The following is a 72,089-nucleotide window of genomic DNA, read 5'->3' on the forward strand; positions in this document are numbered from 1 at the left end:
CACAGTTACTCGGATTTAGCTGCAAACATTTTACTAAAGCTAAGGGACTATTCTTTATTTATCAGAGGAGGGGTTGGGCTGGGGTGCGACTTTGCCTTTTGTTTTTATTTTGGTCCTCCACAGAGCCTGTTTTTTAGTTGCAAGTCGGAAGTCGATAATTCCGTGTCGGTTTTCTGATTTCTGATTTTGCTACATGCAGATTCATTGATGTAGGTTGCTAACGGAGACGGGAGGAGGAGGCAAGGCAGCTTTACTGTATAACACATTTCATACAACAGGGCAATTCAAAGTGCTTTACAGATCAATAAAATATAGGAGGCTAGTAGGCGACTAGATGCTCACAAAGACTTCTATCAAACACAAATCAACTGAATGGAAATGCCACTAAAAAGTGGTTATATCAGATTTTACAACACAAACGTATAGGCTGTATATAAAGATGGACAACATGACAGTTCCCCCAAAGTGTAACTTTTCAATCTTAATTGCCCCCTGGTTTCTGACTGCAGTATAGATAGATAGATAGATTGATAGATATACTTTATTGATCTCAAAACTGAGAAATTGGGGTGTAGCAGTGCCATACAGTTAGTTTACAGATACAGATAGTTTTTGGCTATGATAAAGGTATAACTTTGGTGAATTTGAAAGTGTTTTCTTTAAAAGTCTGTGGTGGAGGTAAAATAAATACAAATACAGCATTTAAAGTTATATGCTACTCCCTTTAGGAGAAAACAAAATAAAACAAAAACACAAGTCCCTCCCAAGTACGAAACAAATTATTTAACATGCCTCACCGCCCCTTCCAACCCCATATGTAATGAACAGTCCCTAAGTAAGATGGCTAATGTGTTTTGTTCTTGTATAGATTTTTTTTAAGGGCAAACATAAAAGAAAGAGGCAGATGAAGAGGAAGGCTCTCTAAACTAATGGTTTTCTATGTGAGTCACTTTTGGAACTAGTGTGCCATATAAAAACCACATCGATGTGCAGCAAAAAGATAGCTAATTTTATAGCTCCTATCTTTAACCGTGGGATTCAGAGCAGTGCTTTAGAGCAACTTTAAAAAAAATGTTTGTGTGTCAGTAACTGTTCATTTTAACCACAAATGAAACATACACCATAAACATAAAAAACTATTGCATCAGTGAAAATGATAACAGTCTGATCTTAAAAGCTTTGATAACTTTTACATTTTTTGTACCATGTTGCTGTAATTAGGTTGTTGGTTTTAAAAAGAAAATATAAGTCTTGACAAAAAAAATACCCAGAAAAAAAATGTACATACTCAAATAATTGGGGAAACAAACAATGTGTTTATTAGCTTCTCGTCAATAAATCGTGACACAAATAGGAGTATTTTGGGGATATTCATTCCCACAGCTGTCCATTCAGTCAAAGCATCTCGTGGCTCTAATGACACAGCAATAAAGATAAACACATAGAACGATAAAAAGAAAAGTCTACACTCTATGCTATGAGGCAGTCCCTTTGACGAAGAAAAACGGACAAAGCATGTTTATTTCTATTCATTGCTATACTGGAATTCAGACCAATGTCTCATAGAGTTTAGACTCTTTTTCGGGTATTGTTATTTAGCTCTCAAGATTATACCTAATAATGATTTATATGTACAGGGGGAAAAGAACAATTTATTGACTCAGTGACACTTTGTGCTTTTCTTCACCGATGCTGAGTTCCTTTGTGCTCTGTATTCTCTGTTAGAGAGGTGATTCTCCTTCGCTGGAGGTCTCAGTCCTCCGTGGTCTCGATTGAGATGTCTGCCCTGTTGGTATGAGAAGAAAAGCTGATTCTACGAGCCCAACTTAACACCAAGGTAAATCATGTAATGCATTTTATCCAAATTTATGTACAGCAAAGGCTAAAACAGGTAACAAGCAACTATTAACTTAGTTAACAAATGCAGACTACCTGTTTTTTTCCCCCATGGATAATATGAGATCTATATGTAATGCATGTTTTGTTAGCTATTGTACAACTTCCCAATTAGCAACGGGAAGATTTAACTAAAATAATTTTTTGGGTGGAGCAACAATTGCTGAAATGTAATATTTCATCCAAATGTAACATAGTTGTAGGGGGGAAATGGTGTACTCATTCATGGACCTACACATCTAGGCGTCTTTCATAAGACCTGATGCAAATGCTCATCTAACAAATGAAACAATCTTTTGATTATGTCTTTTTACTGATATACGTCATTAACTTAATCGAAAAATCATAGTGCTCAAATTAGTTGTTTTTTTTTTCATAGTAACGGCATGCTTTGCAGCACCTTGAATAAATGTAAGACGTATCGAATCTGAGGTTACCTCACCTGAGCTAAAGAGGCCTTTAATCCAATACGCTGTGGTTCATAAAGCACACAAACACACAGGAGAAAAAAATATAAGCAGCATGTCACAAACATCACAAACACAGGCGAATACATGTCTTTTCATAGAGACTATATTATACTTACACTTCTGCTCAGGATGCAGCATTGACATGCAGTAAAAGGATAAAAGGGGGAGAAACATGGCATAAAACATGTTAATTAATCAATACTATCTAAGGAAGTATTTAATTGGCAATTATATGCAAAGACAGACCGCACTCACCTGCAGGTTTCGGGGACATGAGAGTAAGAGGAAGCTCCACAGTGACATCGCTGAAGAAAAAAAAAGGGTTTATTATTAAAAATATACAGGATTATAATTTATATATTATACACACCGATAAAACATGAGGACAAATGAAGGAAAATCAATATTTACCTTGCCGTTAGGCCACCCAGCAGGCTTTTGTTGAGAGAAAGCACAATAAAAGAAACTGTTAGTCTACACAATTTTAAGTATTTAGCTGTGAATATTTTCTATTCAGCTGACCCTTACCCTCCGCCAGACACCATCAGATTGACCTTGACTTTGTAAGAGATGACGATTCCCTGCATCTCCTTATCTCCTTGACTCCTGTGAGGAGACAGGAATAGTTTACCCTTCTGTGCCTGAGGATTTGGTCTAAGACGTGTTAAGTGGATGACACAATGTTGAGTTGTATCACCACCACCACCACTCAATAAGAGGATGAAAACCTGTCCTGGGCTCAGTGTAAGCCCTTTGATGAGAAACCAAGAGTAGCTTACAGGGTGGTGGATGCGAGGTGAGTGTCCTCGTCTTTTAGCCGTCCGTCCACTGCAAGACCGCGCTTCTCTTTGTTGTTGGCCAACAGGGGAGTTATTTGGAAGGACTTCTCGAATGTAGAGTTGGAGTTAATTGTTTCCCTGTAAAAGGCAGTGAAATGTAGAAATAAATAATAATACATGCTTCGTCAATATTTGTCTTAATTTGTTTTTTCCTAATCCATGCTGAAATTTAACTTTAGCAATGTATTGTTTTTCTCAGTGATAGATAGATTCATTGCCATTCTGTTGCCAGGGCAACCATTTGATTTTTCACCTTTGACTGAAAAAAATCCCACCACAAGATTAAAAAAAATATACATTATGTAATGGCGACTGACATTTTTGTGCATAAATGTGCAATTTTTTCTTCCTTATTTTGCTCTCCAGACAGATTTTGGCTCCATCCAGCAGCTGCATACAGTTTATCTGAAGCCCCTGCTCCCAGATAACTACATCAAGATACTACATCATGATACATGACCAAACGGGGCATGTCTGACCTATTATAACTGACAGGACTGCAGTTATAACCAGATCAGAAAGTAACTTGGCTACCGGTAACTTATTGGTCACTTATGAGATAAATGTCCAGATTCATAGCTGCATATAAAAATTTGGCGATTAGCGCCACCTCCTGATTACAATAGTAATCTTTTCAAAAGACGCAGAGTTTTTTTAATATCATCAAAATATCACGTTTGAAAGTTGGTTAATTATCTGTAATAAAATGCATAAAATGTTGCAATTCTACCTGCTGTAAGGAAAAATAAGTTTTTTGATTTTATAGTTTTCTTGTCAGCTGACATTTCAATAGGAAATATGCTTGGACCCGTTTCAAATGTCTGCTGTCAGGACTGAAAGGGTCTGCAATTTTATTGATTAAATTTAGGGGTATGGATGCGAGGATGTAGTCTTTATAGGAAAGGATTCCAGTTTAATTTGTCAGAAAATTCATGAATTATTGAAGCTGAATCTAAATTTCTGGTAATAAACCTCCCTTGATGAAAGCCTTACCCAAACTCCTCACTGCAGACTGCCTTGGTGTAAGTGTCAGATGAGTAAAGCACCACGCTTGTTAGCTGCTCAACTAAAAGAAAAAAAAAAGTAGCTCCGTTAGAGTGATCAGCTAAAATGTATAACTCAAACATTTAAACACTCACAGATGTACTGTAACCCTTCCTCATATTCTTTTTCTCCTTTATGAGCTAATGCACAAATACACTTCGTTAAAGTGGAAACAAGCAGCTTCTCAACTTTTAGTGTTTCCAAGTGCCATCATTGTTGGCGCTACTGACGCAAAGACAACCAGATTAATTTATGTTTTCCTCAGAGTCCAGCAACTACCACAGTTTTCACAGTTACTTTGGTTGTTTCGCTGTTTGCCATTTAAACTTCTTTGGATAGTATCTGCGAAGACCTTACATTCATTCTCTTTCGTAACTGGAGATAGTTACTGATAGCTACCAGAGAAAACTAAAGCGCTCCCCTTCCTATTTTGGTTGTGCAATAGTTAACGCATTTCCTTTATGACGTAAATTGAGCTTTCAGTTTTCTGGGAGTTTGTACCCAGTGACAGACAGAATTGCAATTTGAAAGCCAGACTCATAGAGTACCAATTTAAATGCTAACAGTGTTATCATTCTATAACAATCAGCATTTACTTCCTAATGATGAGTTAAAACAACAAAAATGTCTATTTTCACTTTTACACATTCTTTGCACCTCACCTGAAACTTTGATTTTCTTCACAACCTTGGTGGTTTCGTTGTTGATTTTTACTTTCACAGTGATTGGATCTCCGTGGTAATAAGTCTAAATACAAGAAAAGGAATTTATTTGGAATAATTTAGCACAGGTCATGTATATAAAAGGCCAAAAATACAGTATGTGAACTTCAATGTACCTCTTTCTCAAGGGAGGCCTCCAGGTGAACAGGTTTGTCACTCATCATGAACTGCTTAGCAATGTCAGCCTTGGGTCCAGGATTGTTGGTTCCTGGTGCAAATTGTATTTTGCGAATCATCAGACGACATGTGTCCCTAAGACCAGGAAAAAAAGACACACAGAGAGGATCAGGTTAGCCCTCTACATGTGTCCTATATTTTGCTAAAATTGCAAGTAAGAATATGGGCTGACAATATTGTATGACTGTGAGCATAACATACTTCTTCTCAATGACTTCATCTGCATTGTTGGCTGCGTTGGCAACATATGCTTTAACCTCAAAGTCCACACCGCAAGCCTACAACAAAGCAAACCCAAATAAATGATTTGTTTGTTGATTTCAAGAGTGAAATGAAATCTATTATGAAAATGGACAGTAGTCGTACCTTGCCAGAGTCATTTGGCGCCGGCTGTAAGGCGACTGAGCATGGGAGATTTGTTGGCATCTGAGACAAATAGAAAAAAGGCATATTAAGGAATAAGATTTTGATGACTGGAAAGTGAAGATGAAGATTGATCAGTCTGATATTTGACTGTAGGGGAATGATTTGATTTGTTTTAAAAGGAGGGAGTGAGTTATGATTCCTCACCTGGAAGGAGAAAGGACATCCTTGTTCTCCAACTTTCTTCATGAGGGATTCCTGCATTGGTGATTTGGTTGCGCTGTCTCCTGTTGGTGGATACACCTGAACGCGCTTTATCCAGATGTCTCTCCTGAAGGACAACCCGATGACGTCCAAGTCTTCGCTTCCATAGCGGAAGGCACAAGCAAGGTAGACAAATACTGCGATGGAAAGAAATTATATTTAGTGTAGTCTTTGTGTTCTGGCTGAACAATTATTTGAAATGTTATGACAATTGCAGTATGGACTAGTGTAATACCAAAATCGCCGGAGGCGCAACATTCTTTAAAGGCAAAACAAACACTGACAGCAAATTAGATAGAAATACCTTTTCTGCCATCAAGACCAGAGGGGTCCACTTTAACAACACCGTCTGCAAATCAGAGGAAAGCCAGTAGCATTAGATTACACAGAAACACTGTACGGGTGCACACTTAAGGATGTATAAACAGACATTGTGCCACGCACCAACTATGTCCACTGAATCCACATGGTCCACAAAGTCTCTCTTCCCCAAGTACAGGGCAATCTGGGAAAAATGGAGAAAAAGAAAAAGGTTACGCCTCCACCAAGGTTACAAGAGTTTGAAAGTTATTTCTGGAGGTTGGAAGAGCAACATACAAAATGCACTCCTCCCTTTGCCCGAGAGGTGCCCTGTAATGACTATATTATAGAGGCCACTTACATGTCCGTTACCGGCGGTCTTCTTAAATACCCTGAAAAGAGAAAAGAGAGTAAAAGGCAGTGAATCAGACCGTTATTTCCTCATTTTAAACACTTTTAGACTCACTGGATGTGATACGATTTTATTTTTTTCCTTCTTTTTCACAGTAACTTTCAGAAGTTTTTTTTTTTACAAAGTTTTTTTTTGTTTTATTTTAACTTCTGAAGTGGTCTTCAGCAGCTGTGTTGTGCAACGACCACCTCTCATAGTTGTCATTTCCAATTATAGGATATGCCCCCACCCCTCGACCCCACTCCTGCATGGATTAGTGCTCAGGATGGAAAGGCACCTGCTGGCACAAGTGTCTAATCTTGACATAAGACACAATCATGATTTGGTAAGTCAATACATTCTACTTAATAACATTTGTAAAGTGAAAAAAAATCCTGTTTTGTTTAAAAAATCCATGCATGGCAGTGACTTGGCTATTCGACTCATGGAAGTGGTTTATAACTGAGACTCTCTCATACTAATTCATAATAATCATAATAAGAGTAGGCGTGTTATATTGGATGTTGAAAATTTCGTAGCGTAGCGTAATGTGAAATTCTGAATCAGTATGCCCAGTTTTTTTTTTACATTCCTAGTGTTACATAACCTTACGAGTGTAATCCCTCTGCTTCATGCACACAGCCATAAACACAACAGGTAATCCTTGGTGGTGTTTGCCTCTTTTGGGTGAGGGCCAAATAATCCTGTTAAAAAAATTCTCTTGTCTTGTAAACCTTGCTTCCACGATCAAATCCACCAAATCCACCCAATCCACCTTAATCAGGATTTATCCAGGACCCAAGTGTTAGAGGTGTGGCAGAGACTCGAGTGCATGCCTCTGCTAAGACGTTAAATTGTTACATATACTGTAAGCCACTGGGCTTTTTTCGTGTGAAGTTATTATCCACTTTGATCCCTGAGCGGGAAGGTTCAATTCAGTTTATTGAAACACAGTATCCAACTAGTGCATAAAATTAAGTTAAAGTTTGGTGTTTTCTGTGAATTTTAACCACTAATGTAAACCTGTCGCTATGTCAGGATAGCTGCTGAATTAATAAGCAAGTAACTAAAAACTGTTGATACTCACTTTGACATGTTGAAGCAAAGTTATAGATCCAGTCTGCAAAAAGAGATGAAAAGACTAAATGACGAAAAAGAAAAATACTAAAACACATGATACTGATAAACTGATGACTACTTGGTGCGGTGGTTATTTTTTTGGATTTAATGTCATTTTTACTTTATTTTTTCTTTTCAGACAGGCTTTTTCTAAAACATTAGAAAAACATATGTCATTAAAATTTTACATAATCTACTAATCCAAGAACATTAGTGATAAGATTAATTCATAATATACTGTATGACTGTTGCAATATTAGAATCATAATTACTAATAACTTCTTGCTGTAGTAGAAAGAGTTTCTGTCTGATTTTACAATTGATTAAGCAAAATAATCAGGAAATAATATTCCTCAAAATTCTTAAACATGTTGTTCTTATCAGATAGTTTTAGCAGTCAAAGCAGATTTTCCTGTAAAGTAACACAAGTGGCACATTTTCAGTAAATACTGATGCTTTTCTAAAATTATCATTTCAGTATATTTCCAGTTGTCCCGTTGGTCAGCAAGCGAAACGTCTCACTTACCGTGCCTTCAGTTCTGTCAATGAATGTGCTTTGCCGTCCTCTGTAATCCGTCACTGCTGACGGACACCGCGTAGTGTGCGCAAGTGAGTGAGTGCCAATCACTTCTTCCCGTTTGCTTTTATACTATGACCCCCCCGACCTCGGTGCCCTCCCCTCAGCTTATCCAACCTGTCAAAGAAGGCTGTTACACAGAAAATCAGATTAATTCATTAGAACTTTACTGTTTTAGTGCTCAGCGTGTGTAAAAATAATGCCGTTTATGTGACTTCAAGAGAGTAAGCTCTGAGACGTGGGCAGTTTAGAAGGTGGGATGTATATAGAGTTCAATAAACAGGCAATGCCTTGGAATGACATTGTGTTGGTTCCTGGGTCTTTGTTGGTCTTTGGATCAATCTCATATTAAGATTATAGTGTATGTGCTGCAGGACGCGAACAATATTGTATACTCCACATTTGGAACATACAGTATTTTCCTATAGCGAGTGCAGGAACAGACATATAATCATGAAGGCAATCAGCCTATTAAATAATTTCCATGCTGTTAGCTTTGAGGTGCTATTAGAGCCTCACTTAAGGTTAAAGGATTGTGTTGTGAATGGACTCTGCATGAACGTTCAAGGATTTCCTCTCTCATAGCTTAAACAGGAGTAGAGTGGTATTAGTTGGATTTTGGTTGTTACGGTAGCTGGGACGACAGATGGCTCCTGTACCGAGCTTTGTACAATCTGTGCTTGTGGCAGGTTTACAGAAATCAAAGTGACCTGCTGACTTACTGCTATGCAACAAGGCTTTACAAGTCCTATCACTCTTATTACAAAATCATCACATCAGTAAATTCCACTGCTTATGGTTGTCATTTGGAGAGAAAGCTGAGGTTTAACCCAGATCTGAGGTCTTTTAGAGGACCCACATTTACTGGCAGTCACCCTTAGAGGATCCAGTGGCATACAGAGAGCTGTAGAGGCACATCCAGTAGATTTGTGGAGGATCTTGTCACCTCCTCAGCCAGCTGTAATTGATTGATTAATGAGGGTGCTGAATGATGGGTTTTGAGGATGGATTGTGACACCCTGGCAGCAAAGGATAATGAATTAGATTAGTGGATGTGTTGTTGGACTCTGTTCAACTGTCGTATGGGGACAAGGTTTGAGATCTCTTTAAAGCTGTCTACACAAAACAACGCTGCCGTATGTTACCGTGGTGTATCATCAGCCAGCAGCACACACGCAAATACACAGTCAAAGCTGTTTAATGGATTAAACATACAATATGATTTTTTTTTGTTGCCAGGGGCCTCTCAGTCAAAACAATAAACAAAAGATGGACTTTTATGATGTTGCAAAGCAGCATGGGTTTTGGGAGTTGTTGCACAGATGAGTTATCTGTTACAGTTTTATTCTTGTTAAATTTAGTCATGTTTATTCACATTATGTCATTTCATTCTGATGAAATAGCTGCAAGTTTTGTACAACGTGCTATCTCAGCCATTAAGTGAGTTGACTACCCGTACAGCTAATGTAGCTGATGATGATCCGTCGTCAAAAAATCCATTCCAAAAATAACTTTGAGCATGGAGAATGTTTTTCTAAAGTTGTAACCTGGCTGGCATGAGCAGCGCGTCATAGTAGCACATTGTAGTATGTCTGATCCTTCTTAACCCTCTGACGCATCAGCTGGTGTTTCCCAAAAGTGTGTGTAAAAAAGCGGGGGTAAAGGGGATATGCCATTGACAGGTGGCCAAATGAAGAGAATAGAATTAAATAAAATTACAGATTTATCTGGGTTTGAACATTGGTAGAAAGATTTGGGATAATGTAAGTACACAACTCAACAAAATATACAGGTCTTGTCATTTTTAGATATTTTATCGCGGATGTTACATATTATATCTTTAAAACTTCTCTCTTGATCATTCTACAGTAGTGCTCTACATATACAGAAACTTGCAGCTTTATTTTTATATGTATAACTCCAATGTTCTGTTGCAAACAATCAGTTTTAGGAGCATGGTGATATGTGGGAGCAGTGGCTCCTTTATGTGAGATATGAGGTGTTTATGTAACACCAAAATCACAGCCACATATGAACAGAATACAGAAAACATACAGTGCTCAGGCTTATCCTGTCAAGTCCATCTGCTACCCAAATTTAGAAAAGAAAGTTTGAAAGAGAGTCTTAAGAGAGAAACACAAGAAAGAGTTCCTCTTTTGAATATCACATAGCTTTGAATATCCATTTTAAAATGTTCATCCATAGAGACACAGTAGCTCACAAAACATCACCATCCTGTTTGGGCTCTCGTGATCTCTGATGAGCTCTAAAATGCCAGTTAATAACCATAACAACAATAAGTTGTTTTTTTAAAATTATTTTTTTAAATGTTAAATAATTAGTTTTTAAATGTTTAAAAGTTTATTTTATATATTTTATTCATCTTTTTTTCCTTTCACCTTATCTATCTTTATTTTGTTTCATTTGTGACAGTGCATTATATTGTTGGTTGTTAAAAAATATTTTAAAAATTCTATTTAAATAAAAATACTAATCAAAAGCTCTTCCTGCTGCTGGGGGACATTGTTCTATTTTATTTAAATAAATAGCCAGAATGCTTCTATTTACCTCGATTGTGTGTATTCTATTATTGGCATTCACAGTCATTCTGATACAGCCTCTGAGCGCTTCACTTGACAAACGAAACCACATCTGGGTTGAAAGGAAACAGCACTGCCTGAAAGCTTTATACCTCATGGGCATCTAATTACAGTTGATTTGTCTTGTTAACTGACACACTCCTTCAATGCTAAAGAAATGCTGATGGTGTATTCATACATTTATTTACAGGCCTGTTGGGATTAAGGTTAGTTTTATTGTTAGCCATTTTATGTGACGTGCAAGAATAAAATTAAACTTAACTCCCCTTCATATTAATTCATCTAATGCACTAACCAAGTCACAGTTCAGCGCATGTGTTGGGATATAAAGTATTACCCCAACATGTCATGATAATGATAATCATAGTGATGTACTGTTTGTTATATGATGTAGTTACTGTACACAGGTCTGTATTTTTGTTTTCCCAATTAATTCTACCCAGGATAAAGACACTAAAAAAAACTAGGACAATCTTATTTTCTGTCTCTCTTGGAGGTTTCTCCTTCCAGTTTTGTCTGTGTGAGGTTACATACTCTCACATAAGCCCCTTACACTTAATCTGGTGCCATTTTTGGCATGCTCTTTATATAGACAGTCAACATTAACTGTCAGAGGGACTCTTGACTAGTCTCGGTGCATAACAGCACCGTGGTATTACCACTTCTTAACAGCGCAGTCTTCAGTGTGTTGCTAAATTTAGTCAGTAGTGCTGTGTTTGTAGCTAACAGGGACAAAAACTCGATTAGATGCTGAGCCAATCAGTGCTTCCTTATGACTGATGGTGAACTGTGTGAAGAACTGTCGGTGTAACCTTCAGCAGAGATTTGTTGTTAACCATACAATAGTCAGCATCACTGACTTCAATGATTAATGCACTTGAAACACACACACACACACACACTTAGTATGAACTGACACTGAGCTTACCTGTGCTGCAACTCCCATGTGCCATTTCTTCAGCCAGCTGCTGCTCAATAACGCAACTCAGCTGATGCTCTAACTTTAAAGGGTTGTTGTTGCCATCAGTTGGAGAGATATGCAGCTATTATGATCACAATAAGAGCACTTATTGTCCACTAATTTCTTAGTCACAGCGCGGTTTACGGTTGTGTTGTTCTTTTAAAAGCACAATTCAACAAATAATTATCTGCATTGATTTTGTTGAACTTTAATGTTTATGTTGTAATATTTCTGAGATTTTAATCAATACCTTCTGTTTAAAAATGTATTTTATATTCATAGAGGTCAGCTCCTTCCTTAACTAATTATTATTGTATTACTCTTTCAGATAAACTGCATTTTGGCTCACATGTTATATAATCAAGGCCTGGCTTGCTGCCTGGCCTTGATTACATAATACAGAGTAATGTTATGTATTTCAATGGAGGTAATTTCAGTACCAACAAAACTTAAGCTCTTTAAGCATCTCTGTCGTCCAGATAGGGTGTCAGACTCCAGTAAAATCAAACAATGCTAATTATATTCAAAATCTGATCTCACAGCCGGTGTGGAAGATAAAAGTGAGCAGGTGGTTCTTAGAAATTGAGTACGTCTTGCTGTCTCAGTGTCTGTCTGAGTATTATGTCCAATCCAGTGCTTGCATAAGCAGAGCATTTGGTAGAATTGGATGTAGAAGAGAGAGAAAAAAATGGAGTGATTTTGGCACTAATGGTGGTAAAGTTTTTGTGGGTTTTGGTAAATGTTATAAGCCCTGTCTTCCCTAAAGCTTGTGCTCTAATTTTAGTGAAGCCTTTCTGATTCTTTTCAACCAAAGAAGACATGACTAAATTGCTCAGTAATCTATCCACTTTGGTTTCTCAAAACCCACAATAAGCAGAAGAAGTAATATTAACATATTCTAGGGGTCATGTTGCCATGGGTTAAAGGGGACCTATTATGCTTTTCCTTATTTTCTGTGTTGCCTTCCGTATATGAAGTCAGAATGACCGACGTTCATATTAAATGTGACAAACATTTTAAATAATGAGGCATACATATGTAAATAACAAAACAAACAAAAAACCACACCATTTTCAATACTTTGTTTCCAACGTTTATCTTTATATGTGTGTGTGTGTGTGTGTGTGTGTGTGTGTGTGTGTGTGTGTGTGTGTGTGTGTTTGTTTGTATATCTATTAGCTACTCTAGCAGCATGGCTCTCTGGGGATGGTAGTGTCTTTCGGTTGATTGGTCCACCACACTGGTCCAGACTAAAATATCTGAACAACTGATTAGATTGCAAATACACTTTTAGAGAGACGTTCATGGTCACAAGGAAATGAATCCCACCAACACTGGTGACATATCCTCTGGCACCACCATGAGATTGACTTGTTTGGTCTTCAGTGAAATGTCTCAACAACTATTGGCTGGATTTCCATTAAATTTTGTAAAGACATCCATTGTTCTCAGAGGATGAACACTAATGACTTTAGTGCCACCAGCATGTAAATGTTTTCATTTAACCTGTGAAATATCTGAACTTCTATTGCATGGATTGCAATCAGTTTTGTACGGACATTCATGTTTTCTAGATGATGTTTTCTGCTGGTTTTGGTGATCTCCTGACTTCTCCTCTAGTGCCACCGTTAGGTTGACATTTGTGTTAGAGTCGAATGTCTCAACGGTTTCGATACTCCTTGGATCTTTGTCAGGTCAAAATGTAAAGATCAAAAAAAAAAAAAGAAACATCTTGAATAAACTGGAGTAAATGTCGGCGTTACATTTTTTTTTCCTCATATACGCTGTTTTTAATAGCCTCGCACCTCTGTGATGTGCACATAAGTACCCTATTTCAATTTAAAAATATTAATATGTTCAATATTTGGGTTTTTGACTAAATAGCAAAACTGATGAAGTTCCTGTCTGCCTCAGCTTTACTTTGTGTTTCGTGCTAATCAGCAAATGTCAGCAAAATAACACATTAAACTATAAGATGGTAATCGCTGTAACCATCTCTGCCAAACATCAGCATGTTTTTATTGTCATTGTTAGTATGTTAGCATTTCAGTTGTATTCATTAGTTCAAAGTATCGCTGTACAGAGGAAGTGGTATTCTGTATTATGTGCTGCAGAGATATGTCATCAGATTGGGATGGACTTTTGTCTATTTGTTTTATGGGCCCTGCGGTTGGTGGTCGGCACATTTCTGCTGAGTAGTGAGAGGCAGGACAGAAAATATGGGACCAAAAAGCTTCCCACAGAGTTATACGCTCCAGCTAATGGAGAAGGAGGGAAGTAGGAGGGCTGATGTTTTAGGAGGGCAAAAATAAGAAGAAGTGAGGGATGATCATAACCATATGGAGGCTGCGTTTTTTGCTGAAAGGGAAGGAGTGAGCAAGAGAGGAAGTTCAGGGAGGATGACAAAAAAAGTAAAAGATTGGGACTTGAGAAGGAGAGGCGGAAAGAAAGTAAATACAAGAGAATGAAATGTCTGATGAGAAAGATAATAAAAAACAAGGAAGAAACTGAGGATTAACCGGGAAGCTCACCTGACAGTGGTAAGATGTGTTTTGATTGAAATTTGAGAGCTGGGGGCTGAGAGGAAAAAGAGAGAGAGAGAAAGGAAGTCAGTTTGCTGTTTCACACACTGGTGGTGAAGTTGAGCCCCTCGCAAGAATTCTCCTGGCTATGTCCGCCATCTGGAATGTCGAGTCACTTCCTCTGTCTGCCCTGTGCTCTGACGGGGTTGTCCTCTGCCTCTCGTGCTCCCTCCCTCTGCTCTGACAGCACACTGAGGAACCGCTGGAGACACACGCCAGCGCGGACGGGACTCTACTGACAAGACACACACGCCAGCACACAAACATCCAGCATGAAAGCGAGACCCCCGGAGTAGCCCACATCCTACTCTGACTCTCTAAATGGAATCTGGGCCTGGAAGAAGCAAAGACAACTGCAGTCATCAGCTGAGCTTTTTAGAGGGTGTTTCCTTTCCCTTATATGGCAACAGAGCTGGGAAATCATTTGAATTAGTCTGGTTTCTGTTGCATGCCTGTCTGGTTTTAGTGCTGACTGAGTTCCATCTGGTATGTTTCTGCCTCTGCTGTGTGCGTGCGTGAGCGTGTGGGCTCCATACGTGCGGCTCAATTTGTTTGTTTTGCCATTCTTGGTTCTTCTTTTCCTGTTGTTTGCATGTGGGGTTTTTGTTTTGGGACGGGAGGAGGGCTTGTGTTTGTGGTTAAGCTAGAGGCACCGTCATTGCCTCAGGGGTGGCTGCTTCATTCAGACTGAGCAGCAACTCTTGCTATTTTTCCTCTACCTCCCTCCCTCTGCCTCCCTTGCGCTGCTGTCATGGTCTGTGTTTGTTGGAGCAACACACCCACCTGGGCACAACAACTCACAACCAAAAACTGAAACGGAGTCTCTCTCTACACGCGGATATAATCAGAAAGGTGAGGAGCGGGCTGTTGTCAGAGTGGACTAACCTCACAGTCATCTGGATGTTTCTCCTTTACTCCTCCATTGCAACAGGATGTGTGACCCTGAAGGACCCCACAGGGACCCAGGAAGTGCTAGCTGGTATAGACAAAGTGATGGGTTGTCTTTCTGACACTTTGGTCATGAAGAAAAGGATCATGGGAAAGTTCTGAACACTAAAGGACCACTCAACACACTCTGGCGCTGACAGTCCGCCAGCGTGATGCCATCCGAGCAAGTCTGACAGCTGAACGTTACATTTGTGTGAAGGCAAGTTCGTCACCTCATGTGGATTATTTTTACGAACATATCTCGTAACATTGATTGCCATGGCTACGGCAGCATGGTATCATCGTGACATCAGCCGCGTGCACGCAGAGGACTTGCTGGCACGGGCAGGGAGGGATGGCAGCTACCTAGTGAGAGACAGCGAGTCTGTGCCAGGAGCCTATGCATTGTGCCTGCTGTGAGTACACACACACACACACACACACACACACACACACTCATTTATGACAGCCATCTTATCTTACTGATCATAATCAAACATAATGTCCTGTTAAAGGCACTTATAAGATGTTATTATCATCTTAGACAGTACGGTCTGAACTGGCACCTGTGAGCTTGAAAAGTAAATGTTTTCAGAAATGTAAAGCTCTCTGTCATTGATGCTGTGTAGATCCTAACTTAAAGGAGCAGTGTGTAAGATTTAGATATATTTAGTAGCCTCTAGCAAAGAAAATTTTGGATTTCATCCAGCTGAAACTTCTCCCGCTTAGAATTCTGTGAGCGTTCATCAATCAGGGGTTTCTTACCAGGAGCCAAATTATCCATAGAGGTCTCTACCTCTTCAAAACAAATAGACCAGCTAATTATAACTGGTCAAAAAGCTGAATAAAGCAGTTTCACATTACAAATCAGTGTTTCTTCTACAGTGTTCAGCACGCTGCAGATGGGATGCTAGCTCAGCACCTGCTATATATGCTCACCTTTTTTTCTTTTATATTAATGTTTACTCACTTTATTTCGATTGCAGACACTCAGGAGATTTTTACCAGGAGCCAAATTATCTGCAGAGGTTTTCTCCTCTCCAAAACAAATAGACCCATTGATTTATAAATAAAGCAGTTTTACATTACAAATCAGTGTTTCTCTGATACTGTTTGGCATGTCAGAGACCAGCTGCTGGCCTAGCACCTGCTAATAAGCGCACACCTGTTTTCTTTGATAACTTATGATCCAGATGTTTCAAGGGTTTTTACTGTGATGTGAATCGTCCGCAGAGGTCTCTTCCTCTTTAAAAAAAAAAAAAAAAATTTATCACAATTTGTCGGCACTGTTCCATAAAAACTTTGCCTGTGTTCTCACATTTTTGTTTTTAGGCATTGTTTTGAACTGTTTTTAATTGCTGTTTTTTATTTTTTTATTGTGGCGGGGCTTCTTATTATGGTGGCTGATGCTAAAAAACAAAAGCCCAATTTTCCTATCTAGAGCCGGTGTTTGATTTGTCCGTTTTGGGCTATTGTAGAAACATGGTGACGCAACACAATGATCTCGATGATGATGGACAAAGACCCACTCTCCATGTTGATACTAACGTAACAGAAACACAATGATTTGTTTTATCAGGTGATTATACTTTGAAGAAAACATACCTATCATACTATATTCCATTTCTTCTAATTGTCCCCTTTAAATCCTACACACTGGACCTTTGAAAGAAAAAGAAAATGTAGGGATTGTGACTCTCTGCACTCACCAGAAGTCATTTTTATAGAAGTTTTTCACTGTTGCTTTATATGTCTAATTTTAGGTGCTCCACCCCCTTCAAAATACTTAATGAATGATTCACTCAGGATGTCTTGAAGTAGTAAAAGCTGCCCTGTTTGAGAAGAAACACTTCTACTTGATGTAAAATCCATCCCTTTGAAACTTTTAGATTTCGGTGTACAGGACTGGAAACTATTCATAAAATTTCTGCAGAATGTCCCCCATCTGCAAATTGATTCAGCAGCTTCTCTCCCCCCGTCATATCCATCACTTTCACCATCATCTGCCAGCGAAGAACGCCTCAGAGTGCTGCGTACAGACCAGCCTCCACACACACAGACTCCAGACTAGTCCCACTGTCCTGTCCGTACACAGTCCCCCTCAGCCAGTCAAGCCCTGGCTCAGGACTCCCTGTTTCCCCTCTTACCCCTGTTTCTTCCCTGGGGCCCCTGGAAGAGGGCGGGAGCTCCAGCGACCGCACTACGCTGACTGCTCATCAGCCTGAGCCAGATACATTCCTGAAAGCTGAGCCGGGCCGCTCGCAGTGCTCCCTCTTTCCCTTCGTTCTTTTCTCAATATGTCATTCCCTTTTTTAGTTTCTTATATATCCCCACACATTTGATGCATTCATTCTGCTGTCCCCTTTGTTCAGGTAATAAACAGTAGCTGACTGACTCTACGTGCTGCCTGAAACAGCTGTGAAACTGACTGATGGAGATGATGATCTAAGTGTCTCTCACGAGTTGTGTAACCAAAACAAGCCACGTCATTAGTGATCTGTAAAACAACTGGCGCCTCATTAAGAAAGTTACAGTGTCTTAAACTACAGTTAGACATCTGGTCCGTATTTAAACAATAACATTTCCCTTTGAATGTTTGCTCAGAAGCGTGTTGTAGTAATTTGTTATGGCATTAATGACAGAGCTATTTTTGCTTTTTACAGGTTCCAACGTCACGTTCACACCTATCGTATTCTTCCTGATGCAGACGGCCTTCTAGCAGTTCAGGTGAGTGTTCATTCGCAACGAATCCTCTGCTTGACGAGAAGTAGAAAAACAATAGCTGTCTCGGCACAAACTGTACACAGAGAGAGACACAGCCAGTCAGATGGAGTTAGAGGGATCAAACAATGGTTTGTTATTGCCTGTTGTAACGGGAACAGGAACATGTTTGTGCTTCCTCTCTGTGCAGGCTCTGTTGCAGTGGAGCTGTTTGAATGGCATCTCTGCCATGTGGCTGCATGCTTGCAGCACAGAGGAGAAATTGTTTTTATGTCTCAGAGATTCCTACTCAACCCACACACTGGGTCACTGACCAATGGGAGTTCTTATTTGTTATGTGTATGTACGGGGGTGTTTGTATTAGACATAATGAGCGAGCTGGATGTGGCACAGTTTAAGCCGGCGATGGTATGTGTCTGTTTTTGATACTCTGAGCAGGGGGCCATCTAGTCAGCAAATGACCTAATTATTCAATGATAAAAAAACACACTGAAAACACAAAGTTTGCAACCACACACACACACGCGGGCACACACACACACACACACACACACACACACACACACACACACACACGATGGGTGAGAGAAAGTGAGAGAGTGAGAGAAATAAACAGTTTCAGGGCCCAAACCACAAATCATCTGCGGCTTTTTTAACTATGTCTGCATATTAAAGTCCAATAACGAGTTTAATAATGATTGTCTGCCAGTCGTTTTTAAGCCGCTGACTTGGAAAAAATCCTCTGCTTTCAAATGGAGACCTTAAACTCTTGTTGCTATTTCAGTTGTGTTTCCACTGCCATCAGTATAAACCTCCAGTACGTATTTTCCCCTCACTGGATTTGCTCCACTAACTCACAAGTAGCATGCTTGGCTTTTTGTTTTTCCAAGACAGCCATGGAGATATTTTGGGGCCCATTTTGTCTCTCACTGTCTCTTACTCCTTGTCATTTCTTTTTAATTGCTTTTCAAGAGATCCTTGTGGTACCAAAAAATACTATTTGAAGAGTTGCTGGTACAACGAAGCCAAAAAAACGGTTGCTTTCACCGCAAAATGAAAACAAAAACTTCTGAAAAGAGGGCACAGGAAAAGAACTTGCTGGGTATTGTGGTCTAATGTGAACCCATTTGATTTTGTCCATGTGACTGGCAGCGCTGTGAGTTTATATGCACAGCACCTGTGCTTATTTAATCTTAATTTCTGCCTGTGCTGCTTTTAGTGTCACTAAAGCGTAACTGTGCAGGCCTTTATTGGAAAGTTTAAGAGCAGGCTTGTGGCTTAAATGTGTGAACATAGGTGTGTAAAGTCATTTTACCATGTTGTTTTGGGAGACTTTTTAGACTGACTGGGAATGTTGAACCACAGTGTAACATGACAGCAGGAAGTTGCTGTCAGTGATGTCACCTCTCCTGTTTGGTGTAGGGCAGAGCTTTCTAAACCCCCTGGGATGCTTTTATCACAGATGATCATCTGCATGTGACTTTTTCTGTCACGCAAATACATACTTCTCTTTTTTTTTTTTTTTTACCAAGCAAGATTTAGAAGAGTTAGAATCAGGCTGTTATTTCACTTTGTGTTGAGTGTAATGCATACAGTACAAGCTTTAGATATTCAGTTGTAGCATCATTTGGTGATGTTTTATTATATAAAACAGTATGAGAACTAATGACAGGTTGCAAAAAATGGCATTAAGGGAGGCCTTGACACTCTGAAGTCACCAAAGCTTTACAGTGGGTTGTGAGGCCTTCTTGATTGAAGTTAAATCTCATAAGATTAGGACACGTGAAGAACATTCACATAGCCTTCCTTTCTTTGCTAAACAGCCTCATCCTGCATTAGAGAGGTTAAAATAACGGCAAATAAAGTCTTTTCAGTATGTGTGATAATTTAATGCAAACAAACAAACAAACAAAAAAAAACAACGGACAGAGAATCGTATAAAAAAGGCCATTAAAATATCAGGAAAACTCATTTCTGTTGCAATATTAAAAGGAAAAAAAGATCCTCAAAATTCATTCAAATTGCTAATTTTTTACAAACTTCCCTGCAGTTATGGCTTTCACATTTTCGGTAATTTGTGAAGTTATCAGTTGCAGATAAATTGCTGAGGGGTCGTCAGTTTGCTTGACGATAGAAAAGGGCTCCCTTCAAGAAAAAGGTTGGGGGACCACTGCTGTAGACCATCACACCATGTTTATATTTTTGCTTTGTAGTACACAAAGAAATTTATTAAAAGCAAAGAGCTAATTGAATTTAACTGCTCTACATATATCAACAAAAAAAAATTCTGCACACTTTGTCGGTGAGTTGTGTAGATTATGTCTCGTGTCATCTACATTGCATCTGTTTATGGTCTCTCTGGTTTTTCCAGTTTATGTTTAAAGCAATGACAAACTGTCAGCAAGTATACATGTTCATGTGATTTATATAGTACATAAACTTATTGACCTGTGTGTATTTGTCACAGACAACACAGGGGGTGCAGGTCAACTGTTTCCGCACACTGGAGGACCTGGTGTTGGGGTACCAGCATCCTCACAAGGGCCTCGTCACTCCTCTGCTTTACGCTGTTCCCCGTGACACGGACACTGGGGATGAAAGCTCAGGTGGGCCCACAGGCTGTTATAACAAATCACCCAACTGTTGAATACATGTACAAATACACTGTATCATGCATTTGTGCATACATAATAAATACTTGCAAAAGCTATTTGCACCCAGGTGTCTTGGCACTCATAGCCAATAATGACATTTACCTGGGTGTATCTTCCTGGGCATCCTAGCAATGGGGAATATTCAGCTATTCTGCAAACATTTATGTACATAGTGTTTATTCTGCAGCTTTATTGATGCTAAAAACTTAAAATAGTCAACTAGGTTGAATAATAATAAGCCAACATTAACTCAAACCCCGTTCTCCTTTGTGAAAGTCCTGTGCTTGACCCCTTCATCAACCATGACTTACTTCCTCCATGGACTCTGTTGCTCTTTATACTATGTCAGCTGACTTTCTGGCAGTATATTTGTGAGTTTGTGGGATCCATAGTAACACCTTGCAGGGATGGGTGTATATAGCTGAATAGCTGCAGTGTGACTTTTTTCACCTGGGTTCAAAAAGACTCTGTAAAATAATACATACACATGGGAAAAACTCCCCTTTCAGGACTGGAATATTAATTGCTAATTATTAATGTCTAATGCATGTACAGATGATGAGAAGCCGCCTCCAGCTCCAGCCTCTGCCAACACAGTGCCTTTCACAGGACCACCTGCAAAGCCAGCCCCTCATGCCCTGTTCCTGGATAAGCTGCAGGAGCTGAACACATCCAGGTACGATTATCAAGCTTAACTGCAAAACAGTTATCAATTGCTAAAAGATGTTGCTTATGCAGTGTTTATCTAGGCTGTACATAGACCCATTATGCGCATTTTCAAGGTCATACTTGTATTTCAGGTTTCTACTTGAACATGTTTACGTAATTTAATTTACAAAAAAACCCACTTTATTCTGTGTTCAGCCTCTATCTTAAAAGTTTTATTTTTAGTGCCTTTCTCTTTAAGTTCCCCTGCTGAAAAAGCCTAGTCTGCTCAGATTGATCAGTGTTTCGGGCTTTTCCATATTTCAACCAAAATCTCACAACAGCACATATTCTAGCAGAAATATAATCAGAAATCATAGAGAAATGAACAACATCAGAAACCAAGACTACACATTTCATGTAGTAAACACTTGTAGTAGCAAGTGCATAATAATAATAATAATAATATTAATGAGAGTAAAAGCAGAAGACCGTATAAAAATACCAGTCACGAGCTGACATCAGCTTGTCTTCAAAGTAGACATAATATTGGAAACAGAGTATTCAGAGCGGTCTGAAGCCTAAAGATTTCGCTCAAAGGGAATTATTTTACATATGTTTTACCTTATTATTTAAAACTCTGGCCACATTTAATATCTGACAGTGCAACATTATATATACGACGGAAAAATAAATAGAAATAAATTCGAGAGCTGCTTATCTTGTGTGACATTATAAAATCCATTTATAGCTGTGACTCTATTAACTGGAGGTGATTTTGCGTGTTATGTTAAATTAAGACATCTGTTTTCACATAGTTTTCTCATTTAAATAAGCAGCTGTTGGTAATCAAGCATAGAGAAAGCAACATGTGAGACACACTTTTGAATATTTGGTGGCCTATAAATAATCAGTGTTAATGCAGAATGTGGTTTTGTGCTCACAGATAAAATGTTAAATTTAAGCAGCGGTAATATTCGGAGAGCAGAAATGGTTTGAACTTTTTCTTGTCTTTTTTATCTGGTTTACAGCACTGCAGGTGAGGTGATCAGCCTACTCAATGACTACCTCTTCAGTGAGCTGCCTCTCGACATTGAGAATGTGCACAAAGGGGCAACAACTCTATGCCACCTCAAGCGCACTCTGGGTACTGCGTGCCAAGGCTTAAACAGGTTAGCATACTAGCAGCACTTTGCAAATGTTCAGCGCAAATGTGTACTACTACGATGGAGTACTGATAATTCAGCGCACTTATATTGTTAACTAAATGTGTGAGGTGGATGCTCTGCACTAAAATGTATTTTAACATTTTGTTTGTTAAACAATAATTGTGGATTCATCTCATCTACAGTGAGATCGACTTGACTCTCTCAAGTCTGGAAACTCTGGCCAAGGTGTTCGATCATCCCAGCTGCACTTTAACACAAACCAAAGCACAGGTACGATACAGTAACTCAGTGTAGTCTTTAAACTGGTAACTCAGTACTGTAGGGATTAAGCTGCATTCTTATACATCAACTCATTGTGCCTTTTGTCTTGTATTTTTGGAAACAAGGGCCCAGAGATCGAGATAGACAGCATTTTGTGTAAGATCTCAGCTTTGGTCAGCCTCCTTTCTTCACTGGAGAAAAAGGTATGTTTATGTAACTATGCAAAGGTACCGAATTAGGTCTTTTTTGACTTTACTGATGAGGTTACACTGATGCTCAGAGGGGAAATTAAAAAATACAAAATAAGGGTAGAAGTTAAAAATATGACCCACAGCAAGGTTAGTATACAAAAAACTGAAAATAGGTGTGACTAGACTTAAGAAAAAAAAAAAAAATTAAAACTCAATGAAACAAAATTTTGTACTTCAAAAATAATTAAAATGAATTAATAAATACTCAGGAAATGTCTTTAATTTTTAATCTTTTAATTTGTCAACACAACAAGCATGAGGAGATATTGGTGCATAATGTTTACTGAGACGTTGATGTCTACATGACTGTGCATCAGCTGCTTTCATGAAGCGTTGTGTTGTAAAACCATTTTGAACTTCTTTTATCTTGCCCTGAGAAATACCAACATATTAAAAAACTAAAATTTGTACTGAATCTAATAAAAACTAAACAACACTATATATATATTAACAATAAAGCTTCAACTGAAATGAGAAAAACCACTCTACTAATGAAGCAAATCTAATCTGAATTGACAACAAAAATTAAAATAAAATGAAAATAAAAACAAATTCAAAATACAAGAACGATTGAAGACAAAGTTACAAGGCAAAATGACAGGTTAGGAGGTAAAGAGGCAAATGTGTGATTAAAAGCCGTGAGTCAGCAATAATGTTAAATTAGTAGCGAACACCACAAAAATATATAATGAATATTGTGTTAACTATTGCTCACAGTGTTATAAAATTCTGTAGCAGGAATGATGAGGTTTTCAAAAATGACAAAAACAAATCAGTCTTGTTTGTGATCGACAACATTGGTGAGATTTGACACTGCAAGTTCTCTGCACTTAAAGGTACTGAAAGCATTACAAGACGCAGTGACCAATCACAATCTGGCAGTGCAGCCTAACCCGCCCCCTCCTGAACCAACACCCACCAACGTAACACCTGTCAAGAACCATGCCAGACAGCTGCCAGTGCACTCCTTTCAGGTAAAGAAAGAAGTTACAGTTAAAGAAGTTACATTTTATGACATGTAATAAGTCAGATCATACTGTTGCTATGTAAGCATATTAACAGCTGTTTTTTTTTGTGTGTGTGTGTGTGTGTGCAGGTGAAGATGGTGAGGTATGGCAGACAGACAGTTTCTGTGGATGTGGACACAGGAGTGCTGCTCTTTGACAGAAAGGCCAGTTCATTTGGTATAGAGAGGGTCTCACACGACAGAAGTAAGAGAATAATGACCTTTAACATTTCTCTTGCTTTAAGATCTGTTGTAAAATTGCCTGCTGTCATGTTTTTTTTTGTGTATCAGTCCTTCAGATTGTCAAGTTCCAGAGCAGTCCGGCAAAAGTACGCATGGTGGTCGACAGCTACCACAACACACCACGGGAGATGACGTTTGAGAGTGTGCGGGTGAGGAAAGATAAATACCTCTATTGTTATTATTAATTGGAATTTGCTGTCTCATCACCAGTATTTCACTGAGTGGCTGTCATCTCTTTCAGAAACGTGATGCCTTCTGCCAACTTCTGCAGCTGATGAAAACCAGACACTCTCAGCTGAGTGAACCTGACGTGATCTCTGTGTTCGTTGGCACCTGGAACATGGGTAACCATGACTGTGACGATGGTGTGAGATTAGAGGGAGAAAGAATTTATTATTATTACTTATTGTGTTGGGTTTTTTTTTTTTTTACACAGGTGGCTCCCCTCCTCCTCGCAGTCTGCAGTCGTGGGCGACCTGCTGCGGTTTGGGACAGACCCCTGATGACTCGACCTCGCTGCTCCCTCATGACATCTATGCTTTGGGGACTCAGGAAAACCCTCAGGGGGAGAAAGAATGGACAGAACATATCAAAGCAACACTTCGCAGCTACACGCACATCGACTTCAAACAAGTAATTCTCCTTTTTTCCACATTTTTTTTCAAGTGGTGACTCTTAATGTCTAGTTAGGGTGCGTTATCCATAAAGCTGCCATATTTTCACAGATGAAAGATTCTCAGTTTACATGCCCAGTATAGTAAAAGCGAGACTCCACTTATATTTATAGCAGGGCTACTACAGTATCAGTCAAAACAGTTGCATTAAGCCTTTTTTGGCTCCAGTGGGAGTTGCATGAAGTCTGATATATTGCCTCAAGTGATTTCACCCTCTGATCTTGAGATTTTTTACATTTTGTGAATCCTCCAATGTTTTAGGAGAGCTGGGTCTAGTAAGGTTTACTGATAGAAAACATTTTACATTTAATTTGAAAACAAAATACATTGCATTGGAGGGAAAAAAAACAAACAGCTCTTGTTGTACTGCAGTAATTAACAATTTTGCTGACTTCTTATTTCTATTGTTTTTATGTGGATTTTCACATTTTTAACGAAGTGCAAATAAACATAAATTTTAAAAAAGTAACTTTTTACATAAAAACAAAGATGGGAAAAATATAAGAATAAAATATTACATATTTTAAACAAATAGAAAGATTCAATAAATATAATAATGGCTAAGACAGGTTTCTAGTAATATTGTAGTGCCAGCATTTCCAAGCAAAATATTTAGTAATGTATTGCCCTATTGTGGTAGTAGCACAATAGGCACAGAAGTCAATCTTTGTTATAGATATGAAATATATTTTCCACTTTTTTTCCCAATATGTTTGTCAGACCTGTCAGTGCTTGTATGAGACATCTGCCCATAAGAGGCTACTTTACAGACTTCATTAAACAAGCTCCAAAAGGACTAACATTTTTGATAAATGCTAATGATTTTAATAATTTCTTTGTGAATAATGAACATATTAATAACACATGGATAAAATGTTAACAGAAAATCCCAGAGTGAAGCCTAACAAAGATTATCTAAATTGATCTTATATACTGTATATCTCAAAATTAAGATGCATATTGGTAAAACAACAAATGCAGCACCTCTCATGATGGAAGAACATGTTTTCAAAACATACCCACCAAATACTACTCACAGAAATCTCAAAATCAAAATTCACCCAGCTGTCTAAACAGATTTGCAATCTTGCAAAAGAAAGAATACCTTCACATGATCCAGTACGACATGATCTAATGCTACTGTTCTTTATTTTTATATGAAATGATAATTTAAAAAAATTACATACACTATAATACCTCTGGACAGATAGAAAAAAAGACTGACGAGAGAAAGAGTCATAAGTGGTTCACTATGGTTTCATGACGAAACAAAAAAATGGTAAAACTTTAGGTTTACATTTTAGAACAATGTATGACATTATTTGCATAACCTGTGCAACGAGTTGAATGTAAAAGGACATTTTAACAGACGACTAAACATAAACTGATTATAAAGTTTTAAGTCTTTTCTGAAATGGTGGGGTCACCCTGACATTTTATTCTTACAAAGCTTGTATTCTTTTTATTTATGTAAATCAGTGCTTCATGCATTTTATAACACTGTCAAGAAAAGACAAACACATTCTTCTGCATTTCAAAGCACGTCCCCTCAAGTGAAACCTTGAAATACATTTGGTAGACAGCATTCATTAAGTGTGGAGGAACACAGGCACATAGAAATAAAAAAAAAAAAGGTTAAACACACATTTTTCACTTGGAAGCAAAATGTTTCAGCAGTGTCTGTGAGAGTTTCTTATGCTTTGTCATTGGTGTTCTTGTGGGAATATATCTGAAAATATCATCTCAGTAACAGATTAGTTTTGATGTATTGATTTGTTTTGGAGAACTGGTCTGTTTTGCAAAATGAACATGTGTTTCAGTGGCTGCGTGAACTGAAATGGAGTCTGTCTTTATAGATATGGTCAGATAAACTGAGATGATCTGTAATTACGTGTTCTTTGCTGGTTGGAAACTGTTCTTGTCATCTACTGTAATGTGGATCTTTGTCCTGTAGGTGGCAGTACAGTCCCTCTGGAACATGAGGCTGGCTGTGTTTGTAAAGCCGGAGCATGAGAGTCGCATCAGCCATGTGAACACAGCCAGTGTGAAGACCGGCCTGGGGAACACTTTGGGTAGGCTGCCCTGCGTGACTTCACCATCACAAACACAGAAAATGTATAGCATCGTGGCTGCCAGCCAGTGTGTGATAAGCTAGAATAAAATGGTTCGAGTGTTTCTGTTGTTTTAGGAAACAAGGGAGCTGTAGGGGTCTCTTTCCTCTTCAATGGGACATCTTTTGGGTTTGTTAACTGCCACCTGACCTCTGGAAGTGAGAAAGTCCTCAGGTACATTGTGTGTGCAGTGTATGCGCCTCTGTTTCATTTCTATGCAGTATTTAAAAATGTAAAAACTGTCTCGTGTAATGTGCATCATGTTCAGGAGGAACCAGAACTTTGTGGACATCCTCCGACTGCTCTCTCTGGGCGACAAACAGCTCGGTGCCTTCGACATCAGCCTGCGCTTCACCCATCTCTTCTGGTGTGGAGACCTCAACTACAGACTCGACTTGGACGTACAGGTCAGACCCACTGTGTTTATTTCTTTCATTGTTATTTTTTAACATTGATTGAAGATGGGTTAATGTTAAATGTGACATAATAGTGAGTTAAAAAAGTACCCAGATATAAATGTTCCTGCTTCTCTCTGGTCCCCACTGACTCCAGGACATCCTGAAACATGTATCAAAGAGGGAGTTTGAGGAGCTCATGTGTGCAGACCAGCTGACCCGAGAGAGACACAAGAGGAAGTCCTTTCTCAATTTCAGTGAGTTTCAGTTTGATATTGGCCTTTATTTAAATCAATCAATAAAAAAAATGACATTAGACAGTAATGGTATAAACACTTCAAAGCTGCTTTACAGGTAGAAAATGTATGAAAAATAGATAAATAGATTTAAAATAAAAAAAGACCCTTTTGAAACCTGAATCAATATCACTTTTCCGGTGCTGCGTTCAGATGCCTTCACAAGTACTTTAACCTTCAAAATCTGAGCAAACTGGTTTGCTTTCTTTTGAAAACATGGGGAAAAAGGCAATGAACAAGTTGGCAGGAAAGTGTTCCACAAACTGCAAGAAATTTGAAGCTTCGGAAGATTATTTTTTTTTAAAGGATTGGAAAAAAACGACCCCCCCAAAAAATATTTATAATTATCAGAATTATACATCCAGAATTATTTAATCTAATTATTATATTATTATAAGTCATTTTCCTTATTCTTAAACTTTATTCTTAAAGTTTTTCCCCACTAATTTTTAGGTATTTTGTACCCCTTTATTTTCTTTTCGCTAATTTTTGGGTCATTTCTACTTAAATTGCACACTGCCCCTTTCCCATGTTTCCAAAAGAAATCAAGCCAGTTTGCTCAGGTTTCAAAGGGTTAATTTGGACTTGGCTTTACCTTTGCTTACCTTCTTCTTTCTCCGTTTATTGTGGTTAAGAGGAAGAGAAGATTGCCTTTCCACCCACCTATCGGTATGAACGAGGCTCCAGAGACTGTTACCTGTGGCAAAAGTACAAGACTTCAGGAGTGAGTCATGTCTTATTTCACAGAAGCACCTCAGTAAAACAGAACGATGTGTACATCGACAATTCTTTAAGGGGCAGGGTGAAGGATGCGTGCCCACAATAAAAACAATATCTGCACCTCTGAGTCGCTGCCCCAAAAGGTTTTGACACATACAAGCAATACTTCAAATATTACCAGTCCTTCAGGACTTCAGATATATAATATTAGCGGCATGGCTCAGGGATGGCAGTGTCGGTCTGTCCACCACTGTGCTCTAGACTGAAATATATCAGCAACTATTGGATGGATTACCATGATACTTTTTTTAATTAACATTTTATGGTTCCTAATTAATGGGCGGCGATATACATACAAATTTCCTCTTGATTTGTTATTATTTTGTTAGCAACCATTGATATATTGGATTCACCAATGTTTTTTTTTAATAATTTGTTTACGAGTGGTAAGCACTTCTCTTACCAAGATAAGAGAAAAACATGTTTTTTTTCACACATTGAAACACAAATTGTTGTCCAGTACAAGGAAATATAAGTTTTAAATTAGAGGATTATTTTAGGTTCATTTAACAGTACATCAATTTCACTACTGCTTAAAGGAATACTTCACCTAAAAATTGACCATTTTTAAATCAGTTTATCATGCCGTGTTACACTGAATGTATTAAGAAAACTTTGTTTTTCCTGTATGCCTCTAGATTGAATGGTGAACATGCTGACGTGTTGGTTGATCGGTAGCCACGTCTAACAACCGCAAAAATAAATCAATTAAATATTTAGTTCAGTTTACACACTCTCACTCTATCTACTCATATGTTCAGTATTTACCAAACATGCATTTTCATTAAAAAAAAAACAAAACTTAATATTGGAGTCTAACTTTGCAGAGCACAAAGATAAGTTTCTGTTTTAGTTTGGTTTTAAATGCTATGGTTTTTAGTAAAAATGCATGTGTTTGGTAAGTACCAAGCATCGTCTGGATAAATGAGATTTTGATAATAGTGCACAAATTCTGGTAAATTTAGCAAATAAATGTTTTGATGTAGTTCTGCTGTTTTTGCAGATTGTGATCCCCAGTCAATTAATAAATCAGTGTTTTTGCTATTCTCCTTGGATGCAAGGAAAAGAAAGTTTTTGTTCACAAATTCAAGGTAACACAACATGACAACTAACGAATATACAAATGACCCATTTTGTGGGTGAAGTATTCTTTTAAGAGAAGATCAGTTGATTCAAATTTGTATTTCTATGATGAAATGCTTCCTTTTGGAGCCACTCAGTATTTCATTAATTGCTGTGTTAATGTCTTAATTATGAAGGCACCTGTTTGTCTTATTTGTGTCTAAATCATTTTTTAAATGACACTGTTGTCAAGCTTTCAGCCTGTCTGTATTTTAGACTCTGATGCTAAATACAGTATGCAATATGTACCAGCAAAGCACTACTACAAAGAAAAGACCCTATAGAGACGGTCTAAATATACAGTTTACTCACTTCTTAAGATATTCATACATGTAGCTTAATCCTGTTTAAGGAGTCCCTAGGGACAGAGAACGTACAGCAGCTGCCACTAACACTAAAAATAGGAGGGTAAGAGTTAACTCGGTCTAAAAAAGGAGCGTGTGGCATAACAGGAATGAAGGCATCCTGCACTGCATACCTTTTGTATAATTGGCAACGTAACCTGTTGACCAACAAACATACATTGTCGATTTATGTCTGGATCTATTTCTGTAGGTACGAGTCAATGTTCCCTCATGGTGTGACAGGATTCTGTGGAAGTCCTACCCAGAGACTCACATCATCTGCACTGCATACGGTAAGATCTGGAGGTTTAAAAATGTTTATATAATTCAAAAACAGTTAAATAAAAAAAGGGCATAAACAAAACATGTAAGAGCAGCACACAAAGGTCAGTGCTTTAGTCTTGACATAAGCCAGAGGTTTTGATGCAGCATTCTAAATTTAGATAACTGTGGCCTTTTTTTTTTCTTCATTTATGCCACTGTAAAATGAGAGCACCCGCAAAACGAATAACGGTCGACCCCTACATCCTGGTCTGTGGTCCACAAAGAAACAGAGTCATTTCCTCTCATTCTGCCCGAGCTTTTGTTTCTGACGAACCTCACAAAACTGTCAAAACAAAAGAAATATGGGGTAGTAGAAAAACGACTTTTTGACTCCTAAATCACTCTTTTTGTCACATATTGTGAAATATCTGCATCACAGTGCTGCACAGTGACATTTATAATATGATAATAAAGTAAGATGGATTTGTCTGTTTCCAGGTTGCACAGATGACATCTTCACAAGTGATCACTCACCTGTTTTTGCCACGTACCAAGTTGGAGTGACATCACAGTTCAGCGCCAAAGCAGGTGATGTCATTGTTATGTCCCTACTGGACACAAACAGATGGGACGTGACTGAATCCCTTCATTAAGTGAACGGTATTGTTAAAATGTTTTTCTCTCGCACAGATTCAAATTCCGGCATGGAGAGGGCCTGGATAGAGCTGGAGGGCGTCGAGGCCATTGTGAAGACGGCGAGCAAGGCAAAGTTCTTCATTGAATTTCATTCATCCTGCCTTGAAGGTATGATGTCGCAGCAACAAGACATTTTATATAAAGCCGTTATGCAACATGGCGGCAAAAGATTAATTCATGTTTTTCTTTGCAGAGACACGACGCTCGACTGAGAATGACTCACAGAGCTGTGATGTTCCTGGGTTTCTCAAACTGGGCTGGTCCTTTAAACAACTGCCAAAGGTTAGAGGCTCGATTGAAAATGGCTGAAAATATGGTTTGGTTATTAAGTCAAATTCTTAACTTGCATGTTGTTTTTTGTCCGTCACAGCTTCTTCCAATCATGTCGGACATGGAGTATCTTCAGGATCAGCACCTTCTGCTGTCTGTCAAGTCATGTGACGGGTTTGAGTCATACGGTTGGTCACACGGCAAATTCATTTTGTCTGAGTAACTACTTCATATATAATATTTTAGGTTGCCTAATGAGGGCCCTTAAAATCACAATTCATCCAAGAACATGAAATTCATTTTTTTTCTTCTTCTTTTTTTTTTTTTACCCTTGTTACAAGTGCTATCGACACAGTTTCCGCAGATCCTTAAAAAGTCTTAAAAGGCCCTGAATTCATGAATCTAAAAGTAAGGCCTTTTTAGGTATTAAATGTCTTAAATCAATCTTTCAAAAATTCTTAAAAATGCTACTGGGAAATGGGATGATTTTTTTCCTGATGTTGCATTGTAAAATTTTTAAATAATTGGTAACATCTATATTTAAAAAACAATTTACAGAATGCCTCTCACATAAACGTCACGAAAATATGGTTAGCGGAACCAGCAATATTAATGTATAGTTTCAAGCCGAGACGCTTGGAGCAGCAACTATAAAAAGTTAGATTTCTACCATATGAAATTACCTGGATCTTCAACATTGTGGGGCCCCCGAGGGCAAGCGTACTAGAAATTTATGAGTGGCTTACTTCAGGTTTAGCCCACCACTAACTTGAATGGGATGAAAATGATTTAATAATGCAGTTCTTCCTTATAAATGTTATTGGAGTGAATGGATCAAATTCTGATGGTAAAACAAGTTTCATTTCGTGGGGGCAAGTCTTTCACAATTTAAGTCTTTTTGGGCTGTGTGGCGTGTGACCCAGAGGTTTATATATATATTTCTTTTTTGGTTAATGTAAAATTGGTCCTGAATTTCATTCTGAGTGGCATTAAAAAATTGTGTTAAAAAAAATTCAACTCTAACTTGCCTGCAACTTTATCAACACATCAAAAAAACTGAATTATGTTTTGATACAATTTAAAGATTTCATCTTAAGCTCCCAATTTTTTATTTTTTTATGAAAAACATCTCTTTGGAAATGATCTGTGGGCAGTGTCATTGACAACTTTTTTCTACCGAGATACAATTTTTTTTCATCTCTACAAATACTCACAGTAAAGTTTATGGATTATTGTATTTTTAGACACTGAATTGTGAATGTTAGACATTTTCTTTGAAGGGCAATGCGATTAAATTTCAATGTAGTTGAACTGCAGTCAGTGTCAAGGTCAATGGAAATCATGCTGAAACTATCTGGATGGAAAGGTTGGACACTTTTTCTCAGGGTGAAATGTCTTATTGATACAGTGAATAATCTTTTTTTCAAAGGTGAATGCTGTGTGGCTCTGCGCTCACTCACCGGTGCGTCGGAGCAGTTTGAGACATTTTTGAGTCACCGAGGCGAAGAGATGGGCTCCATAAGAGGACGGGTGAGGGTCCATGTGCCCAAAGACAGACGAGGAACGCGGGAGAAGACCTATGGTGGGTCAGCGGGAACTTGTCCTCTCCTACCCTCTGCCTCGCTTGCACTATCACTTCCCACTAAACTTTCATCTTCACTGTCACTGCATTCTTTGACTCTTCTGTGAGTCTCACATTGCTTCCTCTATTTGGTTCCTAAATGATCCCTGCCTTGGCTTTACACTTGCTGGTATCTATCGACCGCTTCCTCTTTTGGCTCCTGAATGACTGACCCTGACCAGATGCATCCTGAGACACTGAAACAGGACAGATGAGTATTATGTCACCAGGTCAGGCACTATGACAACACACGCAAACACCACGATGCTGTGTGACTGCAAACTGGCAAGGCCTTTGGCCTACACGCAACACACAGACTTTGAGGAAGTGTTGCCCATTATGAAATGCATTTCTTCTGATTTGACTTTTTCAGAGTGTTTCTATTTTGAGAAAGATGATAAAGGTCCTGGGAGAGGACACATGTCTCCTGCACCTACACGAATCCAAATAAACAGGTGAGGACTTTTTAACATTTCTGAGCAGCAGAGAGATCCCGGCTCTCAAAGAAAGGTTGTGATGTTAAATTCGCAAAAATATCTTTCTTTTTGAACGACCCTTAAAGAGAAACGAGCTGACTTGATTTCGTAAGCGGGTCTGGATCCAGAATCCTGCTTCTGTATTCTGCATGCACAGCTGTGCATAAGAGCCAACTTAACTTTTGAGAGCTGCAGACACTCGTTCAGCACAACTCTCAATCAGCCCGCACGCCCTGAACCCAAGAACGGGTCATGCATGAACACACACCTATGAAGTAAAAAGACAAGGTCTTCCCCAAACTTCAGCAATATTACTGACAAGTCAAATATATCCTCTTTTTTTATGATCAATACTTTGTTTTGGAGGTTTACAAATCCTTTTTGAGACTGTAAGCACATTTCCAAAGTGCTTTATTTGGAAACAAGAAAAACCGGTATGAACTGTGATACAGTGGATATTATCTATATTATACTAAAAAACTATGAATTATTTTTAATGTTATGACTCGAGTGCTGTTGAGTATTTTGAGGTCTTATAGGCCTTTAAAGGGGACCTTTAATGTTTTTTCTTATTTTCTGATGTGTATATAATGTCACAATGTTGGATGTTCACATGGCCAAAGTTTCAAATAATGAGGCAAAATGTTAAAGTAATCCACATGAGCAAAAACCTCAGGCTGCAGACCATCCTGAATACTCTGTTTCTGTTTCAGGTCCTTGGCAGCTCCTCCCAAACTAACTCCAAGCAGCTACACCAATCCTGCCTACTTCATCTTTGAAGGTGTGTCAGTGGCACGCAGGGTGGAGGAGGCTCTCCCTCAGCAAAGGGATCCTCAGGTCATCTGGTCTGGAAATGAGGCCTTGCAGCTCCCTAAAATCTCTGGACGTCAGGGCTTCGACAGAAGACCCTGTCGCAGGTCAGACTTTACAGAGATTGAAATCCCAGCCGTCCTTCCCCACTACACTCCAACCAACGACCTTCATACACCCCAAACCAACTCCTCCTATCAGCTTTTCCCGGCCAAAAACCCATCTCCCATACCTCCACCTTCAAGTAAAGCTGTGTCACAGTACCAGGAACAGACATCACAACCCAGAGACAAATACCAAAAAAATATTGTTCAAGACTCCATACTGCCCGAGAAGAACCTGAGGAACTTGTATATGAATCACTCAGCAATCATCAGGGAAAAAAACAGAAGGGATCAACATCAGCTTCTCCCAGAAAGAACAAAACCTATCCGGGCAACAAAAGTGCCGTCAGCTTTCTCCTACATGCCCTCTCACCTGCCACACTCTCAGGCTTCTGTTCCCTGGATGCTGGATCAGCAGCCCCCGGGACCTACAGGAGACCACTCCCTCACTGCTTTGCAAATGGCCAAGTCCCTCAGCGAAGTGGACTTCTTCCCCACAGAGCACAGAGGCCCGTCCATACCCAACCAGAGGCCAAGTTATAGAAACGGCCCCTCCATGCATGGAGACAGAGGCTACAGCTGGGAGAAAGAGGTAGGACACAAACACACCTTTAAAAAGACATTACTACTGATTCTCTTCAGAAAGCAGAATCAGAAATACAAGATTGATCCCCGGGGGCAAATTGTGGCTCATTACAGTCGCTTAGATGCCAGCATAAAGAATGATCGCAAGTAGAAATAATTACCAGCACAAGTATATAAACATAGAAAGTAGAAATACAGTAAGGGTTAACAATTAGCACTGTATGTAAACATTTAAATATATAAAATAAAGCATATATAGTATGCTGATCATATAAGTGTGTAAAAATATAAATGTAAGAAATACAGTAATAGACAATTAGCACTAATATGTAAATATTTAAATTATAATATGGATACTAAGTGTACTAAGTGTGTAAAACAAAAATTGTGCCCTATGCCGCAATGCAGTGTATAAAACTAGTATGTAGGTTAAAAATATAAAAATATAAATATGTTTGCAAAACTACAATGAACATCAACATATACATAAACAAGAATAACAATAGGAATATATATAATGTATAACATGTTTAACATGGCCTACATTCAAGAGTTGGAAGAATATTGCACATTTGAGTAATTGCAATGAGAATTGCTGTAGTTGAAATATTTCACCAAATATTGCAGTTAAGACAGTGATGTCATAGATAATGCTGCCTGCTTTTTCTCAATGCAGGTGTCTGTCCTTCAAGGTGCACCTGAGACAGTTCGGGAGCTTCTTAGCACTCTGGGTCTTCAGAAATACACGCTGGGACTCAGCCTTAACGGCTGGGATGATCTGGATTACTTCAGGTAAAATGATTTTGGATTTTGGATAACTCCATGCTGAAGTAGGCTCATTATTTCATTGACAGGCAAATTATGGAATTACCGTTACTGCACAGATACAGATGGTGTTTTTACAGTTTCAAGAGCCAGAAAATCTGAGTTTGTACAAAGGTGAGGGAGACGAGGTGGAACTGAATTTGGATATGCAAGAAGTAATCACCACGGCAAAAGCGCACAACTTTGAAGAAGTGGCAGGAAAAGCTACTGAAAAATGAACAAAACAACTTTGTATTTAAAATAAATGTTTGCAGGTGTCAATCACTTTAATAGAGTTTGAGTTTCTTTGACTTCTTTAGTGAGAAACTTTGTTGTGCTAAGACATTACCAAAGCATCTGAAGGGAGAATAGATTGTTTTTTGCTTTAATGTGTCATTATGAAGTACATGTTGATTGCACAATCTATGTTTAGACTGGTTCCAAATAAGTCTTGTTTTCAATATGCAACTCTGTCTTCTACCGGGTACAATTTCCCAAGAAAATTAAGGCGCGATTTAAGGCACAAAGGAAATGCCTAGACCATTTTGCAACCAAAATAGGAAGCGGATAGTTCTTTGTTTTCCTTTCCTTGTTGGAAGTAACTGTGGAAACTTAAATCTGCAAATGCAAAAGAACCCTGGAAAGCGCTACGGGGGACAAAAGTTGAAAAGCTGTCTTTCTAGAAAATACAAATTTTTGCATGCAACAAAAATGATTTTTTTCTTTGTTTCACATGTGCAACATCTGCCTTTTTAAAAACTTTACTTTACTTTTTAAAGTTCCCACTTTAATGCAATTTCTGTTTGCAGTGTAAGTTGTAATGTAGAAACCATCACCTCCAAAACCCAGTGTTATTTTCCACCACATGGCTTGGTCTCTAATTGAATCTGTGATGCTTTCACTAAATTTAAATACTGGAAGGCATAAACCAAAATCAAAAATGGAAATTTGATGAGTAAACAACCTATAATAATTAATACATATTTTATTTAAATCTTTTTGTCACCCAGATATAACTGTTTTTAAGAGATATCCTAAGTGTTCATGAGACAGTTGCAATAATTAGTTATAGCCTGATCATATTACAAAGATGCGTATAACAGGGGCACTAATGCAAAAATAAATCCAGTCTTGGTGTGTTAGTAGTAAAGTAAAAATCACTACGAATTACTATTGAATTTCCGGTCAGGTTGGAGTCAGTGTCCTTTCTTCTCTCTACAGCGGTATTACTGAGGAGGATCTACGTGCTGCAGGAGTTACAAACCCTTCACACCGACGCAGGATCCTTGAGAACCTGCCCAGGAACTGGAACTGACGTACAGAGATAAGAAACATCGCTGGCGTGCAGCCTTGCAGTCCGCTCAATGAGAACTGGAATAACTGTTAGAAACGAGATCTGAGGGGTGGAAAGACTGATCGGATATCAATCACATCAGCTGGACTTTACCACAGCCCTGCCATCTTTTCATTTACTCGATCAATACTGTAACAATAGTTTGTCTGTGTCAACACAGCAAAGGGAGCAAAATGCAGGAAATACTCGTTGCAAATGCTGCTTTATTCATCTATCCATCTTGATAATGAAAGCGGAGGGAATATGAATGGAAAACCTTGATGTGTATCTCCAGTAACTGACACATGTACAAATATTGATTATGGGATCAAGGTCTCATTGATTTTGTTTTAAATGAATTTTAGATGACTATAAAAATATAGTCCTTCAATTTCCAGTGTTCACTCAAGGCTAGCGTTTACCGTTCACCTTCATCCCTTCTACTGTGTGCTTTCCATTACTCTGCTATTATTGAGCCTGGATCTGAGCGTGTAAAAGCCCTCTATTAAACCTATGGAGCATAAAATTCATAGCTGTACATATCTACTGGAACATCGTCTGTAAAGTTGGTACAGAAGGACCTGCCATATTTCATTTTGTTTACTGTCTCATACTGTTGCTATCATGTCACTTAATCAGTACCAATGTCCACTGTCCATGTTTTATGCAACCTTTTATGAAGTAAAGTGCATAAAGCAACTCTTGACCATCACTAAGCAATCACAAGTGTTATTTCATGCTATCGAGCAGTGGTGGAAATCACTTCTTCAAATCGGTTCCATTTCAGTGCTCAAATCACCATTGCACTAATCCTGCATGCATGTTGTTTAATCTCACCTTGAACGGATGTGTATTCTGCTTAATGGTCTAATACTGTGATGCATATAGACTGCAAGAGAGGAGAGTTTGTAAAACTTGAGTTACAATAATATTTTACTAAAAAAAATTTGCCACAATACTTTGCAAATCCACCAATCCAAGATGATGCTTCTCTTTAAAGGGTAATTTTTTTCAATATGGACATTATTTTCCCGTTTATTATTTATTTATTTATTTTATTATTTTCAAGTTTTTTCATATGTGTCTGATTTGAACATCCGTTTTGTTAAAACCGGTCCAGTATTGAAAGAGAGAGCTGCAGCTGCGCAACAAGTGACAATGTAACTAGTTGAGGCAATTGTGTATGTCACTGTACATCCTTTAAAAGTGGCTATTTTGCCACTGACAGGTTCAGATTGTTCTTAAAAATGTCAAAAGTTTCTTTTCATCTTGAGAGAGAGAGAGAGAGAGAGAGAGAGAAAAGGCAGCTGAGGGTGAATCAGCTGCTGCGAGGTCACAGCTCTGAAGACTAGTTGTGTAACCTTGAGATATTTCAGAGCAGAATTTAAACCCCTTTCCCACCAAAATTAGCATGTGCATGGGGATTTTTCAAACACTGGTAAACCTGCTTAATATAAGCGACTGACTCTGTTCCCACTGCCAGTGAATACACTGCACAAGTCTGCCTTTCTGTCAGCTTGTGTGTGTGTTGTCTTGTTGGTGTGTCCTTGCGACATCAAGGACAGGCAGAAGAACAGGTAAACAGTAGACAGCAGCAGGAACAGAGGTCTTTAAAAACTCATCAGTGGTTTCTTTTCTTTATACATTTCTAACTTATTCCGTTTCCCTTTCAAAGTCAGTGCAGATGTGTTTGGATCGGTGTTTTAGCGCTGTTTAGGAGGACATGGGTGGTTATTAGTGACAGTGCTTCATCATGCCAGTTAAGGAGCTGAAATTAGTGCGTTCACCCAGGTGTTGTGTTCGCATCAATGCCAATCGGAGCTGGAGGTGATAAAAACCCATGTCTGCTGCAGAGTCATTTGACCAGGGTGTGAATGCTGATTGTACACGTTCCCATTGCATTAAAAAGCAAAAAAGATATTAGCGGGCGTTAACATTTTTTGTGCAGTGGGAATGAGGCTTTAGACACAAATAACAAATACGCTGAATCAAGCAAAATGTTAAAAAAAAAACACTTCAGACACCCATGATAACATCTGTCAGTGGCAAAATAACCACTTATAATCAACGTACAATAAAGCGCACTATTGCCCCATCTGGTTGCATTGCAGGTGTTGCTCTCTCTCAATATTGGACCACTTTAAAAATTGTTGTTCATATCAGTCAGACACAAAAACATGGTAAACACACTCCAGATTAAAGTATGTAAAAGTTGCTTTAAGTGGTACGCATGCAAGAATCTACACACTGTGTGTTACTAGCTACGTTTAACCACACATCATATTTTATGAATTGTATAGCCTCTGATTTCTATTTCGCTCTTATTTTCAGGTTCCTCTTGGAAAGTGTGAGATTTCCTTAGTCTGGACCAGGAACCAATGCTCTTCCAACTCACATAAACATGATTACATCAGGTAGGCTATATTTTTGAATACAGGGTTACTGACATCATGTCAATGACCAAACATGCAGAAGCTGTATTTGTGAGCTCAGTGTAATAATAGGCCAAAGCAGAGAGAGATAAGACAACTGTGAATCTCATCCAAAAATAACAAAATATTCCACTCAGTGTGTGAGTGTCAGTGGTTTTGCTTGTAACATTCAGTTGAGGTAGTTACTCATTAAGGCATGACCAAACACATCCCTCTGTCCTCTGGCAGCAGGTACATACTGACTGAGGTGATGCCATCAGCCCTAGGGCTGCTGGGATGTTTTGTCGACATGCAAATTAGAGAAAAAGGGTGGAAAGTATTCATTTATTTCTTTTAAAACTCACGTTAAATGCAATGGGGTATTTATATTGACATAGTTTGTCCATGAGTGCACTCAAGCATGTTTTAGTAAATGTCAGACAGATTTCAAAACTACCTTTTTGGATAATAACAACAACACAAAGTTAAAATACCTTGCTAAATTTTTAATATACTTCTTGCCTGTTACAAAAAAATCTCTGAAAACAGGAATATTTGTCATTTTAAAAGTTAAACTTGAGTGTCTCCTACCCTGTTGAAAAATCAATTTTTGTGTTTGTCCTGTAGAGGTTTCAAATTTCACACCACCCTTCTCAAAGTTATATAATTGACCAAACAAACTAGTTGTGATATCGTGTAATTATGCTCATGCAAGTACACGTCTGCTAACATCAAACTCTGCACAGACACGTTCTGCACAGTAAAGGTCAAGCATCCAGGAAAAATAACAATTAGTAAACACTTGAAAGCAAATAAACTCAGAAAAGGACGATTTCAGAGAGAAAAAGAGTTAACAATTGACAAATCACTTCATAGTGTGATAAAGTGTCTTTGCTTGTGTGTTGACATGTTTTCCATCTGTGAGGAACCGTAAACCGACGCTGTGCTTTGAGTGGGTCTCTGAAGAAGAACATGCTTTGTCAGTGGCCCACTCACATTCCAGACATCTTAACCACAGAAACCCAAACAGTGCACAGACACAGAAACTCGCACTGCTGCCACCAAGCTGACCTGTTCACGTAGAGCCACACATTACCATCAAGCTGACCCCCCCACACACACACACACACACATGCATTCTTACTGCATCTTTGTATAGGTTAAAGGGGTTTCTTTCCATATGTGATGGATTTGTTTCACCCTTATTCAGCATATTATATCACATATTGTCCAAAAAAGAATTGCAATAAATTATATTATTGTCATTTTAAGACCATTTTATGCCACAGATATGATGATAATATAGGCCTAATAAAATAATAATGCAAGTGCATCTTTAAAAGACCATTGAACTTTATTTCCACCAGATGTAACAGCATACTGTGTCTCAGCGTAGTTTATTCTTTTCATTCGGTTTAGATACTGTAAAACAAGAGAAGATCAAAACCTAGAATATGGCTGGACCATGTATAAAATGCTAGTGGGCTTTTGATTTGAAACAATTACTTTTGATATGAAACAGGAAGGGACCGGAGTATGCTCAGTCACAGACTTTCACCTTGACTTTTGCTTACAGTGTTGGCACTGTTGTTACGGTCCAGCCCAAAAATAAATGTAAATATGTACATGAAGAACAGTACACTTATATTCGGGCCACACTGCCTGCGTGAGCAACACATAGGTGTCGTGGAACCTGTTTTTTTAATTACGGTGCCCATGTTAACAGTTTAGAGCAGTCACATTACTGTTGTGAGCAACGCTGCTCAGCTGCTGCACATCTGGATATCTTGCTGATTTTTCTTCCATGTGACGCACACCATCTTCAGAAAAAACAGACAGTGAAAACGGTCTTTTGAAAATTATATTGACATTATACTACCTTTTTACTATAGTTTCAATATCTTCATCTTTCACAGACATAAAGAAATACAAATATATTCGTCCTCAACCTTTCCTGTTTCCATTTTAAAATAAAAGCCCTCTGATTGTGTTTCTGTACATGGAATCTCTGTTAACACTGTATTTTATTGTGAAATACTTGCAGGACCATGTTATTGACGATGCGGTGGCTGCGTGGCTTCAAAGAATTAGTGGAAATACTGTTGTTTTAGCAGCAGGCAGCTCTGCCACAGCAGAGCCACAGCAACAACGCTGTCCGTGTGAACACGACCAGTGTGTGGGCCGCAGCATTTCCGCGAGCCTGCTGTCACAGGCTGCTCATGCATGCAGTGTGGCCCAGGTATAAGACAGTTTTAAGCATTAAGTTATCAAACTTTACTCATGTAGAGTTAGCTGGCTTACTAAATCCACCATGCTATTAGAGTAAGAGAAAATGAGGAATACAATAATACAGGACTGTCAGCACCTATTTATTTCAAAAAAGCAACGGCCAATGGAGGAACATCACATCAACATTCAGTCTGACCAAAGGTGTAACTTCATCACCCGCTCACTCACCCACAGGCAGACTTTTGTGTTTATAGGGCCGGCTTCGCACACTGTGGTCCAGCCAAAAATACTTGGGCGCTGCACCCAAGTCGTGTAATGGTCAGAAATACTCTGCTGTGTATTCTAACATCATGCTGGCTAAAAAGTTGCTATGTAAACAGAAACGCATGTAAACACAAGGGCAGTATTATGATATTTGGACATGCATGGCTTTGATCATTTTTGTTGACCTCAGTAAAGCCGATAACATCATTACCATAAATTAACTTCCAAATAATGCCGAGATTTATCTGGTGATAAACCTGTGAACTTTACAAGATCTGCTTTTTGCATGTGAACTGACCATAAAAGGGTAATTCAAACCAGATGTGTTTACAGTCTCGGGGTTATTAAAGTGGATATGACCTTGTTTGTGTTCGTGGGTCAATCCAATTTTTGGTAACTTATTAAGTGACAGCCTCGCCATACTTCACCTTACCTCACCTTAGTTTATCATCTGTCTCTGACACCAGCAACTGCTCATCCTGCCTGCTTTTATTTCTTTATGGTCAGCTGTTATAATTTTACGCCTCATCATGTGAATCTTACAGAAAAGCCTGAGACGACAAAGATTACAGAAGAGGCGGACCAGTTGATCCATCGCAGCTCCAGAGAGCAACTGTTGCGTTTTATAACAGCTGTATGGACTACTGTACAGCTGTGCAAATATTAACTTCTATAACATTTCAGCATTGAGCGCCATTAAGTGTTGTCATGGGAATGACACACATGATACTGATGATGTCAGATGTGTTCACATATTTTACTTGAGTTAAAGTGCCAATAAGACAATGGAGTTTGGCTTCCAGTTAACCAGCTTTAGAGTGCTGGTTCTTCATGCAATGGTGCCCCAGGATTTTTTTTTATAGGGGAGGCCAGATGGAGCGACTGAAACCAAAAGCCATAACTTAATTTTAGGCATTCTATTAATCCTTTGAAACTTGAGCAAATTGCTGTCTTGCTTTCTTTCAAAAACACTGGAGGGCAACGAGAAATGTAATAATAAATGGCCCAAAAACTAGCAAGAAATTAAGACATTACAAGAAAATTACTGGAAAATAGGCAAAAAAGAAAAATGTAAAATAAAATAAAAAAACAAACAAAAAACTAAGAAAATAACCTCAGTAAAGAGCAAAAACTCTTTTTTCTGTTTAATAATTTTAAGAAAATTGTAAATATACTTTTCTGAACATTGTTGGACAAGTTTTTCATTTCCTTGTCACCTTTTTTTTTTTATTATTATTTTATCATGTTATGTTTTCCCTGTGTTTTGAAACACCAGTGTCATCGTTACATGAGTTATACAATAATACCATTAATGTCATGAAAACACCATAAATTAGACAATAAATAATATCAATAGGGATAACATTTTCCTGTGAACTTATTATTATTATTATTATTATTATCGTCATCATTATTATTATAGTTATGACATTTAAAAATACCACATAGCATAACAGGAGTAGCCTACTTCTGTAAGTGTAGAGGTACATGAGAATCTGCTGTAAGGAGAGAAAACACACGTCAGGTAAAAGTATGGAGTATATAGTATGGAAATAAGCTCTGGTAGCAGTTTCACGTGGTCCACTAAATTGAAAGTGACTTTCACACTGAAGACATTTGGGCGGCAGTTTTGTCCACTCAGCAGTGTGACTTCCCATTTGAGCCGTGCAGTTCATGCTCTCTGTGTGTCCTGAGCTCAGTGTCTCTGCAGCGCTGCCATGGACTCCGACAACACTTTCACCGGAAAATAACTTTGTATGCGGCTGATGTCCACGGGCTGGACGGCTCAGAGACGAGGACAGGAGACGGAGAGAGAGGAGCAGCTGCCGGACTTTGGCTGGAAAGTTAGACTACTTCTCTGTAGCACCGGGAGGGATCAGATCAGCCTGACACCAGGTCTGTTTTTCGGGATCCCGGTTGGGGTGAGTAGCCGCAGTGTCACCGATAACTCGGTGCTTGTTTGTGTTCCCGTACTTTCGTCTCGAAGTGGAGGATCATAGTACTCAACGAGCCCAGTGTGTTTAAATAGCCCGCAGTTTTGAAGTAATTGTGCTTTAGTTGCGTATTTGCATTGTATTACTGTTACTTATTACCTCGTCTTCAATGTCGTTAAGTAACTAAGTACATTTACTCAAGTACTTTACTTAGAATTATGAGATACTTTTACCGTACTTAAGTAGGCGTATTTAAATTTTATACTACTTTATATTTCTACTCTGCTACTTTCAGAAGCAAATCTCGTACTTTTTACTCAGCATCATTTATTTGAAATCTGTAGTTGTTTTGCAGACTCAGATGAATAATACAATAATATACTGATATTGTTTTTTTTTCTGGGCTGATACAGATTATATGTAGTTTATGAGACCGATAACCGATATTTGGATATGCATTTACAATAGAAATGAAAATCTTTCTGTCAAAATGAAAAATTTGGAATATAACAAACTCCAACACAAAACTTTGTTTAAATGCCTTTAGCAAATGTGTAATCAAAACCGACATTTCCAACATCATATGCAGCCAGTTCCCAGCAGCTTTATAAAGTCAAGTGAACATTTAAATAAAAAAACAAATAAATAAAAATAGCTCCTTGAGGTTTTATAAAGTAAAACTTCCTCCCATGCTGACAATTTCTTTGCATGTATTGCAGACTGTCTTCCCTGGTGTTGGTTGAGTGTAATACGCCCATACTGCCTGGATCTTTTCTTTAGCATTGTGGGGGTAAGTTGGGGTGTGTCTTCCATCTTTATATACAGTCTGTGGTAAAACACAGACCAGAGGCAGAGAGACAGCTGCAGCAGAGCCAAAACTGTGCGCTTTTTGATTAATTAATTTCATAGGCGATTTTTGAAATTAAATGCCCATACAGTTAATCGCCCCCCGATAATTGGCCAGGATGATAATCTGTCAACCCCTAATCCAAAATATGGGCCTAATTAACAAATAAATTATGGTGTTGAGCTGTTTATATCGACATAAGGAGCATGTCCTCCTCCATGGACTTTGTTCTGTTGTCCTACTAAAGCGCAAAATGGACAAACTAAATACTAGCTCTAGTTAGGGCCTTTAACGTTTTCGTGTCAGCCGTGGTGGTTCTCCTACACGCTTGGCACAAGGGGGAAGTTTCAGCTCTGCAACTTTACCTCTAAATGCCACTAAATCCTTCATACTGGACCTTTAATTCATCTACATGTGCATTTTCTCTGCAAATAATGGATACATTTTCTTCCTTTTGAAGGATTGGTCAACTGCTGGTTTGAAAGTGCAGCACTGAGAAGTTGCATCACTATGGAAACAGTCAACAGCAGCGCCAACACGAACCAGTCATCGGTGTTCATCACAATCTTCAACTCCAGCTGTCGCTTCGACGAGGAGTTTAAATACATCCTGCTGCCTGTTTCCTACAGTCTGGTGTTTGTGGTCGGCTTCGTGCTCAACGCTACAGCTTTGTGGTTGTTCCTGAAGATGCGTCCGTGGAACCCCAGCACGGTGTTCATGTTCCACCTCGCCCTGTCCGACTTCCTGTACGTCCTCTCCCTGCCCACCCTCATCTACTACTACGCCAACCGCAGTCACTGGCCCTTTGGAGTGGCCGCCTGCAAAATCGTGCGCTTCCTCTTCTATGCCAACCTCTACTGCAGCATCCTCTTCCTCACCTGCATCAGTGTGCACCGCTATCTGGGCATCTGCCACCCAATCAAGGCACTGACCCTGGTGAAATCCCGCCATGCCCACCTGGTGTGCGCCATGGTGTGGGGCGTGGTGACTGTGTGCCTGGTGCCCAACCTCATCTTCGTCACCACCTCCAGGAGGGACAACGACACCCTGTGCCATGACACAACCAGCCAGGAGCAGTTTGAGGAGTACGTGGACTACAGTTCTGTCGTCATGGTGCTCCTATTCGGCATCCCGTTCCTGGTCATCGTGGTGTGTTACTGCTTGATGGCGCGGGCACTATGCAGACCCAGACGGGGAATATCTACCAGCCAGCAGGGCGCTGCTTCACGTCAGAAATCCATCAAGCTCATCATCGTGGTGTTGGTGGTGTTTGCCGTGAGCTTCGTCCCGTTTCACATCACGCGGACGCTCTACTACACCTCCCGCGTGTTGGATCTTAACTGTGAATTCCTCAACATTGTCAACTTTACTTACAAGATCACGAGGCCGCTGGCAAGCATCAACAGCTGTATTGACCCTATTCTGTATTTCCTGGCCGGGGATCACTACCGGTCCAAAATGATGTCCGTTTTGACAGGAAATAGACAGATGACAAGCAGCCAAGCACCTGAACAGGCACAAACACAGCCGAACCGTAACCAAAGCATTGCTCTCATCTATAAGAACCCAGCCCTTAATGCAGGTGGAAATTTTGACAGATAGTATGACGTTTACTGCAGAAAATCTGAAGTATTAAACATGTATCAATGCATGTAGGATTTCTGCTCAAGGTAAAGCTAACATTTCTAATGTCAAATGTAAAAGCATCTGCATGTTTTTTTTTTTGCACTGAGAGGTTATGAAGAGAATCAGTTTACTGTAACATTTACATACAGTATATGTCTTCACTACATCAAACTTCTGTTATAAGGACTGTGTTTAACAGCCTGTGTGTCACTTCCTCTAGCTTTTATTGAGGTAACTGTGTTTGTAAGATAAAGGTAAAGTGGTAAAGATACTTTACTTTACCTCAGCGTACAGTCTTCTACCACAAAGGGAGTTTTCCACCAAACTTCAGTTATAATAGACAGTATTTACGTAGCTTTATACTGTTCCTCTTTGTGGGGAAAAATGGGGCCTATGTAGAAAAAAAGGTTTACCTTCATATTATGGAAATGAAAACTGAGATGCTGGCTTTAAGAGTTTGACGCTGGTGGTCAAAAGTGCATTAAAGGGACAGTTCACATGAAAATCAAAAATCTGTATTTTTTCCCTTACCTTCGGTGCTGTTTATCAATCTTGATTGTTTTGGTGTGAGTTGCAGAATGTTGTAAATATAATCATAATAAAAATAATATAATAATGGAACTAGATGACTCTTGGCTTATGGTGCTCAAGGCTAAAAAAAAACCTGAGAAGTTTTATTTAGGAACTATTTTCTCTCTGCCGAACTACACCCTCAGACTGTATCACTGTGCAGAAGGAAGCGTGCATCTGCTGCTAGCTCGAGACTGTCCTAAAGAATATGAAGACATAGGGCATTTTTTTTCAAGCAGAAATTATGATCCATATTTATGTTTATTGTTATGTTATGTGGCGTATGTTATGTTAAGTTTTACAGGAGCAAAGAAGGAAATCAGGCAGTATTGTATAAATAGTAAGAAAGCAGGATAATAATTTAGAGTTATTTTAACAACACGGCATGTGATATACATCAGGCTATCTTAGTAGCAAACATATTTATTTTAAACCAAACCGTAATGTTTTGGGTTTTTTTTTTTAAACCAAGCAGTTTTGATGTGTAAACCTAACCATGTAGTTTTGGTGCAACATCACTTACATCTCTAAATGTCCTTAGTGAGAGCTCTCCTGTCATTCCTTTGTTGGTGAAATATTTAACAAACTATCCTGTGGATAGTATTCAAAGATATGAACATATGACTGATGTGGTTGTCTGGGCTGGAGGACTTGTTTGTTAGCTCACTGAGCACCAATGAGGTAGTTAGTGTTGCAGCTCAGCCGAGGATTACGGCGTTAATGTTTGCATCTCGTGCTGTCACAAACACAGGCCTCGCTTCTATGAGTAGATGCACACTTCCTCCAGCGCAGTGATACGGTTGGTGCGCGCAGGTCAACAGAGAGACAACAAGGTCTGTGGATTATCTTGAGTAACCAGGTCATGATTTCTGGAAAGAGACATTGCTGCTGAGTTTTTCAAATCATTTTGTTTAATGTTTTGAGCACCACAAGCTGAGTGCCATTCAGTTTCATTATATAAGAGAGAAGGCAGACATCTCTACGACACTCAGCAACTCACACCAAAATAACTGATTAATGGCACTACAGGTAAGAGGAAAAATATTTTTGCTTTTTATTTTGGGGTGAAGTGACCCTTTAAAGTAAATCACAGATTATTCACTCAATGAATTGTAATCAGCTGGACACTCACGGGTCTAAATATTAAAGTTGGTGTCTGACCAAAAATGACAGGTTGGCTATTGTCTCTGAAATGAGGTGATTATGAGGCAATCCTTCCTGTTGTATCAACAATGTCTGCGTGTTACCCAGAAACTGCAGCTACAGCCAGTCTAGCTCCTGATCCCAGCTGTTTTTGTCTTTCAGCTTTCACAGCTGGCTTTTACTCAACTGTGGAGAGAAGTCGAGGGGCCGCTCTGGATGAGACATATCTGTTCAAACCTCCCACGCCTAATTTGAGGGATAAGGGATTTTCCTTTTTACCCTTTTACCTTTGGGATTGATACATGGAATTTTAAGCCCTTTTTTCTACCAGTAATTTAGGCTGAACTCCTTGATGGATTTGCAGGATGTGAAAGCAGTGTTGGAAAGTTTTACTTAATGCTACAGAGCGTGTCACCCTCCACCCTTGTTTTTAATGTAGATGTATAAACCAACGCTGCCACAGATGTATTCATACAGCTCTGTGTCATATCGTTTGCTCGCGATTTTAAATATGAGCACTATCTCTGAAGATGATTTTGTAATCACGGTTTGATGTGTGTCATAAAGTGTTATCTCATGAGCTTTTGGTGTATAGTGTCTGTCATGTATCATTAGCTGATTATGCAATGAGTGTTTCCTGTCTAGGAGGTGTGAAGTCCGCCACAACCTCATGAAAAGAGCATTGTAAAGTGACGTGAGAATTAAGGGGAACATGAAGGAAACACATCACTTTAGTATACCATATAGCTCATGAAACTCACTCCCCTTACTGTGACCTGAATAGGTAGAGCTGATGAAAAGTGAAAGTCAAGTGTTTGACTCAAACAATAATCAAAATATTGTTCGTTGCAAGTTTAATATTAGTCATACAGAGTGAGAGAGCCCTGCATACGCTGTAGGACATGAACAAAAAAAAAAAAAACTCGCCACAATAGTGAGAAAAAAAAGTAATCTTATCTCCATAAATAAACCATTCAATGGCTCCTTTTTGGATTCGAGCGCTAACTAAATAAACACTATATTGCTGATGAAACAGTTTTTTACATATCCCTTTTTTTGGAGTCAAGGAGGAACAATTAAAAGTCAGCGCTGAACTTCAGCCTGCAATGTTAAAAACCAGACCAAGTCAGAAATCTTAATGCAGTCATTCACTCAGACCTGAATTTCAACACCCACATAAAAACGATTGCAATTTCAGTCTAATAATCAGTCTCACTTTAAGATGATATATCAAGGACTAAAGGACTTCAATGGAAAAACTTAATCTTACTTGGTGTTAGCGTAACAGTCTTTTTACAGGTCCCCCTGAAAAAGTCAATCCAAACGCTGCTACTTGAATCGTCACCAAGACCAAGAAAGTGGATCACATCACTCTGGTCCTGAGGTGCTGTCTCTCAAAGAATTGATTTAAAAATACCACTAATGGCTTATAAAGCACTGGGTGATTCAGGGCTGAAATACTATTTTTCTGCTACATTATGCCATTATATTAGCCTCTGCAACTCTCTGTTCTTTTAAATCAAGGCTGAAGTCTTCTCTGTTTGCCGCGGATTACTCTCAAAAATGATTTATAACTTACACGTCATTGTAACTTTTATTTTTATATATTTTTTTAATTTTTATATCCATCTTATTTTATTCAAGCTTGTTTTTGCTTCCTATTCTTTAGCTCTTTAATGACTGTTTTAATCATCTTTAAATGCTATTTTATTATGTGTTTTCTTTGCACTTGATGTTTATAAATAGAGCAATTTAAACTGTCCCATTGCTAAAATGTGCTCTATAAAAAAACAAAGATCTGCTTGACCTATGATCTAACTATAAATGATGGAAATTAATCTTACAAGTGTTTACAAGTATTCACCAAGAACGCAGCTGTGCACATTTCCCTCTGTGGTGTTATGGATGTATTGCAGTACAGGAAGTGCAGCTCACTCACCTGTGATGTAAGCTCACGAGCGCCTCCCTGTGGTCTCATGTTGACAGGAAGTTGCACTCAGTAGCAGGAGGTCAGGGGAGCTCACCTGCCCAGTTGAGTGTGCAAAATAAAAACTGGGTGAAGTTTATGCGGGAAAATGTCCCAAAAATGCAGTTTTTAAGGAACACCATCGTATTTTAAGGTGCTTTTTGCGTATTTTGGTCGTCAGAAGGAGGAGGAAAGCCTGCACGCGCCACAGAAACACGGTAAGATGTTTCAAAACTGCTGAGAAAACGCTGTGTCCAAACGTGACTGTGCAGGGTTTCACATTTTCACCTAAAAACACAAACACGTAGGCTCGTGAACTGGCTTGGCTTTGGTTTCTCTGTCGTTTTAAAACACGTTTCTTTAGTTTGGGATCATATGTGACGCAGGTTTCCGGGCTCGCGCAGGTAGGCCGCGGCTCTGCAGGTTATGGCCTTTCAGACCAGGTGTCAACACAGTGCTAACGACGGTTACAATGGACTTTAAAGCTAATAGAAATCACATAGAAACACAGCCACAGCTTAATTTTGCAGTTAAGTGTGTTTACTTTCAGTATAACCCACGTGACGTGCCCGGTGCGTGTAGTGCGTAAGAGATGAATGATATTTCTGGGCAAACTGCATCCTTTCTGTTTGTGCTGTTGACCTGCTCCTGCTGAAAAGTTTAGCTTGTGTTGAAATTATCCTTGTAGGATGACTGAATCATCACAGCTGAGCTGGATTGCATCTTTTTTCTTATATTAATGTTTTGTGCCAAGGCTGAATGATAATGCCTGACTGTTCATGACCATCAGGCTGAACAGAGTTGATATTGTGGATGTAACTGCTGCATGATGTTAAAAAATGCTTCTGTAGGTGACAACAGATTTGGACATCTTTGTCTCATTCATGCTGTTGGTTCACTTTATGTGCGTGGTTGCTCTTTGGGAGACTTCAGTCAGACCTGTTTTTTGTTTGTTTAATCAATTTTTGATTTGATTAATTGAATTTAAATTATGAGCTCATGCTGAGAGGATATGTTGGTGATTTTCCACCTCAGTGTGCATCTGTCTGTAGTTATGAACACAACTGTGTGCATTTTATGGTCTGATGAGACATTTTATTATGAATCTGTCTCTTGAAATTGCTGTTAGACATGACATAATGCTGTAACTGTCAGAAAGATTTTCTTATAGTGATTTATCTAATCATCAAGTATTGATGTGATAGGCCTAAAATGTAAAGTAATTTAATTTTAGATAGATATATAGATAGATAGATTTAAATACAAGGAAATAAAGAATGGCAAAACAGCATTGGAAACACTGTCAAAAGAGTGTGTGCTAATGGAGGTATTCAAGGTCGACAGTAATTCAAAAGTAAAAACAGTGCACACATAGGCCTAATGATTAATATGTACAATATATAATACAAAGACAAGATAAATATGTGGAAAAATACAAATGCAGATTGTATATAAAGTAGCAGTAGTCCTTTTCAGCTCAGTTATACTACTTGATTTAAACAGAGATGTGCTTTTAGTTTGCTGTTATCCACTTTTAAGATAACGAGGTAACTCATGTTAATTGGCTGTAATATTAATGTTTCTTTATATTAGACTTAAGTTTGGGGGAAGAAATAAGGGTTATGTGTTACCAGGGTCCATCCCACGCCTGTAAGACAACAACGCGGTGTTTTTCGCCCCTTTGCGTAATTGCTGTAGTTTGTGGAAAAACGCATCAAATGACCGAGTCTGTCATTTTTAGTTTGTATTATACGGCTGAAATGACACTGAGACCCGTTAATGGTAGGTGCATTCATATTTTAATTTTAGGAAGGAGATATTTAAACAGTAACTTAATTCGAAAATTAACTTAATTTGTAAATTTACATACAGGAGGATTAATGCGCATTAAAATGTCATACAAATAATACTCAAGCCAACAACTTATCGAAAACGCCATAAAAGAGGATTAAAATGATGATATAGTGATGTTTTAAAGTAGCAACTGGAATAAACCTTAATAACCTATAATCGAATTAAAATGTTAGCCCTTATTGGTCTCTTAAAAACATTTCAACCAGTTGCAATCAGTTTGTTAAAAAAAAAAGATTTGATGGGCATATTTGGATCTGTGTGCGTCTCGAGTCTCCAGCTTTACTTCAATAAGTTGCAGCTTTTTTTCTTCCCTTAATCGACCATCCTGCAGACAACACCACTGAATAAAACACTTGATGTCCTCGGGCAGTGAGGATGTCTGCGCTCAAGGACGCTGTGGATAGCGAGTGCAATCAATGATCGGATTCACGACATTAAGAGGAGAGAAGTTTTTTTTTTTCATTTTTTTATTTTATTCTTATAGAAATATAGAAAAAAACCTGACTATGGAGCACGTTTGAGACTACTTTGAGGAGTCTATTCAGCTCCAGGCATCCATCCTTATTAAACGTGACAGAGTAGTTTCAACTACTTTTGACAGGCTTTCCATCAGCTGAAAGTCCTCTCCTGCAGAAAGACATTTTTTTTAATCATTTTCTATTTCAAATACCAAAAAAATCTTTTTTTTTTTTTTAAAAAAGGAAAGAAAAATAAACGAGTAAAAGTAATTGCAAGTGATTGTAGAAGTCTTTAAACATATTTTGAACATTTTAAAACCTCTTGTTAAAGTTGTTAAATCTGAGAGGATGAATGCAGGTTTTCTAATAGAAAAAAATCATCTCACAACCACCTAAACAGAGTAAAGGAAAATGTCATTTTTACTCTTCCATCATCAAAAACATATAAAATGTAACTGCAAGTATGGAAGTATTTTCGCTTTTAATTACGAGGACATATTCCTGTCAGTAAATCTGGAAAAAAAAAAACCCCAAAACACAGCATATTGATTGTGAGATCCACCCACGCCTCTGCCCTAAAGTGATGCATTTGTTGAGCCTTGGAACATTTTTTTCAGTGTTTTTCTCTTGTTTGGCAAATTATAAGGCAGAGACGAGGGATTTCAAGGACGCGTGGACTTCAATTTAATCGAAGAGGCTGAGAGTGGAGTGGAAGAGTGACACACAGAGGAGAGAAGTTCATTATTCTGCTGAAAAGGAAACCAATGGCTTTCACAGTCGCCATGGTAACTGGCCTTTCTTTTGCCGTCAGACCTATGATAAGGTACTTCACAGCATTAAGCACAATTATTGCAAGGTAAAAGGGGAAATATTGCCTTCCAATGCTAATAGATGTTAGATATTGATTGGCATGGTGATTCATATAGAAGTATGCCCCAACTGTTTCACCTGCCTGACTTGCTGCAACCTTTTAATGAAATGTGATGGGGGCTGATGCTGGATGGGCCTTTGTGGCGCCATATGCTTCGGCTGCTCGTGCATCTTTACCTGAATATCAGAATAAACGTGTGACAGCAAGAAGATGAAGACAGGTTCAGTGAGACGAAGTGAGAAAACTACAAAAAACAAGAGTTAGTTGGAAATTTCTTTTGGTCGGGAAAAATCTGAATGGTTTCCAGTAGGGAAACGGGAAAAATCGATACAGCATATTGTGATATTTTTTTGTTTGGCCCTATTGTATCATAACACCAACACATTGTCATCCCGAGTCGTATCGCTGCTTTATCAGCGGACTTCCAAGTCTATATATTACATGCTAGGTATTTTGGATGCACATCAAAAAAGCACAGGGTTAGGTTTAGTCAGGGGTGTCCAGACTTTTTCCAGTGGGAGCCAAACTAGAAAATGTGAAAATACCCCTGGGCCAGTTGCTCCCTGCATCATGTTGGTTATAAAAAAAAAAGTCCCACAAGAGAAAATAACATCAGTTTCATTGCTCAGTGAAAAAGAATTTGCTGTTGACTTTACACACGACACAGCTTATGATTTAATATGTCTGGTTAGACTACTATACTGTAAGCAGGATGATATATTGTGGTATTTTTTAAATCAAATTTTAAAGAAAACTGCCCTAAAGACCACACCTCCATGAGCATACATTTGAAAAGAAAAAATGTATTTTTTTTAATGCAATCAAAACGCTACAATCTGTATTCATTGCAGCTATTCCTGCAACACCCTAGGAATAAGTCGAGGGACAGACATCACAGTTTTGATGTCTAGCATTCGGGGGTTTAAACACGATATATGTAAATTAGTATTTTTTAAAAAAGTGATACAGTATTGATTCTCAAAAACTCTTTATCATGAAACATAAAATTCCGATACTCAAGTATATTTATATTTTTTTACACCCTTTCTTTGCTGTGGACATGTCTGCTACCTCGCAGGAAATGTCTGTTTAGGTTACCGTTTGCTTGTTTGTTGTCTGTTCATGAAAAAACATTATTTCCACCTGCGTAGTTCCTACTTTGGCATGTCTGTGTGATAGTCCCGCCATCGTGAGGTGAGTGATCTGGCTTAAATAACCAATAATGTGTTTAGTATATTTTAAACAACAATCTGAGTACGTAGTTAGGTTAAGAAAAAAAATCATTTGGCTCTACATTCATATGGGAAGCAAACACCGGGCTCCAGGTGAAAGTCCCAGGTTTGTTGGACCCGTACGCCACCCTCCCAGGGAACCTTCCAGCTGTCCAGCTGTGTATCAGATGGCTGTGACAGGTGGCGTTCGGCTGCGTTATGAACATTTACCACCTTTACCCGTATGTCATACTGCCGTGCCAAGTGCCGTCCAGCTGACGAGTGATGCATCATAACACCTCAGAAGGTTTGTCCGTCCATCTTAAGTGAAGTGAGTTTTTTGGCGTTGGTGTTTGACAAAGCAGCAGTATCTGACAACTTTAGAAATGAGAATAGGCTTGATACACTGCTGCCAAGTGTTGTTTTTTCATTACATAAATTATTATTGTTATAAAAACAAATAACATTTTTTGGTAGCCTCCTACAATAATACAATTCATTGCGTTTTCAGTCCACTATAAACATTATGCTGCAATATTAATGACTTAAGTGAGATGAAAAAAAATGTAAATTTTGTCTCTTTCAAAGTTCTTTTTTATAAATCACAATATATTTTATCACAATACTCAGCATATCCAGCACGTTTAAGAAGATGATTGTGACAGAAGTATGCTTATAGTATTGAATCATGTCGCTTTTGGTGATTCCCACCCTCAGTTTCCAGCTCTGTTGTTGCGAAATGTCTCATAACATAAATACTGAATCACCCGCTGCTTCCCATCATTAGCATGTCATTCTGTTGTCGAGTGACCCTGCTCGCACTCTCACACAATGGCGGGTCGGCCTTGGCAGCAGTGAGGTCAGCGCCAAGCACAAGCCCAGGCCATGGGGGGTGGTTGGTTGGTGGCAGCCTGCTTAGTTGGTGAGAGGATGGAGGATTAGCATAGAGGAAAGCATGGGAGCTGCTGTGTGTGTGTGTAAGGTGGAGGGATAGGGTGGTGGGGGGCAAATTGTTTTAACCCCTATTACAGCAACTGCATGGCGCTTCTCTTATCTAGGCCGCTGCAGCCACTCATTAATATTCTGTACATATGGCAGTGCTTTCTGTATCATTGTCTATTAATGGGAGGGATAATCGCTCATTCAATTATCAGGCAGTCAGCAAAAGACCAACGGTGCCTGCGCACCCCTGGTTCACACAGTGGCACAGCCCAAAACAGAGGTGTGCCAGTGAGAAGGTGAGAGCGATAGCAGGGATTACAACATATTAGCTTCTTTAATAAATCGGGCGGCGGTGAAGTAATGTGAAGCAAATGGGGATCTGTTGGCAAACAAGAAACATGCCTGAACTTTGCAGCAACAAAGCAGAGGAGGGCTTCTTCCTGTTCAACCTAAATGCCTCTCGCACGCATCACGGCTCCATGTGGCAGTTTCAGAGACGCTTTTAAAGATTTAAGCGACTTCTTTGTGGCGTTGACCTGTGGTCGGAAAAGGGCTGCGTGATAGACTCTGACGGCGGCGCTGAATAAAGCTTGACCCCTGATGTCTGCAGACCAAAGATCTGTGAAAGTGATCAAATGTAGCCTTCATCCCTGTTGATCTGTGCTTTGTGGCCCCGGGACCCCACGCTGTCTGTCTCCCTGCTGCCGAGGCCACGGCCTGGATATGAGGGGGTTACTGATGATAGTGTGACCTCTGTCCGCTTTGACCTGAGGAGACCTTGTTGAGTCAACACGAGCACACGAGAGGAGGGAAAGAGGGAGAGTTGGAATAAGGTTGTTGAGTGAGTTTCGTGGGCCAGGAGATTGGGAGTGCAGAGCTGTTGCAAGCGGGGGTGTTTTGGGGGAGTGTGAAAAAGATAGGAGGTGAAATGTTAACAAAATCTTATAAAAATCCGCAGTTTGATAAATTTTCGCATTTTGAATGAACCGAAGGCGGCTGTGGTTGTGGAGGGGCCTTTGTTGGAGGTCCCATTTTCTCTGGCAGAGCAGCACGCTCACAGGGTCAGCGAAGTTACGAAAGTAATTAAAGCTTGGTGATTCACTGCCTGCTGCAGAGAAAAGAAAGCAAGCTGTCATTCTGATTTAGAAAAATAAATTACAATTTTAATAATGGGGGAGGATGGGGGTGCGAGAACGTCTAGAGCCTCGGAGGGTTGGGGGGAGGCGGGGGTGGGCATGTTGGGTGGGAGGAGGGGTCGAGGGGGTTGCTGGCTGCCTACTTATCAATAGTTGCAATTTTTTTTGAAACCGCATCGGTAGTACATTGCGAGAGCACAAGTGCCCTTAAAAAAAGAAAACCCTGGAACATTAACATACTGATTTCATGCGCATGGCAAAGGGCCTGAGCCAATATCAGAGAGGACTCAGCAGTCCTATTGTCTGCTGGGACTCTGGTCCCCTCTGATATGAAAATTCAATTATTTTATAACTAGATCTGGCGCTGCGTTTTGACTGTCGACGGTAGCGCCTTGCCAGCTGCATCAGTGTGGGGGACCAGAGGCTCCTGATAGCGAGAGGGAGGCCTTTCAGACATTGACATGTTTTTGGGGACAAGATTGCCTAAATGTGTTGCATTTAAGGACTGAAAGTTAATCTAATGCACCACCATTATCTCACTCAGGTAATTCCAATACCATCCTCAATCTATGTTTACGCTCATGCACGCTCCCACATACTCGCACAGCCATTCATTCTTCAGCACTTTGAATCTGATTCCCAGGCTTTCTGCATCCAAACAGGTAATGTATTTATTTATTTTTCCGCGGCGCATATTCTCAGGGAGCCAGAAACTATATAAAATAGAAGTTGTTTTCTGAGTGACATCAGCAGTTTCTGGGGTGTATTCTGGAGGAAGACATACCCAATATAAAATGGTACTCAGTGTCAGAAATCTTTATTTAAAAAGAAACAGTTTTCCAAGTACTTTCATACTTTTGCATTGCGGGGTTCAAATAGTATATACATACAATAGTTATATACTGCTACAGTGTGGAACAAGGAAACTTTTCCCCCAATTTTTTTTATTTTTGTACAAATATCTGTGTCTGAAACAAGAAAAAAACACTCTTTAAACTTGTTTTATTGTAATATATTTTTAGAATTGCCTCCGCATTAATGTCACATTCATACAAACACCCAAACTTTTAGGTGCGATCCACACAGACACACAAGCTGCCCTATTTTCCACGTTTATGGGACAAATCCTTTCATTACCTCCGCGGCTCATTGTGAGCATTCTGAGGGGGGTTTGTTAAGATTAGGGAACAGGAAGCAGCCCCCTGGTTTGGCCCTCTCTACTCAGACCCCTCTGTGTTGTGCTTATTAACCCAGCCTGGGAGAAGACGTACCTGCCTCCCCTCATTAGGCCGCTGTGGAGTACGCGCTCAGCCCGCAGAAGAATGGAACATTAATTAGTATTCTCTGCAGGGGGAACTGCCATTAGCACTTAATTAGCAGTAAGAGTACCATTCAGCCGGGCGGCCAGTTAGTGTCTAACACAATATGTTCTGTGTCTTTTCCCTGTGTGTCATGGTAAAACGCGCATGAAAGACCTTGTTGTTGGTGCATGCATATGTGTCGAGCAGTGCTGCATATATATTTTTTTATACGTTTCTTTTTTCCCCTCAGCTTATCAGAGCAAAGATGTCACATGTTGTCTTTATTTCTGCAGAATTTTTACCCGAGCTCTAAAATCTGGTCTCGGGGCGCAGTGTGCTCCCATGTCAGCACGCCTCTGTCTCTATAAGATTCAGCTCTGTGTGCTGCCCTCTCGCTGCTGTTGACCTCCATGAGGGCAAACGCTGTATTCCCATCTGCCCGCGCGGCTCAGCCCGGGGTGCTAAAGTGGCCGATTAGGGGATTGAGGTCAACTTTTCCCATTGGTCTCAGGGAAGTTCCTTTGATTTGCTGAGTAGGCATTCTTCTCTCTTTTCTCTGTGTTCTCTGTCCAGCACCGTCACCGCAGAGGAGGACAAGGGAGGCTGTTAACCCACCTCAGTCCACTCCTCGGGCCTCACTGGTCCTCGTTCTTTACCCCCCCCCCCCCCTCCTCCTCCTCCTCCTCCTCCTCATCCCTCCAACTACAGCTTTTTGAATGCAGACGGTGGCGGTGGTACCTTTCACTTCCCGAAATCTGAGAGGCGGAGAGCTGTCATTTGCCAATTTGGCCTGAATGGGGCGGACAGCGGATTGAATGTCGTTTTCCCACCAGGCTGCGCCATCTAGAGCAGCAGGGGAGGGAGGGGGACACTGGGAGCGGGGTGTAATGCTAGAGTAAAATTAGAGCTTTGATGGCAGCTAATAGTGTGTGATGGGTGGCGCTGACGTGGATTTCCAGTAAAGACGCGACACAGGTTTCCCTCTCTCTCTCTCTCTCTCTCTCTCTCTCTCTCTCTCTCTCTCTGCCTCTCTCCATCCTGCAGCCAGGCTCTGACACACCTATAAGATTATGCGGGCCCGGCCTTCTTTCTCAGAGCTGTAATTTCTCTCTGCTCAGAGTAATTATACATCTCCAACTCCGAGCCTGCCTATGTCAAAGGGCCAGACTGGTCCTGTTTCATCTCACTCTCACACTTACATTTTTTACACACACACACACACACACACAACACACACACACACACACACACACACACACACACACACACAAAAATGCACGCACAGATCCGCTTTTGAGCAAGTGAGGACACTGCAGAACAAAAGTCTTGTTGCCGAAGTCCTCCACTTTAACTTAGTGTTTGAAACTGTGGGTATTAGTGTTGACACAGCATAGTATCACAATTTTTTCATGTGGCAGTATTGTAATGATACTTTTTATAATGTAAATTAATAATGTTGCAAATACAAATGAAACTTCTGGAAAATACTAAAATTGATTGCTTTTTCTGCTATAAAAGTTATTAAAGTTATTAAGTAACTGGGAGTGCAAAAAATGCCGTCTCATTTCTGCATTTTAGGAGTCATTCCTGCAGCATTCAACAATCCTTTATGACCATATCCATAATTTTTCATCAAAAGTGTCAACTCATTTTGTGTGAAAGAGAACGTCGACCGCTATAAATACTTTTTCAAATATTGAGTTTAAATATAGTCATAAGACGAGAACATTTTTTGCAATTTTTATTATTTACTTTCACATACAGCATCAGAACATTTTGGAACATTGAGTTAACACTACAGAATAACTAATCATCCACAACGTTAATTATTGATTCATCTTTTGAGTAATTTGCTCCAGCATGTCACGAGTGAGGATTAGCATGTTTTTTTCCTGTAGCAATTATTGCAAATTAAAACCCTGTGGGTGCTATATCTGTTTGTCACCCTTTGTTGCATCACTTGCAGCGCTTGTAGGTTTATTGCAGCTTTAGATTGATCAGCAGGCAGGTCATAAAAAATACCTGTTGTTGGTCTAAGGAGATTTTTATATTGGGCCTCAGAATATGCAGTAGCTTAGTGCCCTTTTTGTTCTTTAAGAGTAAGATACTTGTCAGTATTGTGATACATTACTAATGAGATGGATTTGTGCTGTGCTGGATAGGAAGGGTCTCAGGTATTGCAGCTGTTTCCTTCAGGGGGTTTAAATCATTAGTCACTCGGGCCCCCTCTCACACCCTGCTTCCCACTGTGAGACACGAGGATCCACGAAACACAACACTGGGAGCCGCCTCAGGGCTACCAGACACACACACGCACACACGCACACGCACTACATTAGATGTTTTGATAGCTTCTGAGGCACGAGCGGCACTGTGATGCTCTGACATATGGAAGCTTAAAGGCTCCTTAAATATCCATATCAATCTGCTCGCCTGTCAGCTTGACAATGACGGAAACAGAACACCATTTACAGCGTCAGGCATCGTCTTCGTCTGTGCAGCATTAGAGAAATAGATGGAAGACATTCCTCTGGACGTTGGCCGAGCACAGAGAGCGAATTATAGTGACTTTGTGACTGGTTGTGATATTTAACTGCTCGGTCTAAATGTTTGACACACGCGTTGTCAGGTTTGTTTTGTAGCGACTCTGTTGAGGGTTATATGTGGTTAGAGCTTCCTTGTTTGGTTCAAGAGTCAGAAATATAATATCCTGTTTTAAAACAGATCTGATTGCTCTGATTTCATTGTTCTGCTTTTTCTTGGTAATGCGTATATGCTTGTGGCCGTGCGAGCCGATTGTCCTCTTCCTGCTGCACAGAAAGCATTGTACTCTGCTCTCTCGGGATGGGAGATGTTTTGTTTTTTGAGCTCTTTCACACCAGCTCTCCCTCTTTTTTTTTTTTTTTTTTTTTTTTGACACAATAGCCCTCTCTCCTCTCACCCAGCGTGGCAACCCTTTCAAACGGGAAGCTCCAGGTCAGTTTCCCTTGCCAAGTTTTGCAGCCTGCCATGTTGTCTATTCTGCTCAGCTATTTAAAAAATGTTGAATATCAACAATGGCTTTCACTGGTGCATTGTCAACTTTTGTATGAAGCAATCTTGGCTGAATGAGATGGGTCCCAGTGCAGGGAGAGCTCAGCTGCAGTGTGCACTACCACACCAGTGACTGCCCGGCTCTCTCGCTCTTTATGTTTCCTCTGCTGCACTGGGAGCTGCCATGGTGGTGGTGGTGGTGGTGGTGGTGCTGCCGCCGTGTGAATGGCCGTTGGTTGGAGTCTGGGCTGAGGCTCTGGGGCTGTGGATGTCACTGCTATCTTCCAGTCCATGGTCCTGCTCCTGGCCCTGCTGACAGCCAGCTGGTGAAGGTGTGTCTAACAGGCGGATTGGGAAGCAGCAGCAGACTTGGGACCAGTCAGACCTTGGTGAGTGTCCTCAATTTTCTGGCCAGAGTGGGAGGAGGTTAGTGGTAAAGAGAGGAGAGAAGAGAGGGAGGGGGCATTCAGGGAGATGGTGCAGGGAGCTTTGTGTTCCGTTAGTTGTGTTTACTGTTATATCTGTTAAGATATGTCCGACTCTACCAAGGGAAATTTTTTATTTGTGGGTCTAGTTATCAGACGAATCAAAATAAGACAACTATTTAGAGAAAATTAACTTGTGCAAAAAGTCATGACCCTTCTGTCCTGTTGCAGAAATCCTGACACAGTCTCAGAAAGTCAGAACTCATGCAACACTTCTCTTATTTGACAACCATTCTGCCACTTACACAATGTTCAAAGCCCCCCTACAATGCCAAAGGTTTGTCCTGTCTGATATGCACTCTGGATGCATTGGCGACTTTCTGCTGAGCCCCGTGTGTTCGCACAAGCACGTACATCTATGTTTGTGTAAGTGAAGAGAAAGATGAAAGCAAGAATGAGAGCTTGCTTCCAGATAATAGTAGCTTAGGCTCTTTGTCCTGCTGTCAGCCAGGAGAGGAGCGAGGCTGGAAATCGCTCCAGTGCAGCGGCAACATCTTGTATGTTTCATTGACATATCAGTCTATGGGGCAATGAGCCGTCGCCTCTGCACTCCTCTGGTCTGTGTGTGTGTGTGTGTGTGTTGTGTGTGTGTGTGTGTGTTAGGGTGTGTGTGTGTTAGGGTGTGTGTACAAATAGGTGACACACCGTGGTGTACTTCTTTGTTAGCTGTGGTTATTGAAAAGTGAAAGTTGATAGAAGCGAGATGTAGAAGAGAAGCAGTATAAGTGACCGACAAAGGATGGAGCTTCTGTGAACTGACGCAATTACTTTTATACTAAAAATTAAGCACAGTAATGATTTCACTGATATGTTTTATAATTTCACTTGCTTTTTTGTTTATTTTTTAAATATTTTTTCTTTTCTATACAACATTTACAGATTACAGCAACAATAGATGTAAACAACCTTGAAGAGATTAAAAATAAATGTATACATTCTTTAAAATAAAAAAAAAATCTATATCTATGTGTATATATATTTATATATATATCATATTGAACTGTCACATTAAACTCCAGTATATATGTCATAATATTTGGAATTTTGGATTTTTTTGTCATACTGAACACTTTTATTCAAGGCCGTAGCCATGAAGTCAACATTTGGGGGCCTAATCTTCCAGGTGGTCTAGGGGTCCACACAAAAATAATCAACATTTAAAAACTAATCTCTTACTATATTAAATTATTTATCATAAGCAAATATAGCTACAAAGTATAGTATACAAATATGCAATCAATTAAAGCTATTGCCATCTATATAAATGCACATAATTGATTGACACTTTACTGAGACTTCACGTGAGATATCTGGCAAATAGATCGTAATAAAGACATTAACATTAGTTGAATATGCCCCTAATGCTAGAACCATTTGTAAATATAATGCCAATTTAAGTTAAGATTAGCAGTTTATGATTGTGATTACAGCGCTGGGTGGTTGCCTGAATTGCTTTTAATTTATATTTTTCATCAATTTCTTTATTTATCAATTTAGCATATTTGAATATTGGGAGGAGTTGTCACCCCCTGACACAGGCCATATCATAGGGGTGGGAATCAGCAGAATCTCCACAATATGATAATATTACGTTATCTAAGTCACAATACAATCTTACTGCGATTTTTAATGTTTTATAGTGCAATTTATACCTTTTCAAAAACTGAAAATTATGTCCCCAAAGGAAACTTTGTTTCATCTCAGAAGATAAAGTTTTCAGTCTGTTCATCTCATTTTTATTGCAGCCAAATGTGTTTAGTGGATTAAAGAAGCAATGAATTTATCATTCAAACAAGACAAAAGTTTGATTTTTATTTGCAATATTGATAATTACTATAACACGAAATTAATACTTGGCATCCTTGTTTCAATACAATATTGCCATGGAAAATATCACGATACTCTGCTGTATCAATTTCCCCCTCCACCTGTAATATATTATAATTACTACCTTGCTATTATTTATCCTGAGCTGGCTCTAATTTTTGCTGTCATTATTGTTTATTCTCATATTCCTCTTACATTTTTTTAAATAAATTTGCTTCAGCGTGATACTTGCCGAACCTTTTTTTTTAAGTCTCAGACATCCCACCTTCTCGAGGACCTGCGCTGTCCTCTGCCTCACCTCCTCTGAGCTCAACCCAAAGGCAAGGTGACCAAATTCATCTCCGACCAGCCCATCCATTATCTTGTCAACACAGTCAGCTCACCACCTTAGTTTGCTCTTCTCCCAGAAGACTCGCCCTAATGAAATACGCAATAATCACCGCACTCATCTCGTCATGCTCAAGGTAATTAATATATTTAGAGGGCGATGGCTAACTCTTAATTAAATTATGCCTTCCTCTAATGAGACCTTGACTGGGACTAAATTTATGACCACTATCTGCTTTATCAAGTGCTCTGCACGCAACAAAGATTTGTCATTTTCTCCCAAATCACAGCCAGATTACACACAATGGTACTCATGATTTATATGTCAATTTATGCTTGTTTGTTTCTTTATTTAAGGTTTAATAAATTACCTCTTATAATTACCTAACCTAGTTTTGGCTGCTTAAAAGCCCCAATTTCTGCAATTAATGCTTCGCGCCGTATCGCTGTTACATATTCATTTTGGAGGAGAATACAGATAACAACTCTGTGGCATTAATCATATTACAAAATTGGGTGTATTTAATTAATTAAAGTTGCACTGCAAATTAATTGCGCATTCTCACAATATTATCTTAAACTAATGAAGGCTTGACAAAGAGACTGTTTCATTTTTTAAAAAGAGGCTAGATTAGTGGGATCTCAATTATGGCTAAAACAAAAGAGGGCCGCTTGCTTGGGCATGGCGCAAAGCAAAAAGTGGCGATTCAGCACTTTCTTCCAAACAAAAAACGGAGAAAGTTTCCATTGTTTTTGGAAAAACTGAACATGGCAATGATTCAAAAGATACATGGAAAATAATGAGGGCTGTAATTAGCCAGTCAGGCAATAACAGTATTTAAAATGATCATCATATAGAGGTGCTTGATAATGCCATTCACAGGCAGCAGGCATCTGCTTGCTGACAGAATATCATAACTTTAATGCTGGTGAGGAAAAGAAAAAAAAGCATCCAGAGGCCTAATTTAAACTGCGTTCTCTTTTGTTGCAGCATTATTCAGAGTGCATCTCGCTCTGAAAACGACTGCGTGGCGAACCCCTTGAAAACCAGCAAATGAGATGTAATATGATGTCTCTATAGGATAAATGAAGATTGCGCAGATTAGAGGTTCAAGTGTGAGCCAAGCTTTAGCTGAGGAAGTTCAGGCAGCGAGACTTTGTTCCTGAGCAAACACAGGAGCCATCATGTTGCGCGCTCGATGGCTTAATCCAGCCTCACCCAGTGGCTCAGAAGCAAAACCATATTTATTGAAATTTTCTGCTTAATTTAAACTGAATTGAAATTAGCTTTCAATGGGTAAGAGCTTATAATTCACCCTAATTTTATTTTTCATTTAACGCGTCATATACCAAATGTTTTAATATGAGTGTTTCTCCTAATCTGCTAAGTAAACGTAAAGAGCCTTTGTCTAAGAAATGACTTCAAGGAGCTAATAATGATTGTGTATTCATTTAAAAATGCTTCCACCGATGTCCTCTGCTGTGATATAATTTCATTTGAGCCTCATTAGTCAATAACCACGGGGAAAAATGCTCGTGTCAATTATGGGAACTCCAAGGGTCAGTGAGTATATGAATTTTTAACTGCACACTGCTGCACAAGATTATATTAAGTGGCCTTGTAACAATGATTAACCCCGGCCGTGTATGTGTGTGTGTGTGTGTGTGTGTGTGTGTGTGTGCTGCTGAGCAATTCTGCATGCGCTCATGTGTCGAGCATACTTGATCAAATACGTTTGAAATGTGCATCCCGAAATGATAAGCAGCTACAAGCCCCCAAAGAGGTGATGAAGTGAAAAACTATTCCCCTGGCTAAGTGAGATGGAGCAGAGTGTTGGGTGGTCACGCCTTGTCTGCTCATGACAGTGGCGGGTTAAAGAGATTACACTGGGTCTGTGTCAGCAGCCTTGGCCTTGCTCACACAAGAACATAATGAGGAAGGACATGCTTGGCCTGCCGGGGAGAAAAAGAGGCGAAAGTTTGAAGCATTCTTCGCAGGCAGCTACAGGAGGAAAAACAGCTTTTTGCATGTTGTTTTACAAGCCAAGGTCAATAAGTAAGTTACATTCCACAGAGCTGAACAAGGTGGCGGACACATCACTTCAGGGCTTCACCCCCCCCCCCCCCCCCCAACCCCACAACGAAAACACAAACCACACAGCGGAGGCAAGAATGCTGCGTTCTCCATTAGCCCTCCTCACAGACTTGCAACACTCCACTAAAGCTCTCCTGAAAATCGATGCATCTGTCCTCTGATTGTTTGTTGTGCTTCTTTTTTTTTTTTTTTTTTTTTTGAAGGTTTGAGTGACAGTCCCTCCACCTCATGGCTGAACTTGTACTGATGGGCCCACAGTGAGAGATGATCGCCAGGCTGCATCCCAACATGTAGGTGAGTTTTCTAATCTGCCTGCTTCATGTGTTTCTCCCTCTCGTGATGACTTAAGCTCCATACGCAGCCTCTCTGTGGTGAAACAGTCGAGGAAAAGTGATGACATGGAGCAGCACTTAAGAAAATCACTTTGTTTTCCCTCAAAGACCAGGCCTCCATTTACCTTTATTTACTCTGTGTCCCGATGCACACACAGTAGACTTAGACATACAAGAGTCTAAACACCATCTTCAGCAAATCTGCATATTTATTTAAAGGTTTTGGCCATCCTTTTTAATGGTTTAAATTTCACACATATCACTCAGCATATTAAAATGAAGCTTAATTAGATAGAAAAATCCTCAGGTCTTTATTTTAGATTTTTTTTTTTCTTTTTTTGGGGCTATTTTAATTGATATTTGCTTCTCAAAGAGAGTTTGTAGTTTTTGAGCACAAGTTTTCAATCAAACAGGATTTTATGCAGCAGCAGGGTGCAAAAAAAGTCTCTTATTATTATTTTATGATACAAAGCTTTTATTTTCATAAACCAATATCACATGTGAAATTCCTTAATGATCTGCCATGTAGAGCCTCTGAGATGGTATCAGTATGTAATATAAATTGGGTTTTGTTTGGGGTTTATGATACCTGTTGCAGGACTAGCTTATAAAATCAATGTCAAATTTTCCAAAACAGCATCCAAGAATAAAATACATCTAAAGGCCTTAAGATTTTTTTTATCAGCTTTATTAAGAATTTCCTGGCATAAATTAATGAGAAGAGTGTTTGTAAAATTGTGTTAATATCACCCCAAATGATTTAAAACAAAATCTGACAGAGTCAGATGATAAATGTCTCCTCAGCCATGACTCTGCATTACACACAGACATTAAACATTTTAAGCTATTTTTGTTAAGTATTTTTTGTCTCTTATTGGGTCAAATAAGTCAAATTACCATCAGGAATACTAGCCCCGCTTTGTGGAATAAAGAGGTGATAAAAGCGTCACTTTTATTCCTTTAAATGACCCGTGAATATTATTTTACCTGTGTTGAACTGGGAGGACGCAACCATTCACGCCGACACAATAGGAACAGCAGACCGTGCGTAAATTGCATCTTCATTTGCATTCCTGGTCCAAAAATCATGCAAATCTTAATGAGACAGTCTCCATTGTGGCTGTAATTGAAAACCCATTCTTTGTTAATTACTGTTACTCAAAGGCCTTGTCCGCAGTCACTGGGCTGAAACAAAAAAAGTTATTGATTCTGGAGGTCGTGGGGTTTAAAATGGACACGTAAAATAATGTTGTTTATTGTGGGATGAGATGCGACTTTCGATTATGAAAAAAAAAATCTTCATCCTATTCGGGAAGGATCAAAAATAAGAAAAAGAAAATATCTGTATACGCAGGCTATAACGGTAAAAGGGCAATAAAAAGGCAATAAATTACAAGCTATTATCAGTTACTTATTTGCAGCTGAATGGCAGACATGCAGCTCCTGTGTCTCCGCGTATAATATTAAAGTTGGGCGCATTTTGTCCGTCATTAATTCAGATTGTCTGACCATAAAGCTCCATTGACAGCCGAGCAAAGGATACGGGCATGCAGAGAACTCGACTCGTTTTCAAAGATGGGATTAATGTGGTTTTGTGTCGACCTGAATAGATTTAATTCCCTTAAAGCTTTTTGCAAATATAACTTAACATTTTTTTTGTTTACATTCTAGGCCCAGAGGCCACAATTCGACCTTTCATTCAACAAAAAACTTCAATTTCTTGTCAAAATTAGCCACTTGATTTAGTGCTGTGTCAACATAAATGTGAAATTTAAACTAAATATGTGTCTATAATTATCAGATATATTTTATTGTAACGAAAACTGCTCAAATGCACGAGATTTCTCCTGAAAAATCGATGCTTTCTGAGGAAACGCGTGCACAATTCATCCATTTTTTAACAAACATTAAATGATCTATCGAGCTGCATGCAGGTTACATCCTCCCATTAGGACATCCACATATTTCCCAACATTCAACAGTGGGATCCTGCAGCCGCGCGCCCTCAGAGCCCCTTTGGGCTGTCAGGCTTGTTGAGTCTGAATCAGAGCAGACTATGCTGGTGGTCCTTCCCTTCCTTAATTAGGAAATTAGCTGCACAGAGGCCCTCATTACCAAACTCCGGGTTACTCCTGGTGTTTTTTTCCCCTCTTTCTCTTTATCTCTCTCTCTCTCTGCTACCGGTCAATTTCCATAAGAAGATTACAAGCGGATCAGTATTGAGATCTGCCCAGATAAACAAATAACTGGTCCCTGAGAATAGATGGCTGCTAATTGGACGTTAGTTTTATTGCACTTGCTCTGTTTGTGACGCCCCATTGAACGCGAAAATTAAATTCATGAAGTGATGTCTCTTTTCAGCTGATTTACTACAACTATATATGGCTGAAGGACTATAGGCTCTCTGTGAGAAAATGATTTTCCTTTACATATGTAGTCTCATATAAAAGTCATATTTTTCTTTAAGGATGTTTTGAGTAGTGTGACTTTCATTATTTTTATATGGCTGCAAAAAAATCTATATTGAAAAGCACTCATATTTTCACTTTTTTATTTTGGAAAAACTTTCATTCATTATAGGGAGAACACAAAAGCAATAATGGCAGATGTTTCATTGATAATTTAACAGAAGCAGGTCATTGGGCCCTTAAAAAAGAGCTGATCTTGGGTCTGTGTGTTTTCAACTATAATAGGCAATATTTCCAAACACACTGTTGTATTTTTATTTGTAATATTTCATCTTATCCACACAACGATGATTGCATAAATTAAAAAAAAAAAAAAGGCTGTACGCTCATGCCCTGTCTCTATAATAAAACGCATGAAGCTATACTTTTCAGATTCTGGAGCTCCGGGAGGTGAAACGCTCTAAAATGCGCATCCCCTCCTCCCGCTCCCTGCAGAGCTCCTGTAAATACCGAGGTGTTAATAGTGGTTTTCGATGGGCGATCTGCTCGTCATCATTAGCAGGTGTGAGCGCCGTCCTGTTGGGCAGATCGGTTTCAGCGGCGTTTCAGGTCATTTGTAAGGAGACACATGCAAATGAAAGGCCACTCCACGGTAATCATTTTAATAAGCATTAACACCGCCGAGAGAAAACAAGTCAGCAAACACAAGCTGACACGCACATAACAGAGTGAGGTGTGTGTGTGTGTGTGTGTGTGTGTGTGTGTGTGTGTGTGTGTGTGTGTGTGTGTGTGTATGTGTATGTGTGTGTCCCAAAGTAAACTTTTCCCTCTGGGATTTCAGAGATAGCCCGTCCCCTCCACAAGAGGTCGTTGATGTATTAAAGTTTTGTATCGTGGGCACCTTAACGCTGCAGAGACAGACACATTACCGAGCCACTCATTTCATCTGAAACTGAGTGTTACTGTTTTACTTTCATGTCAACGCAGTCGATGCAGTTTAATTTAAAAAAAGTGCTTTTTAATTGTTTATTTAAAAATATATTTTATTTAAATGAATGGAGTCGTCAGCCTGTTCTGTTTTATTTCACCACATTGACACTTGGAGAATATTCCTCCACCAGAGTTTATTTATGAAATGATTTCTGCTCCACGGCAGGTTACTTTTTAAGTTGTTTAAAGGAAATACATTCAGATCTCTTGAAAAAAAAATACAAATCCAAGAATGTGTTCCGAAAATGCTGTCATGAAACATTTTACGGGCATTTGTAGTTGTTTTTTTACAGTATTGAAATTCCCTAAATAAGACTTAGATTTTACGTTTTTCTTTTAAATGTTGGGAATCTATTTTGTGAACTTGTGATTGAAGCAACAAAAGCGTGTTTGACGATTTAAAGATGAAAAAGGGCACATTTTATTTCAATATTCCACTTTTCAGTTTAAGTATTTGCGCTCATTTTAAGTGGGTTTCGGCCTGTTGGGATTCGCCTCTGCAATTAATTTATTGACAGTGATCCCTTAAGACTTTTACTCCCTGCAGCACAAATACTGCACATACTCTTTTATGTTTATCACATAAGGTATAGCGTACAGTATTCTACAGTCTTTAAAACTTTGTTTGCACCTTTGACTTTTGCAATTTTATTCATCTGAGTTCCAAATGTAGAAAAAAGGAGCTTACAAAATAAACTATTTTCACATGTAATTACTTCCAAAAACTCCTGTTTAACGACAGAAATAAATCTGCTGCATTTTCCGTTAACTTCTCACATGATAAAGGTTGTAAATCTCAAACATTTGCGCTCAGGTTGTTGAGCTGCGCTGCTGTTTTAAAACTTTACCTCTCCCTCCTCCTCCTCTAACCAAAACACGGCGCTGCGCGCTCCGGTTGGTTACGCGCTTGATACGGGAGCTGCGCGCTGATTGGTCGCCTGTCCCTCATTGTCATGCTGTCAATCCACATCACATGGTCCGGCCACTAGGCCTATTAACAGATGAGCTTGGCGAACAAGTTTACAGACTTCTGTTTCAGAGCCGTGGGGGACAGAGCAGCTTTGAGCGGAGAGAAACCAGAAGCACCTGCAGACACATTTGCCTCTTTGGGCACAACTTTTTTTTCCATCTTCTTATGAGACTGGTCAGTACCTCTACCTCTTTGACTTTTGGCGCTGTTTTGTGAACTTTTTATGTGCCTGTGAGTGAACACTAAAAGCCGCCTGAATGTATAACATGATGGAAACCGAGCTCAAGACCCCGCTCCCGCAGTCCAACTCGGGCTCGGCGCCGGGCGCTAAAAACAACAGTGCCAGCGACCAGGAGCGGGTGAAGCGGCCGATGAACGCCTTCATGGTGTGGTCCCGGGGACAGCGGAGGAAGATGGCTCAAGAAAATCCCAAAATGCACAACTCTGAAATCAGCAAGCGGCTCGGTGCTGACTGGAAACTTCTGACCGACGCTGAAAAGAGACCATTCATCGACGAGGCCAAGCGTCTACGCGCAATGCACATGAAGGAGCATCCGGATTATAAATACCGTCCCCGCAGAAAGACCAAGACCTTGCTCAAGAAAGACAAGTATTCTTTGCCGGGGGGACTGTTGGCGCCAGGAGCCAACGCCGTCAACAACTCGGTGTCGGTGGGGCAGCGGATGGACGGTTACGCGCACATGAACGGGTGGACAAACAGTGCGTACTCCCTCATGCAGGACCAGTTGGCCTACCCTCAGCATCACAGCATGAACAGCCCCCAGATCCAGCAGATGCACCGATACGAGATGGCAGGGCTCCAGTACCCGATGATGTCCTCGGCGCAGACTTACATGAATGCGGCGTCCACGTACAGCATGTCTCCAGCGTATACGCAGCAGACCAGCAGCGCCATGGGACTCAGCTCCATGGCGTCCGTGTGCAAGACCGAGCCGAGCTCACCACCGCCGGCCATCACGTCCCACTCTCAGCGGGCGTGTTTGGGGGACCTGAGGGATATGATAAGCATGTATCTGCCTCCCGGCGGGGACAGCGCAGAACATTCCTCCCTGCAGAGCAGCCGGTTACACAGCGTCCATCCGCACTATCAGAGCGCAGGGACTGGCGTCAATGGGACGCTACCTCTCACCCACATCTGAGAGGAAGAAAAAGACTTCAAACTCTTAAAAAAAAGTACTTCGGATACTTGAACTTTTTTTTGGTTGCTAAAGAAACAACGTTCAACAGTTTTGTTCAAAAAACAATTTTATCTCAATATCTCTTTGAGTTGTCCATTTTTTAAAATGAATTTGAAATGGACTGAACGTTGAGCCCATCAGAGTTAATTGCATTGCAAAGAGGCTTTTTATCACAAGTATAAGCAATCAACTTATGTAGAAGAATTGGACTTCTATATTTTAATTAATGCCATATTTTCTCTCTATGAAAAGGCATGTGGCCTCATTAAGAGAGGCTGGTGTATTTCAGAAAAGCTGGATGGAAAAGTTGGTTCATAAATGTTTACACTTAATTTGTAGAATGTCAGTTGTCTCGACTGTGTCCAAATTCCCACCCCCAAGCCTCCCATTACCCCTAGGTTAAAATGAAATGTTAAGACTGTGCGGGTCGCAACGCAAGTTTTATTTATAGTAAGATTTTTTTTCTTTAGCTTGTGAACCCGATGTTTTGTCACGTGAAAAAAATGTTCAGACTCTTGTTTTTTGTAAAATGTTATTTTCTGTGATGGTTTTGACAGTGTCATGTTTACTCATTATCCTGAACGGAAAGGTTTATTTAAACTGACGTTTCTACATATTTTAAGACCATCCTCTATTCTTAAATGCTGAATAAATTTGTACGAAACATGATTCGTGACTCTGTCTTTTGTGTGTAATGTGAGGCTTGGAAATACGACTTTAAAATATTTCTGGTGTACAGAAAAGTGATTATTTCACTGGTGTGCAGATTTTCAAACACACTGAACGACAATCT

General features: G+C 39.4%; 4 protein-coding genes across 8 annotated transcripts; 3 read left to right on the plus strand and 1 right to left on the minus strand.

The window, feature by feature from the left end:
• Positions 1–1,716: 1,716 nt before the first annotated feature.
• arr3b (arrestin 3b, retinal (X-arrestin)) lies at positions 1,717–12,118 on the minus strand. The gene is given in 17 exon segments (XM_042492981.1): positions 1,717–1,786; positions 2,339–2,368; positions 2,483–2,486; positions 2,622–2,671; positions 2,778–2,801; positions 2,895–2,972; positions 3,146–3,283; positions 4,199–4,271; positions 4,912–4,996; positions 5,088–5,223; positions 5,350–5,426; positions 5,515–5,574; positions 5,719–5,912; positions 6,080–6,124; positions 6,220–6,280; positions 6,437–6,467; positions 12,096–12,118. Coding segments are annotated over 16 exon segments (1,092 nt in total). The 3' UTR covers positions 1,717–1,786; positions 2,339–2,355.
• On the plus strand, positions 1,752–37,579 carry inppl1b (inositol polyphosphate phosphatase-like 1b). 4 transcript variants are annotated; one of them, XM_042492979.1, is made up of 29 exons: positions 1,752–1,837; positions 6,704–6,812; positions 14,493–15,648; positions 17,896–17,959; positions 20,421–20,559; positions 21,163–21,283; positions 22,284–22,424; positions 22,604–22,691; positions 22,808–22,885; positions 23,770–23,907; positions 24,030–24,144; positions 24,231–24,331; positions 24,424–24,526; positions 24,619–24,815; positions 26,811–26,928; positions 27,045–27,141; positions 27,236–27,374; positions 27,520–27,619; positions 28,294–28,382; positions 30,116–30,197; positions 30,667–30,756; positions 30,859–30,972; positions 31,058–31,146; positions 31,235–31,322; positions 32,564–32,716; positions 33,129–33,210; positions 33,945–34,737; positions 35,407–35,522; positions 36,756–37,579. In XM_042492979.1, exons 3-29 carry the CDS (start codon positions 15,512–15,514, stop codon positions 36,847–36,849), a joined length of 3,666 nt encoding a protein of 1,221 aa, XP_042348913.1. In that variant the 5' UTR covers positions 1,752–1,837; positions 6,704–6,812; positions 14,493–15,511; the 3' UTR covers positions 36,850–37,579. The 4 variants fall into 4 exon arrangements, with proteins under 4 accessions (XP_042348913.1, XP_042348912.1, XP_042348914.1 ...); XM_042492978.1 differs by lacking the exon at positions 1,752–1,837 and adding an exon at positions 5,817–5,901; XM_042492980.1 differs by lacking the exon at positions 1,752–1,837 and adding an exon at positions 5,817–5,901 and having other exon boundaries at positions 15,237–15,648.
• A 5,860-nt stretch (positions 37,580–43,439) lies between these two features.
• On the plus strand, positions 43,440–46,714 carry p2ry4 (pyrimidinergic receptor P2Y4). 2 transcript variants are annotated; one of them, XM_042493456.1, is made up of 3 exons: positions 43,440–43,693; positions 44,425–44,495; positions 45,013–46,714. In XM_042493456.1, exon 3 carries the CDS (start codon positions 45,063–45,065, stop codon positions 46,152–46,154), a length of 1,092 nt encoding a protein of 363 aa, XP_042349390.1. In that variant the 5' UTR covers positions 43,440–43,693; positions 44,425–44,495; positions 45,013–45,062; the 3' UTR covers positions 46,155–46,714. The 2 variants fall into 2 exon arrangements, with proteins under 2 accessions (XP_042349390.1, XP_042349391.1); XM_042493457.1 differs by lacking the exon at positions 44,425–44,495.
• A 23,426-nt stretch (positions 46,715–70,140) lies between these two features.
• On the plus strand, positions 70,141–71,623 carry sox3 (SRY-box transcription factor 3). The gene has a single exon (XM_042493604.1). It carries the CDS (start codon positions 70,355–70,357, stop codon positions 71,255–71,257), a length of 903 nt encoding a protein of 300 aa, XP_042349538.1. The 5' UTR covers positions 70,141–70,354; the 3' UTR covers positions 71,258–71,623.
• Positions 71,624–72,089: the final 466 nt, after the last annotated feature.

This window comes from Plectropomus leopardus, chromosome 9, assembly GCF_008729295.1.
Source record: "Plectropomus leopardus isolate mb chromosome 9, YSFRI_Pleo_2.0, whole genome shotgun sequence".
Taxonomy (NCBI): domain Eukaryota; kingdom Metazoa; phylum Chordata; class Actinopteri; order Perciformes; family Serranidae; genus Plectropomus; species Plectropomus leopardus.

Bases quoted from the DNA above. Each gene is read 5' to 3' on its own strand.
- p2ry4 (XM_042493456.1), top strand. From the start codon at position 45,063: ATGGAAACAGTCAACAGCAGCGCCAACACGAACCAGTCATCGGTGTTC.
- inppl1b (XM_042492979.1), top strand. From the start codon at position 15,512: ATGGCTACGGCAGCATGGTATCATCGTGACATCAGCCGCGTGCACGCA. The intron at 27,142-27,235 runs GTACATTGTGTG...CATCATGTTCAG, and splicing joins GGAAGTGAGAAAGTCCTCAG to GAGGAACCAGAACTTTGTGG. The intron at 31,323-32,563 runs GTTGGTCACACG...TTTTTTTCAAAG, and splicing joins TGACGGGTTTGAGTCATACG to GTGAATGCTGTGTGGCTCTG.
- sox3 (XM_042493604.1), top strand. From the start codon at position 70,355: ATGTATAACATGATGGAAACCGAGCTCAAGACCCCGCTCCCGCAGTCC.